General features: G+C 38.7%; 1 protein-coding gene across 1 annotated transcript; it reads right to left on the bottom strand.

Annotated features, from left to right (window-relative positions):
* Positions 1-21,118: 21,118 nt before the first annotated feature.
* LOC138762421 (probable G-protein coupled receptor 139) lies at positions 21,119-23,566 on the bottom strand. The gene is made up of 2 exons (XM_069936178.1): positions 23,500-23,566; positions 21,119-22,017 (listed from the first exon to the last, which is right to left on the bottom strand). Exons 1-2 carry the CDS (start codon positions 23,564-23,566, stop codon positions 21,119-21,121), a joined length of 966 nt encoding a protein of 321 aa, XP_069792279.1.
* Between the last annotated feature and the right edge of the window lie 48,523 nt (positions 23,567-72,089).

The raw sequence follows: 72,089 nt of genomic DNA on the forward strand, positions 1-72,089 counted from the left end.
TATGTAGGAAAGACAACATTTGGAAACCAGAGCTCTCAGGAACATTAAAACACACTAATTATTTAAATTATGGTAATACTCCATGAGTAGGAACTACGTGTTGCAGATATTCACCTTTACATGTTTAACATATATCTGCTTTGTCTAAATTTGGGAAGGACATTACCTCATGTGACCATTGAGTATGAGTAGGTGGAGTCTTTCCATTTCATTAGAATTACCAGTCTAATTATCAGTGAGGTAATAGCTAATGTTTTCTTCTGAGATTGAAGTCAGTAATATTTCCTCTTCTTCACAAAAGCCCAAATAGAGATATTTAGGGGGAAGATTCTAGTTTAACTTTACAAGTAACTAATAAATTTGAAAATAATTTTGCAATTTTTTTATAAACTAGGGCAAGTCCAAAATATGAATCAATTAAACTTTCAAAATTATGCATTTATCACAAAATGGATCAATATAAGAATAGAAGTGAGATAGTTCAACTTTTGAAATATGTGCTTTATGCACAAGTCTGAATTCCAACAACATCGTGCATAGGAGGATTCATTAATCAGAATTAGAGCAATATCCCAGTCCTCGTCTGTAAGTGACGAATGTAAGTCATGCTCTCACTTACTCTTTATCTTAACTAGCGAAACTATTCTCAAATCCATCAAATTATTACAAGTAATTGATATTAAGCTTCTAAGTCAAAAGGTAAGTCAAGAATATTTGTTTCAGAATTCAGTGGAAAATGTGAGAGCTTGGACTTAACGAAATGTATGACTTGCATACATATGAAAAAATGACAATTGGTTAATTTAAATTTTGCAGTCAATTGTTTGAAAGAATCGAAATTACCTCGAATAAAAAATATCTTTAAATTTTGTGTTAATCAATCTACACCACGCCATAAAACCTGCATCTGACAAAGAAGGTAAAAATATATTAGCTATAATAAAACTGGAAAGAGAAAATCAATTGATTCAAATTACTTTTAAAAGTTGTGCCCATATTTTCAACCTCTGCCTTATTTGCCATTTGTTTGTTAATTTAGAAAAAAAGTTAAAAAGTAGCAAACGACCCTATGACTGTTTACAGATACGTATTTTTTGAAAGTACTTAATTTCATTTCGTTCAAAGAAGAGCAGTCAATGAATTTATCAAACTTTTAACCCAAAAATAAAATTACATATATTGTCCGCCTAATAGTAGATTTTGAAATTTGTAAGAGACTGTCCTCAAAACTGTTTAGTATTTTTAATTTACTATTTGCATCAAACATAAATGTATGTTTTTTCATTTGAACAATAGATTACAAAAGAAACATTTCAAAATTATACGTAATTTTATTTTTATCCCCCCCACCCACAAGGGGAGAAAAAAACAAAGGAAAAATACAGCACAAGAGAAAAGAATTGAGTGAATTTTTAAGTGCATACATGAACCACCATGCCCATAACATATTTAAATGTGTAAACCTTTTATTTGTAATCAATGCTAAATGTTAAATTTCAATATATCTAATATTACTCCTAATTAATCATTGATCTATTAAAATCTCATATCACATACATCATCCAATTTAAATTCTGTTAAATCAATTCCCTAAAGTAAAATAAAACATCCATGTATCGATATAACTCAATTCATAAACATATTTTTAATAATAATAGAATACCCTCTATGACGTTAAGGAATATAACACCACCACCCTCTATCATGCAAGATGTGACTCATTGCCACAAAAAAGTCCTTATACACCGGTCGACGGACTCCAGTACCTTTCAGCTCCGAAATATTACATCAGAACAAAGTACCTAATTTACAAGTCCATTGTCCCATTCCAAATAATTATTTCATTTCCTCAGCCAATTAAAATTCAAAGTTTCCCCAAATCTAATTTAATTCTGGCCGTGGTCTGAGGAACCATGATGTTGCATTGACAGATAATGTGAAGGTAAATCAGTAGGGTTTTTACAAGTATATTAAAAGGATAGGAAGGGACAAAGTTGATCGTCTAGAGCAGTGCTTCCCAACCTTTTACTTTCCACTCACATACCACTTTAAGTATTCCCTATGCCATAGGTGTTCTGTTATTAGTAGGGGATTGCTCAAGGTGATATGTGAGTTGGAAGGGAAGGTTTAGAATCATTACTCTAGATCCAATTATTACTGACATATTTTGCTTGAGAAAAATTATCATTGTGCCATTTCCTTTGGAGATATGAAACTGTGCACATAACGATCAATTTGAAGTGATTACAACAGTGGTTTTCTAACTTTTTCTTTCCACCCACATGCCACCTTAAGCAATCCCTAATAAATCACAGAACACTTATGGCATAAGGAATATTTAAAGTGGTATGTGAGTGGAAAGTAAAAGATTGGGAACCACTGGTCTAGTGGATGAGAGTGATCAACAATGTGTGGAGCCTCAAGATATAGAGGAGATGTTTTAAAGCTTTGTTAGTCAGCATTTACTCAGGAAATTGGCATCATTCATAAGGAACAAAGGAAGATACACGAAAGTGTCATGGAACATATGAATATTAAGGAAGAGGAGGTACTTGCCGCCTTACTGCAAATAAAGGTAGTCAAATCCCACTTTCCAGATATAATATTCCCTCGGACACTGAGCGAGACTAGTGTCGAAATGTTAGGGGCCCTAGAAGATATATCAAAATGTCCTTAACCATTGGTGAAGTAACAGAAGATTGGAGGGTATCTCATGTTCAGTTTTTTCAGAAAAAAGTTTCCAAGAGTAAACCACATAATTATAGGCTGGTAAGCCTAATGTAGTAGGTAAATTATTTGAAGATAGGATATATAGGTGTTTGATCACATTCAAAAATATAAAGATATAGAATTAAGCCATTTGGCCTATAGAATTGCTCCGCCACTCCAACATGAGCTAAACCATTTTCACGTCTAGATCACATTTTCCACCATTTCCCCATATCCCTTGATACCCTGACTAATTAGTAACCTATCGATTTCCTCTTTGAACTCCCTCATACAGCCATGGGTTGATTAAGGAGAGTCAGCATGGTTTTATGTCTGATTGGTAGTGTTTAACGAATCCTGTAGTTTTTTCGAGGAAGTTAGCATGAACGTTGAAGTTATCTACATGGATTTTGACGTGGTCTCATTTGAAAGGTTAGTTCAGAATGGTTAGACACTGGGTATGAATGGGGAGGTTGTAAACGGATTTGAAATTGGCTGTGTGGGATTTAATTTTAAAGGAGAGTGGTCGTGGATGGTTTCTGTTCATTCTTCAGGCCTGTAACAACCGGTGTGCCCCACGGATCTGATTGGAACCATTGTTGTTTGTTCTCAACATCAATAATATGAACGATAACATAGCAAACTGGAATAATAAGTTTGCTGATGACACAAAGATAGACAATTCTGTGGACAGTGAGGGAGATGTTCAAAGCTTGCAGAGGGATCGGGACAACTGGGAGAATAGGCTAGTAAATGTCATATGGAGTTTAATGCAGACAACTGTCAGGTGATGCATTTTGGAATAGCAAACCAAGGTAAGACATATACAGTAAATGGTAGGGCACAAAGGAGTGCAGAGGAACACAGATCTTGGTACACAGATACAATGGTCACTGAAGGTGGGATTGCAGGTGGATCAGGTTGTAAAGAGAACTTTTGGCATTTCAGGATTTTTATAAATCAAACTAAGAAGTGTAGGAGTAGGGAGGTTTTGCTGATATTTTGAAGATATTGGTGAGGATAAATTTGGACATTCTATGCAGTTCTGGTTGCCTAACTACAGGAAGGCTCTCAATAAAATTGACAGAGTGAAGAGAAGATTTGTTAGGACTTCAGGATTTGGGTTACAGGGTAAGATTGTATAGGTTCGGACAGTGGTTATCAACCTTTTCCTTTCCACGCACATACCACTTTAATTATTCCCTATGCTATTGGTGCTCTGTGATCAGTAAGAGATTGCTTAAGGTAATAAGCTGGTGGAAAGAAATGGTTTGAAAACCACTGTTTTAATCATACCTAATTGAATCGTTTTGTGCACGGTTTCATAACTCCGTAGGAATTAGGTCAATGACAAATTTTCTCAAGAAATATATTTCAGTTACAATTAGTTGCAGAGCAGTGATTCTGATCTACCCCCTCCTTCCCACTTACCTATCACCTTAAGCAGTCCCTTGCTAATCACAGAGCATCGATGGCATAGGGTTTTCTAAAAGTGGTATGTTATAAGATAGAAAAATATTGAAAACCTCTGGGTGTGGACTTTATTCGTTTGAATGATGAAGATTGAAGGGAGGTTTTATCAGGGTTTACAAGATAACGAGATGTATAGACCAAGTGGACGCGATTAGGCCTTTTCCACTGATAATGGTGGAGATAATTACGAGAGGCCATAGCTTTAGGATGACATGGGAAAGGATTAGGGGTAACATAAGGGAGAACGTCTTCACTCAGAGAGTAATAGGACCGTGGAGCATGTTGCCAACAAAAATGGCGAATACGGGCTTGAACTTAAGTTTTAAGAATAAATTAAATAGGTACAATAAAAGAACGGTCTGGAGAGTTAAGGAATGTGAGCAGTTGATCGTGACTCTGGGAATAAAGGTTGGAAGTGACAGAAAGAGCCGAAAGGTGTGTTTTCTGTGTCTCTGCATTGTATGGCTCTCTCTCTGTCTCTCTCTCTCTCTCTCTCTGTCTGTCTGTCTGTCTGTCTGTCTGTCTGTCTGTCTGTCTGTCTGTCTGTCTGTCTGTCTGTCTCTCTCTCTCTCTCTCTCTCTCTCTCTCTCTCTCTCTCTCACACACACACACACACAATCTCCCCTCCCTCCCGCCCTCCGTCCCTATCTATCTATCTCTCTCTGCTCGCAAAACCGCATGACCTTCTTAGAAAAGCAAACTGCATCCAGACAGAATGTGGCACTGGAACCAAATGTCTGATTCTGTTCACCTGTTGCTTTCAGAACATTGATCCGTTTACACCTGCTTTTGAAATGATTTCGCAAAGTAATTTCCTTGTTTTATTTTCTTTGAAAAAGCTCTCGGTGCCTGCATGACTCAGTTTCACCAAAACTCTTGCATTTTAAATGAGATCTGTTTTGTGCAGTGTTTGTGTCTCTTTGTGACCTACATTACTCCCACAATCTATCTCCTTCAAAAACATATCGATATACAATACAAAATATGATATAATCCGTTACACCATTAACTGCTCCAACTTAGTTATATTTGATTGAAATGGTGCTAATACTATCTTCGACTAAGACTGTGCTGGTTCTACCTTTGATTGATATGGTGCCCGGTACTGTCTTTTCGATTGAGACTGTGCTGGTGCTACCTTTGATTGATATGGTGCTGGTACTATCTTCTATTGAGACTGTGCTGGTGTTACCTTTGATTGATGTGGTTCTGGTATGTATTCGATTTATAAGGTGCTGATTCATGACAAGTCGCAATATGCAATTGTTCTGGTTTCATTTTCTCCTGTTAACTCTGGGGAAAAAGTCAATCCTTCTAACTTCAATGCGGAGGTGGTCAACAGAACGAGGTCAGAATGATCCACCAATTTTTGCTAATTTATTATCAGAGAACAAGTTGAGTTATGGTCTTTCCAGGAAGCCGTAGGTCAACATTGCCAAGGATAAGAATGGAAATGGTAATGGGCTGCAGAAGATGGAAAAGGTACAATTGGTAGAAGTGATGGAAGGAACTCAAATTAAACCTGGAAAATAAAGTGATAAACTGTTTTTTTGTGAGTCTGACAGGAGAGGAGTAGATGACCCCGCTGAATTCGAAGTCATCTGCCACCAGTGGTATTGACCACACCCGATCAATTAAGCGGCTGCTGCTTTGCAGGATTTTTTTTTTTGTTTGTTTTGCATTAGAAGGGGTGGTTTTCATATTAATTTTAAGTTTTGATTTTTTTTTATATTTTAAAATTATTTTTAAGAGGGGGGTTTATGGGGTATAATGGATACCCTGCATTTTGCGACTTTTAATGTTAAGTGGTTAAATCATCCAATAAAATGGAAACGATTTTTGGATTATATTAAGAAGCTGAAGGTGGACATTTAATTTTTGCAAGAAACGCATTTGACAGAAAAAGAACATTTGAAATTGAAAAGGCATTGGGTAGGATATGTGATTGCTGCTTCTTTTAATTCGAAAACTAGAGGGGTTGCAATTTTGGAAAATAAAAAAATACCTTTTCCTTCAGATTATTTTTCTTCTAATGCAGGTTAAGTATTGATGGTTAATTGTAAAATACCTTCTGAAACTTGGACATTGATACATGTTTATGCACCAAACGAAGATGATGAAATATTTGTTACTGATGCCTTTTAAAATCTAAATCAATCGAATGAAAATGTTTTATAGGAGGGGATTTCAATTGCTGTTTAGATACAGTGTTGGACAAATCACCAAAAACTGTGAAGAGAACTAAAATGACACAAAGAATAATTGAGATGAGGAGAGATTTGAATTTGGTTGAAGTATGGAGAAATTTGAATCCAATTGAAAAAGAATTTTCTTTAATTCTGCTCGACATAATTCCTTTTTTAGAATTGATTTATTTTTAGCTTTAGCGCAGTGGCATGGTAGGTTCATTCAAGCTGAATGTAAAAGTAGAACGTTGTCTGATCATTCTCTATTGTTAGTTTCATGTTTAAGTACTGAGGTGGAAGAGATGGTTTATCATTGGAGAGTTAATAAAATGTTGTTAAAAAGGCCTGATTTTGTTAAGTATATAAGAGAACAAATTGTTTTTTTATTTACAAATGGATGAAGGTTCAGTACAGAGTAAATGTGTTTTATGGGATGCTTTTATAGCATATTTAAGAGGTCAGATTATTAGTTATACAGCTAAGGTTAAAAGACAATATTTATTTGAGTGTCAAAATTTGGTACAAGGAATTGAAGCATTAGAGAAAGGGTTTCAGAAGAGCTATACTGAAGATAATAAGATACAATTATCTAAATTAAAATTACGTTATAACACTTTGAAAACTTATAAATATGGAAAATGATTCAACGTTCGAAGCAACATTACTATTAATTAGGTAAAAGAGCTCATAAAGTTTTAGCTTGGCAATTGAAAGCTGAACAAACATTGAGAACGATTAATGAAATTAGGAAGAATTCAGAGATTACATACAAACCAAAGTAAATTAATGAGGGTTTTTTTTAATCTATCAAGGATTGTATATATCAGAGGGTACTCAAGATAAAGATCTGTTTGATTTTTTTAAATCTAATTTAAAGTTACCCTCATTATGCGAGACAGATATTAAAGATCTAGATCGTTCATTCACAGATTTAGATCTTAAGGAGCACTGCAAATGATGCCAGTAGGGAAGTCCCCTGGAGGGGATGGGTTTACAGCGGAGTTTCATAAAGAATTTAATGATTTATTGCTTCCAATATATGTAGACGTTTTGAAACAAGCAACTGCAACTGTTTCATTTCCAGAATCTTTTTCAAGGGAATTGAAAACTATTATTCCAGAGAAAGATAGGGATCCTTTAAAAGTGGCTTCATATAGACCAATATCTTTATTAAAGTGGATTATAACATTGTGGCGAAGGCATTAGCTAATTCATTAGCAAATGTTTTACCAAAATTAGTGCATGTTGATCAAGCAGGTTTTATTAAAGGTAGATACTCTGCAGATAATATTGTTAAATTTATTTCAATAGTAAATGCTGCAAGACAACAGGTCAATCAACCAATGGTAGTAGCATTAAATGTGAAAAAAGCATTTGACTGGGTTGAATGGAATATCTTGTTTAATTTTATTTTTGGTCTGCTTTTTATTGATTGGGTTAAAGCTTTATATACCAGTTCTTCAGCAAGAGTGATGACGAATAGACAGATTTCAATTGCATTTAATTTGTCTCGTTCGACCAGACAGTGTTGTCCTCTTTCTCCAGCTTTGTTTGCTGTGGTAATAGAACCGCTGGCTCAATCTATAAGGCACAATTCTAGTATTAAAGGAATTACATAGGAGAACAAGAGTATCAAATTAACTTGTTTGCAGGTGATATGTTTATATACTTGACATATCCTAAAGATTCGTTAGAATCTTTGCAAATTTTGTTAAATCGATATGGTATGTGTTCAGGTTATAAAGTTAATTGGCAAATAAGTGAGATATTATCTGTATCAGATGAACATTATACAGATTGTAGACAAACTACTAAGTTTAGATGGTCTAAAAAAGTTAAATATTTAGGAGTTGTAGTGAATAGAGAATATCAGGATTTATATAGTTTAAATTATATGCCTTTGTTAAATAAAATTAAAGCTGATTTATGTAGATGGAAAGATTTACCATTTAATTTAATTGGGAAAGTGAATTGTATAAATAAAAATGAATATTTATCCCCGAATACATTTTCTTTTTCAATCTATTCCAAGTGTAATACCAAATAAATTTTAAAGGAATTAAATAAAGTAATTCGATTATTTTTGTGTCAAGAGTTTCTATGAAAACGTTAACATGAAAGTGTGAATTAGATGGCCTTCAATGGCCACATTTTCATAATTATTATGAGGCAGGAAAATTGAAACGTATTAATTGGCTATTTGATAGTGAACAATCGCCTATATGGGCAAAAGTTGAATTGGATCAGATTTCTGAAAATAACATCAGTCATTTTATTTATGTCTGGAATCCTCTATTGTTACAAATATATAAATTACCTGTATTGCAGCATATAATGGATATTTGGTATAAGCGAAATCAACCTATAGGTTTTAAAGGAAAAATCTCTGTAAACTCACCGATATATCAAAATAAATTAATCCATTTCTCTTTAAATAATCCTTATTTGAAAAATTGGCAAGTGAAAGGAATTAGTATGAAAGAGGATTGTTTTGAGTCAGGTAATTTTTTTTCTAAATTTAATAGATTACGAGAGACATTTAGTATTTCATAAAATTCTTTTTTTTTTTTTTGCTTATTATCAAGTTCGGGATTTTTAACAAACAAACTTTGGACGAGATTTGGATTTGTCAGTTCAAATGGAATTTGAGGTGTTAATTGCAGATAAAGCGAATAAGGGATTTATTTCAGATATGTATAGTTGTTGCAGGAAAAATATGGATAAAGTTGACATATATAAAATGAAGGAGAAATGGGAGAAGGATTTAGATATTATTTTGTCTAGTGAAAAATGGTCAAATGTCAAATTGATAGTGTTACAAAATTACTTAATGTGAGGTAGAGTATGGTCAATTATAATTTTATACATCAATTGTATTTAACTCCTGAAAAGTCGAAAAAATATGGATTTAGTTTGTCAGAGTTGTGTTTTGGATGTGGGGAACAGGTACGTACATTGATGTATTCTGTTTGGTCATGTCGAAAAATTAAACAATGTTGTGGGAAAGTTATAAAGTTTTTGAGCGATCTGTTGAAAGTTTATTTGCAATTGGAACCATTGATGTGTTTATTAGGTTATATTAATGTATTAAATGCAAGGTTACAGATGCACAAATCATATTTGTCTTTTATACGATTAGGGTTAACAGTAGCGAGAAAATTTATAGCTGTTACATGCACAAATAATGTAGAGTTGAATAGAAAATGTTGGCATAATGAATTAAAATCGTGTTTATATTTGTAAAACATTACTTATAATTTTCGCAACAATCATTCCTTTTTGTTAAAATGTGGAGTTTATATTCAGAAAATATGGCTATAGATCTTAAGTATATTATTTGTTCAGAATTGGCATACCAAACAGTTAGTACCTAACACCCGGATTTATTTGTCTTTAAGTCACCGAGGGAGAGAGATGGGGATGGGATATCTTAGATGAGAGGAGGGGGAAAGGGGAGTTTTGATTTTGTTTTTTGTGTGTTTAATTTTATATATTTGTTATGTTTATAATATTGTAAAATTCTTAAATAATATTTTCAAAATAAAATGTTCCGACAACTGATCAAAGGTGGACATTCGAAAGACAATTAGCAAGAACTCTTGAACATGATGATATAACTGTAGACGTAACCTTTGTTTCCAAAATGCACTTTTACAGGTTCTGTTCGAGCTAGGCTGCACCACCTCCTCAGCATCTGTGATAGATACCAATCGCTTAGGCTGTCATCAGCCAGTAATTGGGCAATACAAATGATGGCTGAGAACGCTGAATAATAGCTTCCTTAAACTTGTCATTTGGGAATTATCATCCGGATTCATTAAAGCATTCATCACTTCACAGGCAATTTTCTTTGGAAGATGCCCCACAAGTAAACCGTACTTCATCTTCTGACACGTCATATTGAGGACACAGACACATCTTGGACGATCATGAAACATGCTGGTGCATTATTAGTAACAAGAATGGAATGTTGAATTTGACCACCAACTGCTCCTGTAAGGGGTTTATCCTCATCACTATGCATTTTAAATTAGAGTATTCTGAGAACTCACTTGCAATGTCATTAAGCTACCACAGTTTGCAAACATTAATAGAATGCACCCATTCCTTTCTTTCATCGCACCACGAAGTCGGCTCTCTTTTTATACTTTAGTGGACACAAAATCGTATTTTTCAACTCCCCAAATACACCACCCAACTAAACTCCTGTGTCCATCTCATTGGCTCACTACCACACCGGTAATCCTGACACTCTCACTCTCCTCCTCCTGAATCTGGGATTCATTACTCTTATACTGCCGCCTACACCAACTCATGTGCGCTAATATCCATCATCAGCGGAGGACGGCACTGATCCCAACGAATGGAAATATAGTTCGCTATCACGAAAAAAGTATCCTGTTTGACTTACTAAGTTTCTCAAGCATTGTGGTTTTACATTGTGAAATTATAAGCGACGGGCTATCTGCTTTTGGTGGGATGAATGGCAATGATAAAATGAGGATGTGAACCTAGAAATACCATGAATATATCCAAAGAAACATCAAAATGATCAAATTACACTGTGGCTTGAAAATACTTAACAGCGATGCCAATGACTGCAATAACTGTATGCAGTACTTTCCTGTAATACATTATGTTTTGGCTTTTCATTCTTCCACTTGATATAGAAATTTTCAAATGATTCGAAATATTTGGTATAAATCAATTAATATTGACGTCAGGAATTAATTTCACATGAACACAATAACCTAACTTTGTTAAATTTCATCCAACTCAAACGTTCCACATTTTACCCTCATTTGAACGTGATTTCCAGTGAGGTGCATCCTGGTGGTTCATTCCGAACTGTGGTTTAGGCATTGTTCTGTCGCTTTCCAAAAGAACAAATAAATATCCAATGTTTTTAAAAACACTCAATAATTAATGTTATTATAGAAACAAATCTCCTCTACATCAGAGAAAGTAGAATCTCAATGGGGAATCATAATGATTCTTCATTAGGCAATAAATCAATAACATTGATCATGACATAGAAACATAAAAACATAGAAGATAGGAGCAGGAGTAGGTCATTCAACCCTTCCAGCCTGCTCCGCCATTCAACGAAATCATGGCTGATCTTAAAGTTCAGTACCCCGTCCCCTCCTTCTCTCCGTAACCTTTAATACCCTTATACTGAAGAAATATATCTAATTCCCTCTTAAATATATTTAATGAACCTGCCTCTACTGCCCTCTGTGGCAATGAATTCCACAGATTCACCACCCTCTGGGTAAAGAAATTCCTCCTCATCTCGGTCCTAAATGGTTTGCCTATTATCCTCAAACCATGGCCCCAGGTTCTGTATTTTCCCATCATTGGAAACATCCCATCAGCATCCATTATGTCCAGTCCTGCCAGAATTTTATATGTCTCTATGAGATCCCCCCTCAATCTTCTAAACTCCAGCGAGTACAATCCCAATTTGCGCAATCATCATCACCCTGATTTTTTAGGAAATCTGAATGGAGTCTGTCAACTTTATAATCAATCCATCAGCACAGCCCCATCCCCATGTTCCCATTGTGAGTGCAAGTTCCATTTCAGTGGTTCCGCTAATAACCTCAAATCATAAACCAATGTAAATGATATTAGCGTGCCTTGTCTTCAGACATTTGTAGCTTCATTTCAGCTCTTTGATTGATAGACTGTCGTGGGCTCCATGCGACATGTCCGCACACTCACTGAATTCATACCAAAATACAGCAAAAATAAAACACCAACCGTGAAGACAGACCAGGATATGTATACTCCGACTGATCCCTTCAGGTTCTATTCTGCGTAGAAGATTGTGAGTTTATTTTCACGTACGTTATACAGAACACATGTGTTTCCAAATGTTTTAATTGCAGCAACCCAATTGGTGCTTCATTAAAATGAAGAATAATGCTCCTCATGAAAGTAAAAATATAATCAATACAGAAGATATAATCATAATAAATATTAGCAGTTAAAGCAGAGCAAGAATAAAAGATTTGCACCTTTGCTCCAGACATTACTTTTCCTGGCGTCTGAGCAATCCATAATCAATGTAACACTGGAAGATTCAGTAGCCTCAATGCCTTTGGAAAGAAACTTGACGGAACCTAGATCCCTCGTCCATAATATTCCCTCATGTCAACCTGAGTGGTAAAGTTACAAGAGCCTATGACCAGGGTGATGTCGGACATTTTGAATTTTAATGTATCCAATGGATACTAGTCGTGGATTGTGTTTCACCTTCCACAGATGTTTCCCTTCATGGACTCACGAGTTAGCCAATTAGGCTTCAATACAACCAAGCGGTGTAGTTTGGACAGAGCACAGGTAAAATGTTATAGCTTGCATTACTGCACGACAAATGTTCTCATTCGGTGCGTTAACAAAACATTTTATTCGTAACCTCCATGTTATACAATCATAAAAAGGGGCCATGGCATATCAAATAAAAACTCAAATTGGTGATGGAGGGAATGAGGTTAACTGTTGTAGACACGGTTGAAAGTGATACAGGGTTCACTTCTTTAGATCATGTGGGCGAATGTGGACGGAATGGGTACATTTTACCAGAGCAACCGCAGCTTTACACTTTCCATGTGCTATATATGCTCTATTATTGGCTCCTGTCACATTATCACTGCTGGTGGATAAGATCAGCCATTGCGACTGGTTAACCCATGTAAAGTTTTTTCAGGACAGATGGCATACCGGGGATTTCCGGCGGTTTCACAAAGATCTAACGTCAAACGATACCCCTGTTAGGTTTTTAACTAGCTATGCAAGAGGTTATCTAACCCACCTTCAAGAAAACCACAGCAATCCTGATGACGAAGTGAACCAAAGCTACAGTCTGGTGTGTGCGTGTGTGCGTGTGTGCGTGTGTGCGTGTGTGTGTGTGTGTGTGTGTGTGTGTGTGTGTGCACGCATGCGTGTACTACTGGTATGTTGCAAGTTCATTCAATTATAACCATTTTCTCAAACAGTTGCGAACTTCTCTCACTTTCAAAGAAACATACCATAATGCATAGAAACACGAGTCTTTCTACTGACACTACTCACGTTACACCTACGACTGTGTGGCTCGTTACCACAATACAATGACTACACCTGCAAAAGGCACATCCAGTTCCAACTCCTGGAAGACCGGATTAGGGAACTGGAGTTGCAGCTTGAGGCAAAGGCAGTGATAGATAGGAGTTATAGGAAGGCAGTCACCCCAAAAAGTCAGGTGTCAGGGAACTGGATGGCGGTGAGGAAAGGGAAAGGGGGGAAAGGCAGATTCTTTTGGCGGATGATCTACATAGGATGTCATGGAGGTCGGTTCTCTGACACAGGGGCTGTACCTTTATCTCAGAAGCGAAATGGGTAGAGACAATGGCTTTTGTAGTTGGGTATTCGCTGGATAGGGTAGCTGATAAGAGTTTTGTTAGAGGAGATCGGGGATCTCGCTTCGTTCCAGATTCAGGGACTTCTCTGATCTGGACAACGACATTCTGGAGAGGGAGGGAGAGATTCCAGAAGACGTGGTCCATAGTGGGTCCAATTACATAAATAGAAGTGTGGATGAGGTCCTGAAGAAGGATTACATAGACTTAGGGAAGAAGTTGAAAAACAAGACTTTATGGGTGGCGATCTAGTGTGTGTAGAAATAGGACATTGTGGAGGATGAATGCGTGGCTCAGGAACTGAGGAAGAGGTCAGGGGTTTCAAGTCATGGATCAGTGAGATCTCCTCTGCTGAATGTCTGACCTGAACAAAATGCTCGGGCTATACTTCAACTGGAGGGAGACAAATATCCTGGAGGGCATTTTTCTAGGGCAGTTTGGATGGTTTTAATATAGTTTGGCTGGATAGGGTTGGATTCAGAATAAGCATACAGAGATTAGGGATGAGTAACCCCAACATTGGAAGGAATGGAGGGAACACAATGTAAAAATAAATGAATGAGGGGAGGATGGTAGCAAAAGGAGTATATGTGTAGGACGTTCTCTCAAGTGCATATATTGTAATGCAGGAGCATTGTAAATAAGATGGATGAGCTTACGGCATGTATACAAATGATATTCTGCCCATCAGTGAAACTTTGTTGTAAGAAGGGAATGTTTGGTTGATAAATATTCAAAAATTCCTTTCGCAGAACAGGGGCTATAAAGGATTAAGGAACTGCATTTCTTATTAAAGAGAATATTACACTAGTAATATTACACTAGTAATAAGTTTGTTGGGATCGTTTATCGATCGTATTTGGGTAGAATGGAAGAATGGCAGAGGCATGTAAATATTAACGGGAGTGCATAATGACTGAGGGAAGTAGAGGAGCAAATTTGTAAGGAGATTGACATATGTGTAATAAGTATAAGGTGATTGATATGCGAGATTTAATTGGGATGCCATACAGTAAGAGGGCTGGATGTGGTAGAGTTTGTTAAGTGTGTTCAAGTAAGTTTACTTAAACAGTGCGTAGAACAACCGACTTGTGGGAGGCCCCGCAGTATTGGACAAGGTAGGTCAGGTGACCGAAGTTTGGTTTGAGAACACTTTGGGTGTAGTAATCACAATATTATTAGTTTTAGGCTAGTAATATGAAAGAATAGTGATGACCCAAAGGGTGAATTTCTTGATTGGAAGAAATCAGATTTCGAGAGGATTACAAAATATTTGGAGGTGTTGACTGGGATAAGATATTTTCATGGACGAATGTTCCACATAATGGAGGATATCCAAAAGATAAATTCTGAGATCATAGAGTCAATAGGTCCCCGTGAGTATTTAAGGAAGGGTTAGAAACTGAAGAGAGCCTTGGTTTTCAAAATATATTTTGAACCTGGTTTAGAGGAAGACAGATATGTACAACAGGTATAAACAGAAAGGAATAGGTGGGCTTGAGGAATATAAAGAGTGTAAAAAAATCTTCAGAAAGTAATTAGAAAGGTTAAAAGGAGATATTAATCTGTATTGGCATGCAAAGTAAAAATAATTCCAAATGGGTTCTATAGGTACATTAAAATTGAACGAACAGTGAGGAGTAAAATTAAACCACTTGAAGATGGGGGTAGGCTACATGATAGGTCGCAGGAAATTGAATAAATAGTAAAATATTTTATTTCTTCAGAATTCACTAAAGAAAAGAATATAGAGCCAGATGATGTGAAGATATGTGTTAGGTAGGCCATGGATAGGATAAAGTTTAATGATGATTTAGTGTTCACTATATTAAAAAAAGATCAAGGTGGAACATCTCCATGTGCTGACAAAATATTCCTTTGGACCCTGAAGGAGGTTAGTGAACAAATAGTAGGGGTGTTGACAGCAATTTTTAATATGTCACTGGCCATGGAGGATTTGCCAGTGGACAGGAGGGTGGCTCATTTTTATGCTGTTCAAAATGGGATCCAAAAGTAAACCTGGTAATTACAGACCTGTATGTATGACGTCGGTTGTGACTAAATTAATGGAAAGTGTTCTTAAAGATAATATACACAGCTATTTGGAAAGACAGGGGATGTTGTAGAGTCGTCAGTATGGTTTTCCGTGGTGGCACTTGTCTGACAAATCTTATAGAGTTTTTTAGGAATGAAGGGAAGGCGGTAGATGTTGTCTATTTGAACGCTAGTAAGACTTTTGACAAGGTTCCCCACAAGAGGTTGGTAAGGAAGGTGGAAGCATTCGCTATTAATGAAGTGAATTGGATTCAATAATGGTTGAACAGGAGATGCCAGAGAGTAGTGGTGGAAAATTCTTTGTCTAATTGGAGGCCGATGATGAGTGGAGTGCCTCAGGGATTGATACTGGATCCACTGCAGACTGTTACGTATATATATTAGTGATCTAGATGATAGGGTGGTAAATTGGATTAGTAAATTTACAGATTATTCAAAGTTTGGCTGTGTTGTGGACAGCGAGGAAGATTATCAAAGCTTTCAAGGTGACACAGGACAAATAGAACAGTAGGCTGAAAGATGGAAGATGAATTTAATACGTAAGTGAGAGGTGCTACATTTTGTAGGTCTAATCAAAATAGGACATGCATGTTAAATGGCAGAAAATCAAGGATTACAGTGGAACACTGGGACATATTTCTTTGGAATTTGAATCACATCTGGATAAGGTTCCATATAAACGACTGGCATGCAAAATCAAGGCTCATGGGATTGGGGGCAACGTATTGATGTGGATTGAGAACTGGCTGGCAGATAGAAGACAGAGAGTTGGGATAAACGGCTCATTTTCTGAGTAGCAGGCAGTAAACCGCGGGATGCCACAGGGATCTATACTGGGACCCCAGCTGTTCACAATTTACATTAATGATCTAGATGAGGGGATTGGATGTAATATCTCCAAATTTGCAGACGACACTAAGCTAGGAGGGGTTGTGTGCATTGAAGAGGGGGGTCAGGAAGCTCCAGTGTGATTTGAATAAATTGGGAGACTGGGCAGATACATGGCAGATGCACTACAATGTGGATAAATGTGAGGTTATCCACTTTTGTAATACAAACCGGAGGGCAGATTACTATTTGAATGGCAATAGATTGGGAGATGGGGAAGTGCAGAGAGACCTCGGGGTTCTTGTGCACCAGTCACTGAAGGCGAGCATGCAGGTACAGCAGGTGGTTAAAAAAGCAAATGGTATGTTGGCCTTCATATCAAGAGGGTTTGAGTAGAGGAATAAGGTTACCTTACTACAGCTGTACAGAGCCTTAGTGAGACCACACCTGGAGTATTGTGTGAAGTTTTGGTCGCCTTATCTGGGGAAGGATGTTCTTGCAATGGTGGGAGTGCAAAGGCGATTGGAATTGCAGGAATAAGTTATGAGGAAAGATTATGCAAATTGGGACTGTACTCGATGGAGTTTAGAAGATTAAGGGGACTTTAGAAGATTAAGGGGGATCTCAGAGAGACATATAAAATTATGGAAAGACTGGACAGAATGGATGTGGAAGGGATGTTTCCAATGGTGGGGGAGTCCAGAACCCGGGGCCATGGTTCGAAGATAACAGGCAAACCATTTAGAACCGATGTGAGGAGGAATTTCTTTACCCAGAGGTTGGTGAATATGTGGAATTCATTGCCACAGAGAGCAGTAGAGGCAGGTTCATTGAATATATTTCTTCAGTATCAGGGAATTAGGGGTTATGGAGAGAAGGCGGGGACGGGGTACTGAACTTTAAGATCAGCCATGATCTCATTGAATGGCGGAGCAGGCTCGAAGGGCCGAATGACCTACTCCTGCTCCTATCTTCTATGTTTCTATGTTTCGATGTTTCTATGAATAAGGCATTTAGTATGTTGGTATTCATGAATCAGAGTATTGAATACAGGATTTAGGATGTTATGTTGAAATTCCATGATGCATTGGTGAGGCCAGATTTGTAAAACTGTGTGTAGTTTTTGGTCACCGCATTACAGGAAGGATATTAACAGAATAGAGAGAGGGCAGAGGAGGTTTATGAGAATGTTGCTGTGGTTTCAGAGTTCCAGTTAGAGGGAAAGCTTCAGCATGTTTGGAATTTATTCTCTGGAGTGCAGAACATTGAAGATGAATTGATAGAAGTATTGAAAATAATAAGGGGAAAAGATAGAGTCAATGTGGATAGGATTTGTCCCATTGAGAATGAGGGGGAAACTTCAAACAAGAACACATGGTTTGAGAGTAAAAGGGTAAAGGTTTAGGGAAAACATGAGGGGGAATGTCTTCATGCAGATGGTGGCGTGGGTGTGCAATGAACTTTTAGCAGAAGTATTAGAAGCGAGATCGATGTTAATATTTAAGGGAAAGTTGGATAGGTATGTGGATAGGAGGTGAGTGGCTGAATTCAGGAGAGTGGTACAAGGTGGGAGAAGATTTTCTGCACGGACTAGAGAGGGCGAACTGGCCTGTTTTTGTTCTGTAAATGGTTATTCAACAATAAAACCATCTATAAATATTCCAAAGATACCACGGTAGTGGGTTGTATAATGAATGTGATGTGTCAGCGTAAAGGTTGGACAATGAAAACTTGGTTGAATGGTGCACTATCAACAAACTTGCACTCAATGTTTCCAAAACTAAGGACCTAATAGCTGACTTTACATAATCAAAGCCAGTTATAATTGTGAGATCAGACGTGGAGAGGATAAGTAAATTTAATTTTTTGTAGATCATTAACTCAGAGAACCGTTCCTGGATTTAACCCCCTAATGGCATCGTGAAGAAACCACTTAAGCATGTCTACTCCCTTCGGAGTTTGGGGAGATTTAGTAAGATGCAAAAAAGGCTGGAAATTTTCTGCAGGGTTGTGGTGGTAAGTCTGATGACCGGCCACATCACGGATTGTTATGGGGGCACTAATACCCCTGCGCACCCGAAAATATAGTGGACAGAGCCCAGGACATCACAGGCATAACGCTGCCCACCAAGAAGTACGTATACTGGGAACAATGCCGTTATAGAGCAGGGGAAATCATCAAAGACCCAAACCACCCAGCTCACGATCCTTTCTCACTGGTATCATCCAAAAAGAGGTAGAGTTGCTGCAAGACTTGGGCCACCAGATTCAGGAACAGCTGCTTTCCCTCAATCAGACTCCTCAACAACAAACTCAATCAGGGACTCATTTAAGGACTCTTAACTATGCAGTTTATTGATTTTATTTCTCTGTGTATTGCACAGTCAAGTTGTTTACATTCGTTATCAGATTGCAGTTCGTTCTTTGTTCTCAGGGTTGAATATGATGTCGCATATGTACCTTGACAATAGATTTGAAATCTTTAATCTGACTGAAGACTCCAATGACATGCATGAGCAGATACAGCGGAAACATACTTCACGTGCACAAATGCACCTGGCTATTTGTGAATTAGGCTGAGTACACTCTGGTTTTGTTCTGAGTAAATAAATGTTTTCTTTATGGTAGTGATGTTTTTCACCACAATTAATATAATTTAGTGGTGTTCTAAATTGAGTTTCTAGTGAGTGCATAGACGATCTGAAATGAATGCAAAATTACTCTAATCTGTGTAAGACCGTTTGAAGCACCAAACAACGTTTGTTTTTGGAGTTAGGTGATTGAACATATTTAATATATATGTTCGAAAGCCGTAGGTTCCACGGTAAGTTAGCTAATATGATACAACTTTGGCTTGGCAGTATGAGGCGAAAGATAGTTGTTGACTGAAAAGAAAAAAAATATTCTGGAGGAACAGTCGAGCAGAATCGATGAAAGAAAAATAATTTTCAATGTTTCAAGCCCAAATACTTCGTCTGGACTGGTTTGATGGGGGTCTTGATGAAGGCTTCCAGCCGAGGATGTTCGCAATTTTTTTCTCTCATTCATTCTGTTGGACACAACGAATCCTTCCAGTTTTGTTCTTAATTTTGCTCAAGATTAGAGCGTGGCAGATTCTCCTGTTTTCCAGGTATTTAAAAGTCATTATTTGGAGGAAGCCTGGGACCAATGGTTTACTGGGTACTCTGTAGTTTGTCGTAGAGACTAATGAGTTTGCACGTTTAGTAACATGACTTGCCAAGAGAGACAATTAGCGGATGACACCAAAAGTGGAGAGATGCACTGAAAAAGAACATTAGAATAGTAGGAAATTGAGAAGGAGTCGGTTATCTGGCCCGTTGGGCTGCTCCGACGTTTAATTAGATCATGACTGATCTGGCTCTCTTGAAGTGCCTCCAATGATCGGTCATGACTCACATCGTCTCTGCTCCACGTTATCACGTTTTCCTCCAATATGCAACATATACACAAAGTTTCAAATTCGAAACGTAAGGAGCGTCAATAAGTCTTTGAACAGGGGAATCCACTATCATAATGGTTAAAATGGACAACATACATTTTCAAAAGGTTTGCTTCATGAAGGAAAATTGACGATTATGATATGGAACTTGAGGATAAGCATGAAGATATTTCAGGACTGTAAATTGTGACGCCAGAATTGTTTGTAATCCATATCAATGGTAGAAATTAAGCTACACCACAGTACTGGCAAGTTTGTGAACATCTTGTCTCATGCATAATGAAGAAGATTGCCAAAGATTGCAACAGGATCTTGATAATTTGGTAAATTGTGCAGTGTGGTGATTGATATAATGGAGTATAAAAAGTAGAGATTTAGGACGTCTCGGCTTATCGAGCCAACATAATGAATAGAAGGAATGGAGATAGAGAGCAAATGGCTATCAGACTATTAGACTATACAAATTATGTCTCTAACCCAAATCTTTGACTCGTTATGGCCGCACAACAAACGACTTCTTAACCATCCCATCAGCTTGCAGAGCGACTTTGTGGGATCTATGCCTTTGGATTCCCTCGTATCCTCCTAAATGCAAACATCACAGTTATTAATCATTGGCTCTGTCTTCCTTTCGAACTCTGGCATACAAGTATGTGGTCACAGTGATCCCAGAAATCAAGTGGTAGCAAACAAGGAGCGGATTACCGAAAATTCTAGAATTTGACATAATGCCGTCTTGTTCAAGAATGCAAACGTGGAACATTAGGTCTTGTTCTTCAAATTTTTGTGTGCCTTAAATAATAAGTAAATTATGCCATCGACAGGCATGCCCGTATGGGCATTGAAGAGACGGCATGGACCGTGCTTCCCAGGTTGTAGAAGGCAAATTTCGCCGTTTAGCAGTGATGACATGTCGTGGCAACATTGAAAATTACAAGTGTCAATGTCATTTTCATGCAGCCTGTCCCTTTCCCCTCGACCGCTCTGCTTGTTTCCATGGTTCATGTTCTAATAACTCGAAGCAGTGAACTGAGCAGATATTGCACCGCATTCACAAACGCCTGTCTGAATTTTGCTTGGGTCACCACATATATAAACGTGTTTATGCACAAGCTTAAGTTCTGCAGCATATATCCCAGCTGGCTGAAAATATATTCGGAATCGTTGTAATCATTTGGATTTTTTCCTGCAATGTTACAGTATAAGAAATCAAGAACAGTCGTTAACCACAAAAGGATAAAACACCCGGAAATAGTGAACAGTAAAACTATCGACCTCCTCCTGCTCTCCATCTCTGGGTCATTCTGATTCTCTCCCTTGCTTTGAACCCGCAGCGCCCTTCGGACACGACTGGCCACTAAAATATGGCGGACCGTCAGGATATTGAACAACAAAATTAAAATGAATGGGAGCAATGGAGTGAGAACTTTGTCCAGCTTAGTTAATATCAGCCAGCCTGGTTCACTGTAATAGTCATTTATAACATTACAGTACCAAGGCACGTGGTTAATTATCTCTCGCGGCTGAAAAATAAAACAGAATGGAACATTTTTAAAAAGCAGCAAAAGGCCAGTTATTCCCAGAACAAGATCTGCAGTTTTCCTGGTGCAATATTTTGTTTTCAGCCTCTCGCAGCAAATGAGGATAAAGCGATCGAAGGAAAAGGTGACGGTAAACCAAACTGAACAGTCTTTGGACACGCCCATTAGGTAAAATATCACGCTGCAGATGGGGTAGATCTCCAGAAAGGTTGCGGGAAAGTAAAAACTGATCCGCCTTAATATGACTGCGGTGACGACAGACAGTAGATCTGCAGCTGCCATGCCCAGAAGATAACGGCAGATGCAGGTGGAGAGGCCACATTTTCCTCGGGACAGGATCGCTATTGCCACAACATTCACTGTAAAGAAAGGAACATAATTAACATTTCTAACGGAAATACCTCCGTATCTTACCTCACTAAGGAAACCTAATAGAACAAAATTCAAAGTGTTGGTTTGCGTATGGTCGCAAAATTAAGATACAGACTAAATCATAGGTGATCGTTAAGTGGAAATCTTAAAATGTATAACACACAATCTCAACAAGCAAGATACAGATGTACATGCTCAGGAAACTGGCTACCTTTAGGTTATATAAACCCAAACGCCCGGAGCTCGAGGAATGGGATATATAAACGTGATGCTGCCTGCAGTCACTGGAACCTTCTGCTGCTGTCCATTGATATAAAAAGGTCAATTTTGGGAAACTGCCAGAGGGTACGGCTTTTGTATCCACGGGAATTGATGCAACATATATGTGCAGCTGTTGGACCATGTAAAAGGGAAGACTTACCAAAAGAAATGGTCATTATATTCACAGCCGTTATCTCACACAGGAGGTCCACGTATTTTCCAAAGTGACAAATCGATCTAAGTCAGCTAAGATCGCCGTTTAGGCATCATGGGTCTTTGCATCAAACAAACAAAATATCAAATAGTAAGGGATGAATAACTAGAGTCTTTAAACATTTTATTCAGTAAAGCTGGATGGTATTGAGTGTGGGATGGGATGGGACAGCTAGAATAAAGATAACAGAGTTTATTGCATTTCAGGTAAAAGAATGAGCTACAGTCCGTCCCTCTGTTGATTCTTCCTCAGGTCGAATTAACTTAAAACGCCTGACGAAATGTCTTCACCCTGAAATATTATTTATATTTATTTTAAACAGATGCTACCTATTATTCATTGTATCCGTGTTGATTGATCTAACATCTGATTTTCAATTCGAGCATCAGTTTTATTGTAATTAATTGTAAGGAGATAAAACATCTGCTTCTGCGATCGGGAATTAATATTTCGAATTAAAAATAATTTTGAGTGAGTGAGAGAGAGAGAGAGAGAGAGAGAGAGAGAGAGAGAGAGAGAATAGCTTCCATCTGGAGTTATAAAATAGAACACTGTAAAAAAATGCATTAATCAACTGAACGAAGTCATGATTGTGATACGAGAAATGTTTCCAGGTGTAACTTGCACAAGAATACGAGACGTCCTAAACAATAAGTGTTTAAGGCCTGGACAAATATGGTGGAATTATGGCATGATACGTACGTTTCTCCCCGAGGATGGAAGTGGCTTGGGGTAGAAGCAGTGGAGCGAGAACACTGAAATCTGACATATTTGAACCGCCAGACTGTAAAAGCTAAATGACAAAATTTATTATACGAACTTGTGAATCGCCATAAAACGACAATAACGCATATAAAGACAATATACTTATCCAATAATGTGACAATGCCGACTCAACGATAGATTCCCTGTCACTGCCATACGAGTCACTGTCATGCAGCGCAGAAAGAAACCCTCTGGCTTTCACTCATATATCGAATAAACAATAAATTACCTGGAACTCCGCTAAAGGCGATTATAATGTAAAACAATTTCCTGACACTATAGAATGTTTCCATCATTTTCTGTCTGAATTGTTTTCTCCTGCACTTTGCATGCAGGTTTCTCAAATTTCCTTGCCAAACATTTCAATTTATACAACAGTATCCCCACAGGGCACCGTGCTTGCACAATATAAATTTTGATTAATTTGATTACGTATGTAACCCTCAATCCCCGGAGTGCTGTGGCGTGCACGTATTTATTTCAACGTATCTGAGGTAGAACAGTTTCGGAAAACAACATTTAAATGGATCCTCTCGGGTGCCTTTTAGAATCAGTTATATTCCTGGTATATAGAATTGGTTGGGAAACGGACGGAAAACAAAGGAAGAGCTCCTGGATAAACAAAGGCATTGGAAAAAGACGGAACCAAATAAATGGCAGCTTTTTTCAGACTAAAGACAACCAGGGTGAAACAAAATTAAGAGCATTTGTCATGGCAGACTGATAACATAAAATGGAAAGCAAAGGCATTCTATGGACAATCAGTACGAATAGCAACACAAGCACAGGAATGGGCGAGTGGACAAGTTTAATGAAAATGGGGGCGATTCAGTGGACAGCAAGTCGGGTCGCTGTTTCAGAACGGCAGAGACTGGGGTTCACGGTTCATCTATGTGTGGGTTGCCTACATATTTCAATGTGCTCAAGTTTTCACCCACTTCATTCGATGTGCGGATTATCGTGGTTTCATTAGTCAATCTTTAACAATTAATTTAGATATATAGCACGGTAACTGACCCTTCATACCCGTGAGCACGCGTTGCCCAAACAAAGCAATGTAATCAATTCCGCGACTAAATCCGAATGTCATTGGCATGTGGGGGAAAGCAGAGCTTCCAGAGAAAACCCACGCAGACTCGGGTGAACGTACAAACTCATTCCAGACAGCGCCGGATTCAAACCCGGTTGTCTAGCATTATCATGTTGAAAGAACAAATATTTTCGAGGCAATTGTAGGGCTTCAGTGAATTTGTTCATGGTACAAATGTAGTGAAAATAAACTCATTGTTATCGCTGTTATCATGAAAGTGCGTTGCTGCAAACCTCGCAACTCCAGCTCAGTGATGTGGAATCAGCTGGTTATAATTATCAATTGCGGGCATAAACGCCTCTTAGACACGCTTTAATCGCTTAAAATGATGTTCGTGGGTTCAGTCAAAGTTAACTGTTTATTTGACTTTTTGGTTGATTATTTTCATCTCTCGCCACACACCTTTGTTCCTATTTCTGTATCCATGAGATTTCGTCCAGGGATATACCACGAACTTGTTCGTATCCCGCGCTGTCTGTAAGGAGTTTGTAGTTCTCCCCGTGTCTGCGTAGGTTTTTCCCGGGGCCTCCGGTTTCCTCCCACCGTTTGAAACGTACCGGGGGTGTGTGCTAATTGTGTAAAATTGGGCGGCTCGAACGCTTGAGCCGAAATGGCCTGTTAACGTGATCCATGTCTAAAATTCAAATCAAATCCGACAGGAGAGGTTGGTTAAATTGTATAACATATTTCCTTAATTTCTGGACTACAACTCCTTTGCTCTGACCTGTACAATGATGAGATATTTATTTTCTATCGGACATATTTTAGCTGTAGATTACTCCGTCCTATAATAATATTACATTTCAGAGATCCATCTTCCATATCAATTTTTTGTGTGAATGATGTGGTCATTTTGGAGGCGTCGTTTAGCTCCAGAGGCCTGGGAAAAGAGAGATGGGTAGAGGGTGATTTAAAAACAGGTAAAGTATTTCAGCTTTTTAGACCATGCAGGAGCGACGCATTGGACAAATATCAGTCAGGGCACAGCCATGCCAGTCCTTCAGGTCACAGGATGACAGGAAGGTGCCATAGACCTGGGGTCGAAATTAGCGGGAATTATTTCAATTAACAACTCGAAAATGTGCATGTTAATTGATTATAACTGAACTTCAATGAATTCATGTGAATGAGTGAGATATGATCACGTCAAAAGTCCAAAGTGCAAGGTGCAGGTCGAGAGGCGACCAGTTGATAGATCTAAAGGAGTAAACAAACCATGCAAATATCACCTGTGACTATTCACTTCTGTCATTTACATATAGGTCTGGACACTCTAGACAATGGAGAGCAAATGGGACAAAGGCAATCTGTACACGATACCATTGCGGCTGTTCACATCCATCAAACCTGGAACGTTTGTGTACTGCTGAGGGGAGGACATATGAGGGACACGTCACGGTAGTCAAGCCTCTGGGATCGATGATGGTCTTATGGCGAAGATGGAAAATAATGACAAGAGGCAAAGTGTAATGATGGGAAATTCCATATTCATTGTGAACCACCGACATTTTATCCCAGGTTCTCGAATCCGGGATGTCTCAAGCTGAATTCAAGACATTCTCAAGAGGGAGTGAGAGCATTATCTCACAATCCGTGTAGAGAATGTTGATGCGGGTAGGAAGTGTGCAGGACTGTGATCTGAGGATTGTTAATGGTGACACGTCCTTGATAGGTAAGAAATATGAGAATAACGTAGTTCAGAACGTGCCTGAAGAGTTTGTGTTGGGAGGAATCACGTGATGGTGTAGTGGCCGGTAGGAGAATACTAGCCTTCTCCAGAAAAGAAGAAATAAAATGAAGAAAAAGCAAAGCCCCAGAACACACAAATTACAACAAATAAAAAATAAAGGTGTGGAGAAAATGACACCTAAGAAAGAAAATCCAAAAACAACGGGAAGAAAAGAAGAAAGAAAGACGCTGGAAGAGAAAAGTGAAGGCCTTACCAGCACGAAAAAGCAGGGACCGCCTTGGAAAGAGGAGCCCACACCCCGAGACACTGCAGGGTCGCTGCCCACTAACCGGAGGACTGCACAAATGGCTAGAGGAGCCAAACAGGAGTGCGGAACTGTGCATGACAAGGACAACACCAACGGGAGGAGAGATCAGCTGGAAGATAAAAAAAAACAACGGGAACGGAAGGGGTGAGAATGTAAAAAGAAAACTAGAGAGACAACAGATAACCAACCCAGAAGAAGAGGACTAACAGCAAGACACCATGGAAAAAAATACCCAACAAACTGAGACAAGCAGTTCAGCAAGAAAGTCAGAAGAGACACAGATGCAAGGAAAAGAAATAGAAGTCACAAACCCAAGAGCAAACACAGAAGAAGAAGAACACCAAGTTCTGCACAGAGGAATAGGAGGTAAAATGAATGGACAGTACATAGATTTTTAAAAATGTTCAATAATTAATGAAAGCATTAAAAGAATGGCTGACACTAGAATTTAGTGAAATTAAAAGAACAATGAAAAGTACAGAATAAAAAGTGAGTAGAGTAGAGCTGGTCATAACATATGTACAGAAAAGTTTAGAAAATGTGGAAGAATGTGTAATGGCGGTAGTTATGGAATTAATGACTTAAAAAGAAAATTGGAAGAAAGTGATAAACAAGTTAAAGAAAGACAGAAATTGTTAGCTCAGAAGATGGAGATAATGAAAAGCTATAGTAGGCGAAACAATATAAAGACAGTGGGCCTTACGAAAGGTGAAGAAAGCAAAGATATGAAAGAATTTATAAAAGAATGGATCCCAAAGGTCCTAGGAATGCCTGAAATGCAGGAAGGAATGGAAGTAGAAAGGCAACACAGAAAAGTAGCCCCGAAACCACAGTCACAACAAAAACCAAGATCCGTTTTCATAAAATTCCTGAGATACATGGCAAGACAAAATATATTGGAGAGGGCAATGAACAAAATGAGAAGACAAAAAGAACAGTGGAATACAAAGGTCAAAAAAAATTCTACTGAAGAAGTGGAGGGAGTTTCACGCAGCAAAATCGATCCTATGGAAGAAAGGCTATAAGTTTATGTTAAGATATCCAGCGGTGCTTAAAATAGTTATCCCGGGGCAGCATAACAGACTGTTCTTGGATCCAGAGAATGAACAAGAATTTGGAGAATGCCTACAAGACAGAATGAGAGATGATGAGATGTAACCAGAGCAAAGAACGACGTCAAACTACATATAAAGAAGTAAAAATAATGTATAATATGAACTAAAGAAGGGAAGAAAAGGGAAGTAAGGCAGAAGGGGAAAAAGAGGAGGGGATAAAAAAAATTAAGAATAAATAAATAAAACATAAAAAGATAAAGAAAAGAATGAGGGGTAGCTTTGTTGTAATGTAAAGATAAAAGTCTTCTCTGGAGGGTGTTGGGTGGGAGAGAATAACAGTCACTGCGAAATCAGTTGACTGGGTTCACAGCCTGAATGGAGAGGGGAGTTTGTGGTTGCCCAGCAAGGGCCAAGGGGTGACTCAGAGAGGGGGGGACACTTGGGTTAAGGGAATTTTAGATGTGGGAATGGTTGAAATATTTTATGTTTTAGAAGTGTTGTCATACAGTGCGTTCAAAAAGAGAAAACTGAATAATGGAAATGGGGAAAAGGGGAAAAGTGGTGGTGAGGAAGTGGAAAGGAGATGTAACCAAAGTATGAAATGGTCATGTTGAACTATATGACTATAAATATTAACGGAATACATAACCAAATCAAAAGGAAGAGGCTATTCAACTGACTGAAAAAAGAAATAAATTAATATAGCATTCGTGCAGGAAACGCATCTTACTGAGGTGGAATACAGGAAATTAAGGAGAGACTGGGTAAGGCACGTAACGGCAGCAACATATAACACAAAATCCAGAGGTGTAGCAAAATTAAACAATATAAATGTACCAACCAAAATAGACGACGAAATAATAGATCCAGGAGGGAGGTATGTAATGATAAAGTGCCAAATATATTCAGAATTTTGAAGATTGTAGATACGCAGGGGAATATATTGATAGGAAGGGACTTTAACCTTAATTTGGATTCAAAGATGTATAAAATTGGACTAACGACTAGCAGAAAGATCAAAGTAGCCTAATTTATGGTTAATTCAATATAGGAAATGCAACTTTTGGATATATAGAGGAGACAACACCCAAAGGAGAAGGAATAGTCATATTATTCGACTAGTCATAAAACATATCTAAGGATTGACCTATTCCTGTTGTCAGCCCCTATCCAAGGGAGATTTAGGGTAACGGAATATAAAGTTAGATTGTTATCGGATCACTCATCCTTGTTATTAACAATAGAGCTGGAGGACATAGATGGAGAGTCAGCTCCATGCTACTTAAAAGACGGGATTTTACAGATTCATTGAGATCCAAATTAAACTGTACTTTGAAAGAAATACGTAATCAGTGAAAGATAAATTTATGTTTTGTGATGCAATGAAAGCCTTCATTAGAGGGCAGATAATAAGTTATGTAACTAAGATGAAGAAGGATTACAAACGAGAAATAGACCAGCTGGAAAAGGAAATAGTAGGAAGAGGAAAAGAACTACCAACGAGGGAATATACCACAAAAAGAAGAGAATTTGCGGAAAAAAATAAAATATGAAACATTACAAATGTAAAAGAATAAAATGAAGACAAAGCATAAGTATTATGATCTAGGAGAAAAAACGCACAAAATACTAGCTTGGCAGCTTAAAACAGAACAAGGTTAAAGAACGGTAATGGCATCAAGGAAAAAGTATAAACAAATTACATATAACACAACAGCGATCAATGAAAACTTCAAGGAATTCTTCGAGCAATTATACCAAACTGAGAACAAAGAGAAAGAAGACAAAGGAGATGAATTTCTGGCGAAAATTGAACTACCGAAATTTCAAGAAGAGGAGCAAAACAAATTGATAAAAACATTTAAAATAGAGGAAATACAGGATATATTAAAAAAGCCACTGAACAATAAAAGGCCTGGAGAGAATGGACTCCCAATTTAATTCTATAAAACATTTAAAGACTTATTAATTCCTCCTCTCCTGTAAGTAATGAAGCAGACTGAAGAAAAACACATCATGCCAGATTCATATAAAACAGCAATAATTACAGTAATACCAAAGGCAGGGGTACATCCACTAACACCAGCATCGTATAGACCCATATCTCTACTTAACTCAGATTATAAGATAATAGCAAAACTATTAGCAAACTGATTGGCCGACTGTGTACCAAAAATAGTAAAATTAAATCAAACTGGATTTATTAAGAAAAGACGAACAACGGACAATATCTCTAAGTTCATTAACTCAATCCATGCAGTACAAAGAAATAAGATGCCAACAGTGGCGGTTGCTTTAGATGCAGAGAAAGCCTTTGACAGCGTAGAATGGAATTATTTATTCAAAGTACTACAGAGGTTCAACCTACCAGAGAAATATATTAATTGGATTAAAGCATTATATGAGGGACCATTGCCGAAGGTGACAGTAAATGGATATATATCGAACCAATTTAAATTGAGCAGGTCAACTAGGCAGGAATGTCCACTATCTCCCTCACTGTTCGCTTTAGCTATAGAACCCTTGGCAGAACCGATAAGAACATAAAATAAAATAAAAGGGATAAAAATAAAAGAGAAGAAATATAAAATCAGTCTATTTGCAGATGACGTCATAGCATATTTAACAGAACCAGAATTATCAATAAAAGAATTACATAAGAAAGTGAAGGAATATGGAGAAATAACAGGATACAAGATAAATGTGAAATGCAAATAAACATGAAGCAATGCCAATGAAAGAATAGAAAATTGTTTTTGGCAAATAACTTATTAACTTTTGAACAACTGAAGTATAAATATGGAATAACTCATGGTACAATGTTTGCACATCAGCAACTGAAAACCTACCTAAAAGACAAATTGGGAAGCAGGCTGAGGTTACCAGAAGGTAGCAGCTTTCAATATGTGATTATAGACACAATGATAATTAAAAGATTTATAACAAATATGTACATCAAGCTGAAAGAGAAAGAGAGCGATGAAATAAGCTGTAAACTCAAACAAAAGTGTGAACAAGATCAAAACATAAAGATAAAAAATGAAAAATGGGAAAAGCTATGCTCCAGAACTTTGAGAAATACATTAAACACGAGATTACACATGATACAATATAATTGGTTACACAGGCTATATATCACGCTCCAAAAGTTAAATAAATGGGATCCAACAATATCAGATAGATGTTTTCGCAGTAAGAAGGAAACAGAAGCCACAGTACATGCAATTTGGGCATCTGAGATATTGGGAAAATTTTGGGAAGATCCAAATCAAGTATTAAATAAAATCACAAAAAGCAACATACCAAAAAATCCAGAGATCTTTCTTCAAAGTAATATAAGAAGTAAAGAATTAGGCCTCAAACTGGATGAAGCACAAAAAAAATTATTATGATAGCCTTAGCTGTAGCAAAAAAAAATATATAATGTCAACTTGGAAATCAGAAGAGAGCCTGAGAGTAGAGCAATGGTACATGGAAAGGAATAAATGTATTCCATTGGAAAAAAATAACATATAACTTAAAAAATAAAGTCACAGTATTCAAACATATTTGGGAACTATACATGCAACACAACAAAGAGGGCCAGCCGCAGACCTCCACCACCTAAAATGATAGAATGAGAAGAAGACAAAATGAACTGACAAAGTTCATTTGTAAAAGTAGATTACACAATGTTCTTGTTTATTTTCATTGTGTGATGACATTTTTTAATGGGTTTATTATATTGTATATGTTGAACGCTTAGTGGGTAGGGAGGTGGTGGGAAGGAGGGAGGGAAGAGAGGGGGAAAGGGGATAAAATGACACTGTGTATATTCAAGAGGGAAATGTTTGTGAGTATTTTGGTTAATATGGTTCATAGTGTGAAGAATTTAAAAAACAATTGTGCTGAACTGCGGGCTTGGTATTTAAGGATCATTGTACTGTGCTCCAGGGAACGTAGGACTGACACCGGCGGGTGGTTTGAGTCTGAACTGGAGGAGACTAATATCCTGCGCAAAATGTTGCTCGTGTGTGCCCCAAACTTAGTTAATGGGAGTTGGGAACAAGAATGAGAGGAAAGATAACAGAGAAAATGGTCGATAAGTTGATGAAGTGTGTAGAGCATTTGTGAGAAAACACAGGTCGTGAATGGGGATGTAAATGTAATAAATTGGAGGGGGTGTAATGTATTTATTTCTATGAAACAAATATTACGAATAAGGTGGTGAATTGTAGGACGGACGGTCACGTGACCTCTCCGGCGGGAACCTAGTTGGAAACCACCACACCTGTCATCAAGGTGAAGACCACATACACTGAGCACTCACCTTACCATTTCCCACTATAAAAACACAGACAACACCTTTAGCTGATTTAATCACATCCCCTAGTTTCGCATACTTGCAGCAGCCCCACTGGCCAGTAGGGAATTTACGGCTCAACACATGAAGCAGCAGAGTTTATTTTCTGCACACTAACAAACTATTGGTTAAAGTATTTCTGCTTTTCCAATTAACCATAATTCCGTACATGCAACGGGCATATGCGAAGCGGGCACTGTTTGACTCATCTGCACATTTAAGCATGGGAGCTGCGAGTAAGAGCTGCGTGTTGGGTGCAGCCATTGTCCGTTTTCTTGCATCAGTTGCAGGCGTGTGTGTGTGTGTGTGTGTGTGTGTGTGTGTGTGTGTGTGTGTGTGTGTGTGTGTGTGTGTGTGTGTGTGTGTGTGTGTGTGTGTGTGTGTGTGTGTGTGTGTGTGTGTGTGTGTTGTAGAGAGAGGAAAATGGAAAACGAGCGAGAGGGAGACCTTCCTCACATCATATAAATTTGAATTCATTCGTGGACTTATCATGTTGAGGCTGTTACAGATACAGTACTTCTTGACACAATGATAGGTGTGGCTGATACAAGTACAGCTGTTGATATGCTTCAAAATTAGATAGGATGGGTCGAAAAAGAGGGGGAGCATTACCGTTGTGCTGGAAAGCGTTTCATTTCAGTGGGTTCATAGAGAGTTAAGTTTGGAAACGAGTGTTACAATCATTCTTTACTTTAATTAGGACACGGGAGACAAACAGGCGAGAACGTTAAAGGGTACTCGATTACTATTTCACTTAAAAAGGATATACACATTCACCTCGGACCTAGGTTAGATTCCGACAATAGTGAACCTATACACATGTACTTGAGTACGCACACTATATTCAGAGTCTCTTGCACACACTCGGTTACCTGTTAGAAATTGGGTGTGCCTCTCTGTAAGTATTGACTTATCGCAATATAATGGCTCAGCTTTAATGTCAAACGCACCTTTCCCACGACACTTCCAGCAATGTCCACAGCAGCGACTTAGCATGGAATGATGTCGGGGCATTGACCAGGCGGCAGAGAGACAAAGAATGTGCTGTGTGTTGGTGTTATATACCGTGATAGTCTATGTTTCTAGCTAGTAATGACCTGAGGTGATTTCTTTCTCCCTTTTAAAATTATTTTTATTGACTTTTATCTCAAAATTGATAGATTTTGTCCATTAAATTAAATATATTATGCCTTTACATTGGTATCATATTCTTTTTTTTTCTTTTCCTTTGGCTTGGCTTTGCGGACATAGATTTATGCAGGTGTATGTCCACGACTGTTGCAGGCTCGTTGGAGACTGACAAGTCGATGCAGGACAGGCAGGCACGGTTGCAGCGGTTGCAAGGGAAAATTGGTTGGTTGGGGTTGGGTGTTGGGTCTTTCCTCCTTTGTCTTTTGTCAGTGAGGTGGGCTATGTGGTCTTCTTCAAAGGAGGTTGCTGCCTGCTGAACTGTGAGGCACCAAGATGCATGGTTGTAGGTGATATCATCCCATTGGCGGTGGTCAATGTGGCAGGCACCAAGAGATTTCTTTAACCAGCTCTTGTACCTCTTCTTTGGTGCACCTCTGTCTCGATGGCCAGTGGAGAGCTCACCATAGAACACGGTCTTGGGAAGGCGATGGTCCTCCATTCTGGAGATGTGACCCACCCAGCGCAGTTCGGTCTTCAGCAGCATGGATTCAATGCTTGCGGACTCTGCCAGCTCGAGTACTTCGATGTTGGTGATGAAGTCATTCCAAAGAATGTTGAGGATGGAGCGGAGATAGCGCTGATGGAAGAGTTCTAGGAGCCATGGGTGATGCCGGTAGAGGACCAATGATTTGGAGCCGAACAGGAGCGTGGGTATGACAACGGCTCTGTACACGCTTATCTTTCTCTGTTTCTTCAGGCGGTTATTTTTCCAGACTCTTTTGTGTAATCTTCCAAAGGCATTATTTGCCTTGGCGAGTCTGTTGTCTATCTCGTTGTTGATCCTTGCATCAGATGAAATGGTGCAGCCGAGGTAGGTAAACTGGTTGACCGTTTTGAGTTCAGTGTGCCCAATGGAGATGTGTGCGGCCTGGTGGTCATGGTGGGGAGCTGGCTGTTGGAGGACCTCAGTTTTCTTCAGGCTGACTTCCAGGTCAAACATTTTGGCAGTTTCCGCAAAACAGGATGTCATGCGCTGGAGAACTGGCTCTGAATGGGCAACTAAAGTGGCATCGTCTGCAAGGAGTAATTCACGGACAAGTTGCTCTTGTGTCTTGGTGTGAGCTTCCAGGCGCCTCAGATTGAAGAGACTGCCATCCGTGTGGCACCAGATGTAAACACCATCCTCATTGTTGAGTTCTTTATTGGCTTGTTTCAGCATCATGCTGAAGAAGATAGTAAAGAGGGTTGGTGCGAGGACGCAGCCTTGCTTCATGCCGTTCTCAATGGGGAAGGGTTCAGAGAGCTCATTGCAGTATCTGACCCGACCTTGTTGGTTTTTGTGCAGTTGCATAACCATGTTTAGGAACTTGGGGGTGGGGGGGCATCCGAGGCGCTCTAGTATTTGCCAAAGCCCTTTCCTGCTCACGGTGTCAAAGGCCTTGGTGAGGTCAACAAAGGTGATGTAGAGTCCATTGTTTTGTTCTCTGCACTTTTCTTGGAGCTGTCTGAGTGCAAAGACCATGTCAGTAGTTCCTCTGTTTGCACGAAATCCACACTGTGATTCTTGGAGGACATTTTCCGTGACACTAGGTATTAGTCTATTAAGGAGAATCCTAACGAAGGTTTTGCCTGCAATGGAAAGCACCGTGATTCCCATGTAGTTTGAGCAGTCTGATTTCTCGCCTTTGTTTTTCTACAGGGTGATGATGATGGCATCATTAAGGTCCTGAGGCAGCTTTCCTTTAATAATACATGGACTCATATTCCAATCTATCCATATATTGAGTATAAGAGAAAGGAAACTAAAATTTAAAAATGGGGTAAACGGTTGGTTCTGATAATCTGAACCCGGCTACCATCCAAAGTTCTAATTAGTATTCTTAGAAGACTTGAAATCGTGCAACGACCTTCTGATATCCGACCAACCACGCCCATTTACTGAATCTCGGCAAATCGACCACTCCAGTTGTGAATGTAAGCCATAAATTGACCCCAAGTATTATCAATGAAGATCTTAACCTTCTTGAAATTATGTCTGGGTTTATGTCTAAATTTAGAAAGGACATGATATTCAGTAACCATTGTTTATATGGAGGTGAAAAGTCCTCTTTCTATTTCAGCAATGTTCCCCTTCTCCCCAGCAATGTATAAAATACTAAGATCTGTCATTGGTTAGGCTTTAACTTTACGTCTCCATATCTGGAGAAGCCAAAGATTGCAATTAACGGACATGGATCTATCACTCATAATAAAACAAAATTAAAGTTCTGCTATTTTGGTGCAGCAAAAAGGTTCATTGTATACATAAAAGGAAATTCCACTTTTTAATGAATATCCATTAAAATATCTGACGTTCGTAAATTCCTTTGAACATTACATTGAAAGTAATACTTAAAAAGAAAAAGGTCGTCTGTATTACCTATAACTATGCTGGAGGACAGGTAAAGGAATTAGTACATAATTGTCAGTATATGGATCCAGACCAAGGTTTCAAAAGGGCAAATGAATTATACCATCATCATCCTAGCAATGAACATAAAACCGCAAGGGGCCACATAGGCACGATTCTTTCTTGGCCAACAATAAAACCAAAGGCTTGACAAGCATATGCACTGTTTATGAAAGGATGTTATTACGCAATGGGAAGTAGCGTATATTTGTAAGAGCTGAATTTGCTTTCTGATTTATCAATTATTTTATACAGATGACCTTATAAGCTGCAGAAATTAAGGAAAACCAAAGTTGCAGATCTTAAAATTATTTCCAGAAGGGTCGCCACTTTTGAGCATGTGGTACAAGTTTTGTAATGGCATGTGTATATTAACATTGTAGCAGTATTTGAATGTATTAAGCATGCTTCAACAATTCCTCAGAATGTAAAAAAAAGTCTAAATTATCGTCTCAACAGAAACAAAAGGGAGGAACCATTGTTACTGCTGTGTCAGATACAAGCATAATAAATAACAGGGAAAAAATGAAAAAAGAAGATCAGACTGTTCAGGAAACCGGTTTGTATTGCAAAGATCAGCATGCTCTAGAAAAATGTTCACTATTGGTGAACGAGTCCTATGACGAGAAATTAAGATTTTTAAAGAAGAATTGAATATGTTTTGATTGCTTGCATAAAGGACACATTAGCAAAAATTGTAACAAGTGACTCAGTTGTGATATATGCAGTTTACAACAACCTAGCAAATAAGTAAAGTTGAGAAGGATGTCAAACATTTGAATGCAAGACTAAAGACACAGTTAAAGAGTACGCTTCAACTTGGATTCAGACAAACATTCTTACTGGGGTCGGTAACAATAGTTCCTGTATATGTTATAGCTAATAAAAGGAAGCTCATATTGAAGGCTTATGGATTTCTTTATCCAGGAAGAGCCATATCATTTTGTGCTGTGGAATTGATGAATAAACTTAATCTTCATGGTGAAAGACTACAAATCTCGTTGAATATAGTAAATGATGAAAAGAACATTGAAACTAATATAGTTTCAAGTTCACAGATAGCTGAATTGAATACCAATTAATTTTTGGATCTTCCAAGTTTATATACTCAGAGGATTATGCCTGTGAATAAGGAGAAGATTCACTATCAGGATGATATCAAATAGTGGGATCATCTAAAAGACGTTTGCTTACTCAGGATTGATGACAATATCGAGATATTCATTGGATTAGATGCACCTAACGATCTAGAACATCTAGAAGCAATGCGAAGTCACAACGACTGACTTTATGCTGTGCGAACATTGCTTGGATGGACAATTAAAGGACCATTAGAATGAAAAATGAATAATGATCAGGAGCTGTCGAATGTTAATATCAACAGAATTTCAGTTGTCAAATTTAATGATCTGTGACAAAAACAATTTAAAATTGATTGCCCTGAAAGTTGCAAAGATATTCAAGATCCTTCGAAGAAGGCTAAGCAGTTTCTGGATTTAGTTTCAAATTATGTTAAACTTGCATTACCTTTGAAGTAAAAGGACATTTGTGTGCCAGACAATAAAATAATTGCAGAACGGCGTATGCTGAATTTGAAGACAAATTTCAAGAGAAATCTTCTTTTCATTTGGAATATACCAATGTCCTGTCAGATAAGATAACCAAGAGTTATGTAGAAAACGTATCTGAAGATATCTTCGAACGTAAAGATAATAGGAAATGGCATTTACCTCATCATGGAGTTATACATCCACAGTTTAATTGTGGAGCATCATTGCAAGGGTTTTAATTGAATTCAGTGGGCTAAACTAGTATTTTAATCGGTTTTCTTATAAGATTTTCTAAAGAGCCTACTGATATTGCAGCAGATATTGAAGCGATTTTTCATCAAGTGAAAGTACCATCAGAAGATCATGATTGTCTATGATTGATATTGTTAGAAATAGAAGTACCTTAACAGAAATTGCTCGAGACAAAAACTGAGAACAAAGAACATTTATTTTACAACAATGCAAAGTTGGGTGCTTCCCCTTACCCTGGGAATACACACATACACTGGGGCTCATCCAACTTTTATACAGTGAATTTCAGTATCAGAATACCCTCCCCCTTACATCCTTCTGCCTCCTGGATGGGTTTGGCATAGGCAATCCTTCCTGCCTACGTGCAGTTTCAGTGGACTTGGAGGACCAGGGGGTATCCTGTCGGTGTTTTCTCATGTCATTATCTCCATTGTCCTTATTCACAACCTTGCCCTTGTCCCCATTCATACCTTTTAAACTCTCAGAGTTACAGTCCCTTCATATGCAGAGTTCGCTAATCCTGTCTAGGGTTTACTAATTAAATATGCATAACTTGATAAATCTGTGTATGGCTTACTAATTATATATGTAGAACTTTGTACTTCTGTCTAGGGCTAGGAGACCCTTATCTCATCCAGACTATCTCAACTTCCTACATTCTATTATTCCTTACCTCTCCTTATCTTATTCATACGGTGGCCTCACTGATCCTGTCGGAAAGACTAGAAGATTCTTATCTTACAGAGGCTCACTCTGCTTCCTGCATTCTAATTTCCATGCTTAGCATGGTCATACTGGTTTAATCCATCACTCCATGTGTCTGTACTAGTTTCCCTATCTTTCATATTTTTATATCAAGTTTACTCATCTCTCACAATATGGTGGCCTAATGGCGATTACAATAAAGATATGATTCAATGCAGAATGACAATTCATTTATTTGGAGAACTTTCGTCAACATTTTGATCAAATTTTGCTCTCAGGAAATGTGCTGAAGCTAATGAATAGTAATTTACTTTTCAAGCTACGCACATCATCAGAAATCATTTCTATGTTGATGATTGACTTACATCAGTGATTTTATATAAAAAAGAAACAATAGATCTTTATCATGACTTAAATGAGATCTGTAATAAAGGAAATGTCTTCCTTACCAACTGTATGAGCAAAATTCGAGATGTGTTGGATGTTATTCCTGAAGTAGAAAGAGCAAAGACGATGAACAATCTTGATTTGAATTGTGACGTTCTACTTGTCAAAAGAATTCTGGGAGTGCAATGGTGTGCTGATTATGATGTTTTCAAATTCGAAATAGTTTGAAAGAAAACTCTTTGGCAAGAAGAAGTATTCTTTCGATCGTAAGCTCAATATATGATTCTTTGAGAATATTGCTACCAGTACTATTAATAGCCAGGAAAATTATATATTTTGGATGAGATGAAACTACACTAGATTCTACCACACGAAATTGGATGAATTGGATTGAGAATCTTAAAATATTAGTAAGAATTTAAGTCGACAGATGTATTAAACCGACAGACTTTGCAATTGTCCCATTTGCTCAATTACACCATTTTGCTGATACCAGCAAAGGTGGTTATGGAACAGTCAGTTAATTAGTATTGTGGAATAACCAAAAGTGAATACATTGTTGATTTGCAATGGAAAAACAGGTCATGGTCGTTGTAATCACATATTATCACAATTGCATCAGAAATATTGGATACTCAGTGCTTTGACATTAATCAAAAGAATTATATCAAAATGTGTTAATTGTCGATGTGCAAATGCTAAACCTGAACAACAAAAAAATGGAGGATTTTCCATAAGAGAGTTTCGCCTGATGAGTCTCCATTTACATACGTGGGATTTGATTATTTTGGACTTTTGCAAGTAAACTGAGGAGGAAGTGTTGGAAAACGATATGGAGCTATATTTACTTGGTTGACTATTAGAGCAATTTATATTGAAGTAGTGTCATCGCTTGATACTGACACTTTTATCAGTGTTTTATCTCCAGATGTGATCAAGGGAAGGAGTTACGTTCTGGTAATGGATTTAATTTTACAGAAGCTCAACTAGAATTATCAAAAACAATTCAAAATTGGAATCAACATCACATTCATGATGCATTACTTCAAAGAGGAATTAGTTGGATATTTAACCCATCAACAGGATCACATTATGGTGGTGTGTAGGAAATAATTATAAAATCGATAAAGAAAGTTCTTAATTCTATTTTGAATAATCAAATGCTGAATGATGACAATCCTCAGATATATTGTACAAAATTGAAGCTATTTTAAAGAGTTATCCAATAACGAAAATTTCTATCGATTTAAATGACATCGAGGCACTTACACAGAATCATGTCTTTCTTCTTAAATCCAAACTTTTAATGCCACTGTATCAATTTCAGAAATAATGCATCTATGCAAGATGAAGATGAAGACAAGTGCAGTTTATTGCAGATTTATTTTGGAAAAGATAAATTTAAAAATATTTTTCATTATTGCTACAAAGATAGAAAATAGTCTAAACCTAAATGCAATTTTGTATGCAGATGTAATTTTCGTGGACGATTATGCACCAATAAATTCTTGGTTACTAAGCAAAATCGTGGACACAGTTCGGGATAAGAAAGGTTTCGTTTGGAAAGTGCAGATTAAAACCAAGACTGGTTACTTAAATCAACATATTACTAAAATCTGCCTTTTACAGGAAGCAGAAAGTTTTGATTTCTAATTTTATACTTGCCATATTTATTTTTGTATCTGTAATAATAATTGCTATGTATTAGTCATTAATGCCTATAATAATAATTAGGGGCAGAAATGTAAAAGTTAAAAACTTTCTTATTTTTATGACTATCCCGATAACTTTTTTGTAGAGTTACTATAGTGACAATGGCTTCAATGTTGTAATATCCTGGTGAACGGGAAGCTTCTTGTCAGTCTTCGAAGAACCATGGATGAGGCATAAGCATCGAAATCTTTTTCTTGGAATTCAGCATCTTATCATCTTATTAATTTTAATCAATTTTATTTCATTTGTCTTTAAATATAATCTAATGCATTATTTGCTCAAGTTATGAAAATCTCAATTCAAAGTTACGTAAAATGTTTATATCAACTAAGTAAAGCCATTCACAGCTGAAAATATGAAAACTGGTTTATTGGAGTCATAAGAGTAATTCAGAATATCGTCACATACATTTCTGTGAAGATTACATGTTTTGACGATGGGAAATACGAGAGATTGTAAAGTGTAATCCAAACACAGATCTCGCCTTGATACTCAAGCTCAACTAGTGATATCCGCACAAATATTTCTTCCACCAACTGTACCTGATTGACATTAAAAGTAGGAGTAATCAGACTGTCCTTGGAAGTAGATATTCACTGAAGCATCAAGTCTATTGAACTTGTTTACTTTCTAACTGATATTTAGTCTCAGGTTTTCCATCTGTCACACTGTGGTTCCAGGTGATTCCACCATTGATCCTATCGCACGAGTATGTGTAAAATTTTCCCAGCGCAACATGCTTTCCGCTATCAGTTTAGGGGCAACTGAGCCCTCTTGCACAGCTCTTATCAGCCATGGAGCAGAACCCAGTGATCCCATAAAATTAAAGGCCTCGTCCTGCATCAATTCCGTAGCCACGAATTTAACTGCACACTCTTCTTGTTTCATGCATGGGCAATAATCCTGATGTGACAACCCTTGAGTTCCATCTTCTTTTCAACTATATCGAAATTCTCATTGCAGCACCACCACATATCTCTTGCTGCTTTACTCGTTGCGAATCAAATGAACCGTTACTTTTCGCTGCTCTGCTTCCTTTTCCAGATTGTCCTGCGCCCACTCAAAGATATTGATAACCCTAGCACCAGGGAGCGAACACACCATCCTAGAGTGTCCTATTTGAGAAATGTCCCTTTAAGCTCCTGACCTCAATCCCCAATCACAATTGCTTCACTGGGCATTGCCTTATCCTGTTTTCCCTCAGCGCCAGAGGTAATGATTCTTACTTTGTCCATGCTGATGTTTTCCCTAGAGAAGGTACTTTCATTCGAGAGTGTCCCTGTGAGTCTTTATTTTCTGAGGCCCTTCGGCCACTAGGAAATCTTACGTAAACTTCCGCGACCCGGTGGTCACCTCGCCGGTTGTGTGGTGCGGCTATTTCCCTGTCCGCCCTGTCTGGGAGACTGTCTGCCTCCTGTCTTCGCCTCATCGAATCCAAAAATTGCTCCTACCCGTCCAGGCGGGGCACCAGGACACTGCTTGTCCTCTTCACCGAATCCTGGTCATCAGCAACGTTCACTATCAGTAACAGAGCAGCATTCACACCTCAATAGCTCTCTTCAAGCGAGACTCGAGTACAGAAGAGTAGAGGGACAAATCTCTTTGTCTGGTTTCAAAGAGCTGTTCTGGAACGTTGAAACTACCTAGAATGTCAGGTACGATGATGGAGCCATTGCTGGAATGAAGGTGCTGTGTTATGTAAGAATGTGCCGAAGGAAAGTCAGTGGGTGGAGTATAAATAAAGTAATTTTCATGGGTTGAGATGTGTGTATTTTCCTGCAGGTGTGTGAGGAAAAGAACAGATCAGCTCAGCGTGTGGGTGAGTACGTGGAACTGTTGCATTGCGGCCATTAAAGAGATTTGGTGCTCTCGAGGGAGGAAGGCTAAGGCCGGCTTTTATGTTTCAATAAAGACAAGGACGGAGGTGAAAGAACTGGAGTGTGGTATTGCTCATAAGGGATGTACTCATTGGTGCATGAAAGGGAAATGAGTGGAGGGATTGTCTGCTGAATCAAGAAAGGTGCAGTGATCATCAGGTTGTTCTTATAGATAATTTTAAATGTGATGGGTGATTTTAGCGCAAAATAACTTGACCCAACGCCGCTGCAGCTGATGACTCTGGTAACCCGTTCCCAACAAGAATAGGATCCTAATGATCTCACTCTGTTTCTTGCCTGTCAGCCAATTCTATGCCCATGCTTTTATATTCTTTATAGTTCCACCGGCTCACATGTTGTTAAGCAGCCTCGTGCACAGTATCTTGTATTGGCCTTTCGAAAATCCTGGTCCCGTTATCTAGCCTGCTTGTGGACTCCTCAAAGTTTGGACGAGGTTTGAATAACCTGCTATCCGCTGCAGAAAACCATGCTGAGTTAATCTATATTCTCATGTGCCTCCAAGTACTCTTTAACCTCATCCTTAACAATAGGCCACAAAATCTTCCCAAGCATCGATATTAGGCTAAAAAGACTACAATCTCCTTTTTGCTCTCTCCCTGCCTTTTCAACTTTCAGGAACTCCAGAACCAGGGTACCATGGTAGAATATATTGATTAATAGAACATCATTAGTAATTCCTCCACGATATCTATATCTACCTCTGTTGCAGCCCTTGGTGGTTTCACCTAATGTGGAAGACTTATCTACTTTTATACTCATCGGCAAACAATCATCTTCAGACTGCTCATCATGATTTCACTCTCCTTTCTGACCTGATTCCCTTGAAAGTTAGGTCAACATGAAATGTATTTCACGGTGAAGAATTATGTAAATTTTCATTCAGTTCCTCTGGCATCTTTTTGTATCCCATTTACAATTTATACAGCGTCAGTTTAGGTCGCTCTTATATCTGTTCTAGCCTCGCATTTTTACTCTTAATATACCAAATATGCTTTTTCATATTATTTGCTAATTTTTGTCATCGTTTTTTTGTTCGACCAGCGTTTATAAAAGCAACGGAAAAGGGAAGGTTTAATTGCTTAAACACCATTTCTTAATTATCGCGAGGCAATTAAACGAAGAGAAGATGAGCTGAGCGGCCGTTTTTGGAGCTATTGCTGGGATGCAGTGTTCCAGTGTTCGTGTGGGGAATTCGGACGATGGCTTGAGCAGCTTCGGGGCGGTACTTTCGAAATTGGTGCAAGTGTTTGTCCGTAGATGACCGTTTTTCCTACATTTTCCACAATTTAATAGACAGTGGGAATGGCAGCCAAGGCATGGACGTTCTTCTTCTGCATATGTTGTATAGTCAGTGATCTCAACAGTTTCCATAAGGTTTTATCTGCGAGGTGTACATCACATTACAGCTACAGGTACTTAAAAACTGTGTTAGGGAATTAAATGCTGGTTTAGATGAATTCCGGATCATTCTGAACGGGTTTTACAGGGGAGCAACCATACCGAGGAGAAGGAGGAAGTTGGCGGAGTGGCAATGAGGAGGGGAAAGTGAACAAATAGACAGTGTAAGATACCGCTGTGTCCCTTCAACTCAACAACAGGAATAACATTTGGATGCAGCTGAAAAGGATGGGCGAGTTGGACAAACTTCATGGAAACGTGAACGCCTATGAACCTCAGAAAATAAGGATATTTATAAATAAAGGGCATATTCAGAGGTGGCTCGACAGATAGGGGAACAGATGAGAGAATCTGCGCTAGAAAAAAGAACGCCAGGATTGAAGGTCTGCAGACGCAGTGATTGAAGTGAAACATAATGCAGGTGAAACTCACTATGTGAAACAGGGTACGTTATACATAAAATAAAAGGATACAAAATAAATGTGTCGGGATTAAACATTTACTAACGCATGAACAAACTTTAGGCACGTGCTTGGATAAAGTAGTGGACAGGGACAGGGCCAGGCCATAGGCAAGAGATAATGGGTGGATAAGGAAGAGAGGGCACACTAGGAAACATAAGGGCGAGGTAGCTCTGTCAATGGAGAAACAAAGGTGGAAAGAAGACGGAGGGATAGGGAAGGGAGGGAGGATGGGGAGTAGGCTAGCAGAAACTGGAGAAGTCGATGTTAATGTCATCTGGCTGTAGAGTGCTGAAATTGAAGATTTGGTGCTATTCCTCCAATTTACGGTACTTTTGGTTTGACTGTGCAATAGACTATGGGAGGTCGGCACGGGAGTGGAGAGCAGAACTGGAATATGCAGCCGTTTGGAGATTACCGTTACTGCGGCAGACTGAGGGAAGCTGCAAAGCGAAGAGTTCTCCCAGACTGCATATAGCGTTACGAGCCGGGAGGACACCAAATCCCAGCAGCAAAAGATATTTACCAAGATAAATGGTTACTTAAACAAAAGTTGCTTTTAATTATAACATGAAAACAGAATCAAGCTTTAACTTATCTCTATTTGACTTACTTAACCTAACTTAAACCCCTTCTAATTCTAAGCGCACATATAAGTTCAGAAAAGTTGTTTGGTTCACAGTCCAATCTCACTTCTGATTCATCCCAGTTCACTGGTTGGAGGCAATTGTTATACTGTGCACAGAATTTAACATTTAGAACGTTCACCAGGCTTTGGTGCTTGAAGGGTGAATGGTTATCACTGAGGAAGCTTCTAGTCGGTTTTCAGAGAGAGATTTGTTGTTCCAGGACATTCACAACAGATGTACTTCCATCAGTCACCACAGTGTCTTGCTGACCAAACTTGCCCCGTCATTGTTGTCCAGATTATAATTCTTTCCTTCGGGTCACCACGGAGTTCCTTTTTGTTTCAATTATTCGAAGTGAAACATTAGACAGCCAATCCTCTCCTCTTGCATGAACCACAAGGGCTTTGAACAGGCCGTCTTCCAAACGGGAGTCCCAGCTTGTCCTGTTCCAGTCCCATCTACTCCTGTCTGCTGTAACTCTGTACACGTGATTCTCTCTCTCTCTCTCTCTCTCTCTCTCTCTCTCTCTCTCTCTCTCTCTCTCTCTCTCTCTCTCTCTCTCTCTCTCTCTCTCTCTCTCCTCTCTCTCTCTCTATCTCTATCTCTCACTCACTTTCTCTCCCTCTGCGAGAAAATCTGTTTTAATTTGTATGCTTGAAAAACAAAAGCAAACTCTCTTACAGACAGCAGCGGCTCCGACATGCTCTTTCACCTGTTACTTTGCTACACAACAATTCATTTGTGAAGTCGCCTGAGCATTCTTCAAATCTCTTGCAAAAGCTGTGTAGCCGATATGTTTAGCATGGGACAGAGCTCCAGTATTTCAAATAATATCTGTTTTAAAGTGTTTCTATCTGACCTACTCTAACAAACCTTTCCCAATTTTCCCAATCTATCTATATACTCTGCCACTGTAGTCTATCCAATGCAGAGGAGGCTGCAACGTGAGACCTGGGTGAAGTAGATTCTGTGCAGATTCACAGGTGAAGTATTGTACCATTTGGAAGAACATTTTGGGGCCGTGAATGGTGGTGAGGAAGGAATTGTGGGCACGTATGGCACTTCATACACCTGCAGGGTAAGGTGGCTATGGGGTGACTGGTGGGAAGGGAAGAGTGGACGAGGAGTTTGCAGAACGACCAGTCCCTACAAATGGAGGAGAGAGGTAGATGTATCTTATGATTGTATCGTGTTGTAGGTGACGGATATTACGGAGGACAATGTGTTGATGCCCATGTTTGTGGGGTGGTAGGCGAGAACAAGGTTGAAATGCCTGGGACAGAGGGGCCCTGACAGGGCAGATAATTGATAAATAAAGGAGATGCTGGAAAGGGCTAGGTTGGTGTTGATGAGGTGGAAAGCTACGTTTGTGGAAGAAAGCAGACGTTTCAGATTACCTGGACTATAAGATCTCATCTTCGGAGCAAATAGCTCCGAGACACGGGATTTGAGAGAAAGGATTGTGAAGGTATCTCCCAATTCATGATGGCGAGCACACCGTCCTCCCTCTTCACCACCCATCAGTCAGCTCGTAAACTTTGAGGGATTATTGACTTCGATCCTGATTTTCCTCTGTTCCTCCACACTATTGAGAATCTATCCAGTACAAATATACTCCGCTTTCGATCGACCTTCCAAATTATATAATTTCACACTATTCCAATTTGAAGATGATGTGCCAATACTCCACCCAAATCTTCATCATAGCTATATCTTGTTTTAACCTACTACAAGATTCTGCACGATCCACAGCACCACCATCGTTTGTGTCAGCTGCAAACTTAATAACCCATAACATCAATTACTTGACTCAACCAATTCTAAAAAGAATCACAAAAGCAATAATCGCACAACGTATACCAAAGTTCTGGACTTCCAGTCAAAATGCATATCTTGTTCACTATTTCACTCGTTTGTGGGACATTTTATGTTCTGCGTCACGTCCGGTTAGCGGGCCACTACATCAACACCCCATTTCCTCGCCCAGAACAGGCCATCAGGCCACAGTACGTCGCTTTTGGTGGCCTACCTATGCGTCGTGGAGCAGCGGGATGACCAGCTGGCTAATGACCAGGTGTGTGGATTTAAGGCATCGATCAATTTTTTTAACTTTATTTAATATTTTTTTCAATAAGAATAAACAGACTTTAGCAGAATAAGTAATCTATTAATAAAACAGTAAAGCAAACACACCCCCTGCAGCTTCCCACAACAGATCACAAAAGGGAAGCATTAAAAATAAACAAAAAAGTAAGTAATTTACAATATTGCTAAATACATATTCTTCATATACGGTGTCCACATCTTAACAAAATAAAATCATAATTATTATGTAAATTATATGTTATTTTTTCCATATAAATACACAACTTCAACTCATTGTGCCATTGAATTACATTTAACTTTGCTTCATCTTTCCATGACATAGCAATATTTTTCGAGCAACTGTCAATGTTAGAAGAATAAACCTGTCTGAAACTTACCAACCTCAACTGCACTAACGGAGTAAAATAACTTAAGAATTTTTTTTATCTAAAGGAAATTGAATTTTAAACATATTTTGAAGGAAATTCCTAATTTTAAGCCAGAAAGGATGAACTTTATCACAAAACTAAACAGAATGCATAAATGTTCCAACACATAATCAACACCTAAAACACAAATCTGAATTACTAAAACGATATTTGTTTAATTTTTTTCAGGGGTTAAATATAACTAATGCAAAACATTATAATTAAAACATTAAAATTATAATTAACCATACTATAGTAAGATATAAGGCATCAATCATGAACGTCTCTTCCTTTCCAGCAATAAATATAACACATGTCGGCACGTTGTGCCTACTTACTTTATGCAACACCTCGTACGTTCGTTCCAGAGGTGTTCAGTGTGCCCTCCTCCACATAATACGTCTTTGAAGGCGTAGGGTTTGGCCTACAGAAGTGCTGGAGTGCCCAGTTTCTCCCTCACCTTAGTCAATAAGACCATGAGTTCTTTCAGGTCCTTGGTGGCGGCTGGAAACTCCCCCCAGTATTACCAATGGTACATCATATACTATCTTGCTGAAGAGGCATTCTATTCCTCTTTTGGTGCAGTGCATATCCCAAGAAAGTCCAAGGGTAATCTATGCGTCCGGTTTGGCCTCTTACGTTGAGTAATAAAAGCTGTCTTTAGGTGCATGCGAAGCAGTCCACCGACCTGTTCACCTGAACGAGGAAAGCCGTGATGTGGTGGAGCTCAGTTCCTAGCAACTTGGCCAGCGCAGCCCAGTGCCCCGTTGTGAACTGTGTCCCTCTCACGAAGGTCCTGCTGCAGGACTCGGACCTCGACGTCCAGGTGTTAATTAGTGTCCTGGCACAGGTCCTGCTGGTTGTGTTGGCCAGTGGGACCTCCTCTATCCCTTTTGTGGAGCGGTCAATCATGGTTGGGAGATATCTCACCCCACAGGAGACCGGTAGCACGCCTACAATATCAATATTGACATTGATGAACTTACGTCATGCTGGCTCAAATGTCTGGGGGAGCACCATGACGTGCATGCGCACTTTGGAAATTTGCTGGAACGTGCAGGTATCGGCCCACTGATTGACCTATTTTCGGAGACCATTCCAGATGAAGCTACTGGCCACCATGTTAACAGAAGTCCTGACGGCTGGGTGCATCATTTGGTGCACCGCATCGACAACTTGCCAGTGAGATATCCAGAGTAGCTTCTGGTTCCAAGGACTAATGGTGGACATTCTCAATCCTGAAGCTGATCAATGCCATCCTGTTAGCCAGGATCTCAGGGTCCTCCTGCTGTGCCTTGGCTAGTTTGGAATAGTCTATTTCCTGTGATAGGGCCTGGAAGGACACGATTGGGGACGGGGACAGTGCATCGTCCACCACGCTGTTCTTCCTTGCAATTTGTTTGATGTGCATGGTGAAGACACATGTGACAGGTGATGCTGCTGCCATGCCTTCCACGGTTCAGAAGCTGTCCCTGTGTTGCTGGATGTTCCTTCCTCATGGTAGCAGTGAGAAGAGGGCATGGCCTGGATGGTGTGGGATTTCAGGATTGAAGCACCAGATGAAGTGAGGTTTGGTGCCCGTGATGTCGCAAGCCACGTCAACATCCCTCTGGAGTTTAGTTGTACTTGTCCTCATATTTTGGACTTCCATACAATACAGTGATGCAACCAGCAAGACTTCTCTCCAGAGTACACCTGTAGAAGTTTTCAAGAGCCTTCAGTGACAATCCGAATCTCCTCACGCACCTCACAATGTATAGCTGCTGATGGCATCAACATGGAGGCTCGAGTACAAACACTCGGAGATGTTGCCACCCAGGAATATAAATTTCCTGACACTCCCCCCTGCTGAGAAATCGAAGAGGACTTGGTCGAGATCCCATGACTTCATTTTCAAGTTCCCAATCATCTCCTGGGTTTTGCGAACGTTGATTGCAAGGGTGTTGATGTGACACCACTCAAATAGGTGATGTATCGCTCAGCTGTACACTTCCTCATTTCCCCCCACCCCTCACTCACCATAATGTTTTGTTTGGAGGTATGTTGACATTTTCCATATCTTGTTGATGGGCTCAAGCCCAAAACGTTAGATATGTACCTTTATCTTAACTATATGAAAGTGTAACGGCACTGATTTACTAACAAATAAAGAATACACTCACTCCTTTCTTTCAGCACACCATGAAGTCGACATTATTTTATTATTCACTAGACACAACATTGCATTCTTCAGCTCCAAAAACATAACCCCGCTAAACTCCTCTGAATTTATCGTTGGATCGCTGCCACACGAGTGATCCTGACACTCTCACTCTCCTCATGAATCTGAGATTCATCACCATATAATGATCCTTAACACACTCGCGCATCCACGCTATACCCCTCCCCACGTGCATTGCATCGCTTAAATCAACAGTAGCAGTATCCGGTACCACTCCTGACGAGATTAAGTACGCGACTTCGACCACCATCACTCCCCCCCCCCCCCCAACCCCGTCAGCATCTGAGCCATGCAAAGGGGTGATTTATTGGAACTGCCCCACAACGTTACGGTATGAAGGGTTGAGGATTCAACTGGACCTCATACAATAGTGGAAGGCAGGTGAAGCACAGTCTGACTAGGAAGGGTGCGACTGGTCCTTTGGCTCCAAAGCAGTTCATGGGCAGTCGATATATGCCAGCTTCAACCTGTCAATCAAAACAGCGTCGGATATTCCATTCCTGTCGATCACAATAGTCTTCAGGTGGCATCGCAAGACCCGAAAAGGAACATTGGAAACAGGCTTAAGAGGTTTTTAAACAGCATCGTGTAAGAGGAGCAAATGCGTACAGCTTTGTAAATCTTTCACGGCTGAAAGAACATATGACATTTTCGAGTGTCTGCGTTTCTCCGTGGTTGGAGGCACCACTGAAATCACTGCACCATAATACAAATGAATTGCAACGCACAAGAGACTGCCTTTGATCCTGTCGTGCTCATGGACAACTGTTGCCTCTCAAGCCTGACCTGGACATTTCCCAACTGCCATTTGTAGAAGTCGCAAGGTGGCTGACAGGAACAGGCAACAGCACCATATCTCTGATACTTCCAACAGATATGCCGTCCATCGCTTCTATCTCGTCATCGACCACCAATCATTCCAACCTGGTCAATGGAAGAAATGAAAGATGATGCTATCTTCCTATCACCCCCGATTGGCCCTATCCTCATACCACTCATGTTCTTGCCCTTCGCTGGTTTAACAAAAGTCTCGGGGCTTTCTTTAATTCTTCTCACCAAAGCCTTCTCATGGCTCCTTCAAGCTCTCTTACGTCTTTTGTTTGGAAAACTCCTATCGTTTCAAATTTCTCGTAAATGTTTATTTTCTTCCACACCAGATGTTTTACATCCCTTGTGTACCATGATTCTTTCACATAAACATCATTCCCTGCCTCAATTGAATGTACTTGTGCATACTGACTTGCAAATATTCTCTGATAATTTACCATATTTCTCCTGAATATTTCGCCAATTACATCTGCTCCTAATGGTGCCCCAAAGCTCCAGAATCAGACTGTTTCGAACACTGGTTAAATCATTTTCCAAATGTATTTTCCAATTGTTTTTTAGTGCTCTTGTAATGATGCAATGTTTCGATCACTTTTGCAGAACTGTTCCCCACTGACCTATCTGATGACACTTGTCCTCGTTCATTGTCCAATGCCAGGTCATTTGCAGTCGCTCCTCCAGTTTGGCTATCGACATATTGCGACAGAAAACTTTCCTGAAACCACCAAATAATTCAACTCCATCAAAAACACTTCACTTGAAGATGTTGCCAATCAATATTTGGAAAATTGCACTTTTCTGGAATCTGCCTACTTATCTGCACCTCGATATCGTCGTCAGTGTGGGTGATCAAATTATTTCCGCTTCCTGCTCGTAACGTCCACGCTCATTATTTATCAATATCTCCAAAAAATGAACATTTCATGCATTAGTATCCTAGATATCAATGCCACTCCCTGCTTTACCTCCTCCCCTAAGCTTCCTGCACCCATAAAAGCCCAGCAGTCATTCGTGTCTCTGAGACAGCCGAGTCAATGCAGTTTCCACTGTCATTATTCCATGTTTTGACGCATGCCCTGAGTTCATCAGTTATGTTTCTAATGTACGCATTTAAACCCATCCAACCTGCTTCATTTATGCTCCATCGCTGACGGTCCATCATCTAACTACACATGCCATCTACCATGCCATGAACTACTCCATCATCTGACCTCACAGTCTAAATCCTACGCTTCTCGCCGTTTTAACTCCTCCAAAGCAGCCCTTGCAAAGTTACCCACAATGATATAGGGGTATTTCCAGTTGGGATGCAACCACCGAATTGTACAAGCCATAACTTCCACAAAAGAAATTTCAATCATCTACCAAGCCAAACACCAGCCGTCGCATTCTTCTGCCACCATCTAATTTCCTTGCCCTCACTGGCTCGTGGCGCAGGCAAACATACCATCCTTCAATTTCATTGCTTTAGCTTCCTTCGATACGTCTGATATGCACCCTTCAGGGATTCATCATGATTCCTGAGTCATTGGAATCTACGTTTACCATGACATTTGGCTGCTAACGATCATTCTCAAGAATTCTGTGTGTTCGATCAAAAACGTATCGTCTTGGCACCTGGAAGGTAGCACACTATGTGAGAGATTAAATCTGATTATCAATGTCTCATTACTTTTCCTCTGTTCTCGTTTCATCCGTTGATTCTGGACCACAGAGATATAGGCTGCGACAAAGTCCTTTCTGCTGATTTTTTTTCCATGATACTGTATCCAAAGCTGTATATCTATTTGTAAAGATAATGGCGACATGGATACCTAACAGTGACTTCCTATTCCTTTTCCAATTCCTATAAATCACACTGTCTCCTCGGTGGGAGTCTCCCGAACTCTTGAAAATCATTACCTTTACCTCTCCAATGATAGGGAATTCATTCAGTTCCCACCCTGGCCACCCATCGATTGGAGGAAAACACCTTATTTTACATCTGGGCCCTCTCCAGCCACATGGCCTTAACATAGACCTATCTTCTTTCTGCTAAACTTGCTCGCCTTCTTTCCTCTCCCCTTTCCAGTCTTTCCAGTTCCCCCTCACTGTCTCGTTACCCTATCAGCAGTACTTCCTCCTCCTGATCATTGCTATCTCCTCCCTCCCTTATGCACCTATCGCCTCGTGCTTTTAACATTCCATCCCCTGCACACACACGCCATCTTTTTTTACGGACACCTACCATCATTCTCTCATACATCGATGAAGAGTTCAGACTCGAAACGTCGGGTATGCATTTTTTCCTTTGCTTCATAAAGGGCACTGTTTGACCTGTTGAGCTTCTCCAGATTTTTTTTTTTAGTTTTTACTTCAACCTCCATGTCGACAGATTTTCGAGATTTACCGATTCTGCCGGTTGCAATTTCCACAGGAGAAGTTAGCAAGGATAATTAGGATAACCATCATTGCCCACATCCTGCACGACAACGAAAAAGGGAGGCGCATTTGGCGTAGTGGTTAGCGCAATACATTTACCACGCCAGTGATCAGGACTGAGGTTCCGAATCCCGCGCTGTCTGTAAGGAGTTTCTACGATATCCCTGTGTCTGCGGGGAATCCCCGCGGGCTCCGGTATCCTACCACCGTTCGAAACGTACCGGAGATTTTGATTAATAATGTGTACATTGGAAGGAAGACATTCGTGGACCGAAATTGGCTGTTACTGTGCTGTTTCTTCTCATTTGTTTTAACTTAAAGATACTTCATTTCCATATTTGCAAGTATCAGCATTTCACTGCTGACACACTTTCTACTTAGCCTTAAGGTACAAACACATCCTCTACTCACCGAAGACTCTGAAGCCAAATCTTTAAGAAGAATTCACATGGTTTTCTCTCCGACAATAGCATCGCCACAGTGGTTAAATCGTTTGAATTAACTTTTCCTTTGATTTGGCTGCCGGACCGTCACCCACCTAACTCCTTTCAAGCTACCTTCCAGACCATTGAATTGTCGAATTATCTAGATCCCTCCATGTCCCCATCTATATTCATGTCCAAACGTTTCTTGAATATTAAAACTGAGCCCACTGAGTTCACCTGGCAGCTCATTCCAATCTCGGACCATTCTCTGTTTGAAGACGTTCCCCTCAAATTTCCTCCGAAATGTTTCCCCATTCAATCTTAACCCACTTCATCTGATTTGTATCTCACCTCAGTGGCGAAAGAAGCCTCTGTGCATTTAATCTATCTCTACTCTGATAATGTTATAAACCTCATCAATCTTCGCTCCGGGGAGTAAAGTCGGAACCTGCTCAACATTCAATTCCCTACAACATCCAACAAAATCATCTCTTCGTGCTTTTAATTGTATTGCTTGCTTTCCTGAAGTTAATCGTGTCTCCAGTTAGCTGTAACCAACCGCTTTATTTTTCTGTTATACTTATGAAAACAATTAGGATTTTTTCTTTCTTTTGGAAAGTCAAAACGATTTCCTTCACATGACTTATAATATTCACAGAACAACCTGTTAAATGTAAACAATAATTTAACTCAATTTTTCAGCTCTTCTCTGAATTTCCTTTGTGTCAGACCATCGATGCAGGTGTTAGTGCAGGTGCTGAGAAGCTGCAACATCCATCCACATTCCTGAAAGATAAAAATCGGATTATTTAAATATTTGTCTCTATAAGTGGAATTCACCAATTGCCAATTCATGGAGTGTATTACATAGGTAATCCAGAGTATTATGAAATTGATTGAAAGAGCGAACAACAAAATCATCGATTTTCTCCGATTCTCCATCTCTGAATCTTGTTGATTCCCGCCTTTGCTCCGGAGTCCACTTCGGACTCCGTTTGCTGCAATTATGTGCTTGGCTGTTAAACCATTGAATAAAAGAATGAAGCAGATGGGTAATATAGGGGTTACGATGGTGTCAAACAACTCGAATGCTTTACAGATGGCTGACGTGTAGTATTCGGATATCGGAACACAATACCAAGGCACGTTGTCAATTATTACTTCAGGCGCCAAGAGAAAGTAAAACGGAATGCACCTTACACTGCAGACTATCGCCACTATCACGAGAACTACGGCCGCTACACTTTCCGTACAATATTTCTTCCATAGATTCTGGCAGCAAATCGCGACACAGCGATCGAACGTGAATGCAACAGTGAACTAGACGGAACAGTCCATGCTCGCATATATGAAGACAACTGTGAGAGCACACACTGGGGTTATTTGCAAAACCGGGGCGAATAAATATATATTGTTCATCTGCTGCACGATAATCACGATGATAACCACCATGAGATCGGCCGCTGCCATCGCCACGAGATAGCGACTGATGCACTTGGAGAGCCCACACTTTCCACGAGACAGGATCACAATCGCCGTTAAATTAACTGAAAGAAATAAAAAAGAAATCGGAAAGTGAAATGTAAGATAAAAAGTCCCCATATTTTTTAAAAAGCCATCCAGACTCATTACATCCGTTTGATGTTCATCGCACGAAACTCTTGAGCATTGTGCTCACACGGACGACCGATGGTACTGAGTAGGGAAATAAATGGGACTGCAGTCCACAACTGATACAAGTAACAGAAGACTGGACGGATCAATTATCATCGAGATTCAGCGACCTACCAAGAATACCAACAGCTGCAAGTACAGGATAATAAATCCTCGCGATGTGGTAAATTGACGGATATGGCAGTTCCCGTGGAGCTGCGCGCAGTTGTTCTTAGCGCAGTAGCAAGAGAACCAACCTCTTCTGACAATTTAATTGACGCGTCCTTAGAGCAGCGAAGGAATATCCAGTGGGCCAATTAAGGTTCACACTTACGTCACCATCAAACAAATCCTTACGCTGAGTTATTTTTGCACATCGTGTCATTGTGCAATGCATTTCACAACTGGCCAAGCAGTGGAAATATCTTTTCTGAATTAGATATTGCAAGTTTCATCTTTTATGCCAGGATTTTTGAAGAGTTTGAACAAACATTTGTGACCAGCAATGTCATTTAGAGCAGGTGAACATCTCCTCCAAATGAGCATAATCTCTAATTAGTTGCACGTGTTGGGTAGTGAGTTTCGGAGACAGTTGTTGTACGTTAGGGTAACCCTCTCATAATGTCAAACAATCGGATTCGAATCTTCCCTGTCTCTACTTAATTTGTTGCTTCTGTCCCCTCCACTAAATGTGCTTCCTCAGGGTACTACCTTTTTCCCAACCCTCCAAAACATATAGTGTTACCTATTTCTTTCGGTTCAATTAACGGGGATGTATTCCTCTGATGATGCTCTAGACTTTCCCCTCAACTCTGACTCGACTCACCTGGGTACCGTGGCCTAATATGCAAGGCTGAGTTTTCTCGCCTTCAGCTCGGTGTTCAATACGATAATTACCCAGAGGTTGCTAGTGAAGCAGTCCTCGCTGGGATTCAACACGCCTCTCGATAACTGCATCCTAGAATTCCTCACGGAACGGCCACGGTGTGCCCACGTTATCAGCAGGACTTCAGGCACCGTCACCTCAGAGTTGTGCGCTATTTTCGCTCTTATTCACACCACTGAGAAACTACCTAAATGCCAATCCATCCCCAATAGTGTCATCCTTTGCAGATAATACGACATTTGTTGGCCTTATCGCCAACAACGTTCAGTTGAAATATAGTTGGAAAATATCGTGATTTCAGAATAACAACATGTGTCTAACGCTTAACGTGGCCAAGACGATGGAGATCGGAAGAGAGCACCAAGTTTCTCGGAGTCCACTTAAACACCGCACCTCATCCCTTGTCAGGAAGGTGCAACGACGACTGCACATTCTGAGAGGTCTGACGCAGGCAACGCTGCTGACTACCATCATGTCAACTTTGTACAAGAGATCTATCCAGCTGCGTCATGTAGTGGTATGGTTGCGATATAGCACTGGATCAGAGGGCAATCTACAAGACTAGAATAGTGGCACTAGGATTTCCCCTTCCTTCATGCCTCCCCGAAGACGTGATCTACCGGGAAGAGGCCTCGCAAAATCCCCAACGACAGCACCCAACCCGCACATAGCATCTTTCAGCTACTCCCGTCAGGGAAGAGATACAGGAGTATCAGCGCCAGAACCACCAGACTGAGGAACAGTTTCTTCCCACTTGAAATGAGAATGCTGAACGACTGACAAACTGCTCATACACACTCTACGAGATTCCACGATACATTTAACATTCTTTTATATTTCTTAAATAGTTTTATTGAGTTTAACATCTCAGCATGCATTCAAACCATTCAGGAGCGCATCACAGTCGAAAGTTTATGCGCTGACCACGTTGATAGCCAGAGCAGGAAATTTATTGAAATGGACGGACGACACTTCAGCTACCCATGCACAGTAGTTACATTATGTTATGTCATATTAAAGTTTGGAGAAAATTAGATGCAACATAAAAGAGAGAAGGTTTCAATATATAAAGATTCGGGGCCCATTCCTAAATTACTATTATGATTTGAAGAAGTCATAATTTTGAATGTTTCGTAGATTCTCTGTCCGCCCTCCAGACGTCGACATTAGATTCCCAATTTCCGCTTTTTTAAAATCTAGCGATTGGAGAGAGGGGGTAGATTAAATTTAATTTTTATTATTTTTTGTTTGTTTTATTTTCCTTTTAAATAAACGTTTATTTCGATTAATTTGGCAAGTATGGGTTAAACATGGTTATCATAGATTTATTCAATTACCTGTGTTTTTTTTTATCTGAATGAAGGAACTGTCAATGTAGTTCCATCAATTTTTAATTGTTTGTACTTGTGTGTATGTTCATGCAGACAGAAGTATTTCAGGCTCAGGTGAGAAACCAAACAAAGAAATTAACGGATAAGGTTGTATATTAATCTTAAGAAACATTGAAAACTTTTGGAAAATCTTTATCCAAAAACCCTCTATATTTGTGCACGGCCAAAAGACATATGGCTCAGTGAAGCTTCAAAAACTTTACACTTCTCACAAAGTGGAACAATATCTGAATACAAACGAGATAGTTTATGTTTGGACCACTTAAAATTTAAATAAGCAATGCCTTTGCTCTAAATGAAGAACAATTTATCAAGATGAGAGTAGAGTATCAATCTTAATCTGAAAATGTTATGTTCAAATGTCCTTCCCAGTCATTCTTAATCCCAACGAAAGAGGCTGATCTTAAATCCAATATATCATTCTAAATATCTAAAAGAATATGTAAAAAAATATTAAATGTGGCTTATAATTGTTCCAAAGAGGCTAAATTTTCTAGAATAAAATTATCACTAAAATTTAGATACTTGATTATTACTTTTCTTTGAAATATACATCCAGCAGGGACGGCAGAAAAAGATGATTATCTATGATGGGACAAGCCAGAGAAAATAATCTATCACACCCAAAGAATTTCATATATTGAGCCCATCCTCTTAATCCATTTCTCATTAACTGATTGCGTTAGTTTAGAAAAAGGAAAATTGTAAAAAGGATCCTAAAATGTCCAATATATTTTAGAAAACTTCGGTTCTATTTCTACACAAGAGGGGTGATATACTGACTTTTCCCAATGAAAAAATAAAAGTAAATGACGCATGTTATTCACTCCAATAATAAAATCTAAAATACGGGTGTGAAAATTTTCCATTGCATGTAGTCATTTGAAGATGGAAACAGAAACTAATGAGATTTTAAAAAAAGGTTTAGTGATAAAAATTGATAAAGCTTGAAAAGGTTAGAGGGTTTAGGTTATATATTAATTGTAATCAAATAAATAAGACACTTCATTATAACAGATAAGTGTGACCGTGCCTATAATAGTAGTCTAATCTACTAAGTAATTCAAAAAAAATCTCTTTTATTAATTTTGTAACTTTTCGTAATTATAATTCCTTAATATTGCAATTGGTCTTTCATTGTTTTCAACGAAATATTAGAATAACTTACAAAAAAAACTTTTAAGGGGAAAAGATCACTCTTATTTATAATCCAAAAACGGGATAAATTGGTCATATTGTTATTGGTCAAATTGTTATAGAAACCTCAGGTTTAAACCTCAGTGTCACTTTATGCAGATGCTTTATTGCTTTTTAAATAATCTGCATAAAGAGATATTTTATGTTCAATTCCACATCTAGTTCTACATTTAATTCTCTACTTTGTTGGTCAATAACACCTAATGTTTCCAGTAATATATCAAAAAGCAAAGGGATTAATAGATAACTTTGCCCTGTTCCCTATTAAACCTAAATATTCCTGATTGTTGTAAATTTGATTGAATTGAAGCTGTAGGGCATGAATACAATAATTCAATCAATTTAATAAAAACTGCAATAAAATTTAATTTTCCTTAGCTATCAAATAATAAACTTCCAACCGATCAAATATTTTCTCATTATCTAATAAAAGAATACATTCTGTCACTGGGGTTAAGGGTAAATATAGAATATTCAATAGTCGGTGTATATTATAAAAATAGCGATGTTAATAAAAATCAGTTTCTGCAGAGTCAATAATTATTGGTAGAATATTTTACAATCTATGTGCTAAAATTTGAGATAGAATCTTCATATCAACATTAAGTTATGAGATAGGTCTATAAGATGTGCATTCTGTGACTCTTTCCCTTTTTAAGAATGAAAAATACAAGCCTCTTTAAATGATAAAGTGAGCTTCTCATCTTTAAATGAGATGGCCAAATCTATGTTTAAGTGGCGTACAAGCCTCTTGCAGGACTATTCATAAAATGCAACAAGAAAACTGCATGGTACTGCAGTTTTACCCGACTGTACTAAAGAAAGAGCCATAACTATATTTTGCTGCGAAATTGGTTTCTCCAGACTTGCACGTCTGCCTGGGGAAAGCACAGATAAATTAAACTGATCTATGAAATCCGACTTTATTGAATTCAGAGCTATAGTTTAGAATAAAATTCTCTAAAAGTCCCATTTATTTTGAAATAATCTGTTGTCATTTTGCCATTTCTCATCCGAATCTTATTTATTTGTTTTTTTTTAGAATAAATTCCTTTTAATTGTCCAGCTGGAAACTTACTAGATTTTTCTTTAAATAAGACTTTTACTTCTTAACAATTGTTCAATTGGATATGTTGAGAGAAGATCAAATTTAGTTTTATTCTTCCCTAAGATGATACTGGTTTTTTTTTTTATTTTGAGCAGATTGAAATTTTATTTGATTGTGGCATGGCGCGTTATTCCTTGGTGCTCACATGATTTGGTCAAGGAAATTAATTGATGGTAAATTAAGAAGTATTCAATCCTGGTACAAGAACGATACATATTATATACAAAATAATATTCTCTACTATCAGATTTAAAAGCACCAAACATCTCTAATACCAATATTTGATCAAAAAGAATGTATTACAGCTGCCGATGTAGAAAGCAAAACTAATCTAGAAGAAGGATGGTCTAGAAACTCATTCAAACAACAAATCATCGATATCTGGGGAACACATGTTGGTCAATACTAACAGCCTATTATATAATTTGTCTATTAGAATACATACATATTTATCTATATATATATATACACACACAAATAATCTCTCTCTATATACAAATATATATCTATATATATATATATATATATAGATATATATACACACATAGGGTAAAGAAAAGGAAATAAGAAGATAAATCCCATATATATATATATAAAAATGTATGTATAAATGTGTGTGTATATATATATATATATATATATATGTATTGATATATATTAATACATAGATATATAAATATATATATATCAATAGATATATATATATATATATATATATGTGTGTGTGTGTGTGTGTGTGTGTGTGTGTGTGTGTGTGTGTGTGTGTGTGTGTGTGTGTGTGTGTGTGTGTGTGTGTGTGTGTGTGTGTGTGTGTGTGTGTGTGTGTATAGATACATAGATAGATATAGATATATATACGGGGTTTATCTTCTTATTTCCTTTTCTTAATCCTTCATATATACACCACATCTATTCGTGATGAATTTAAAATATTCTAATCGCTTAATTTGTGGTTCAAATTTAAGAATTCAAATAAAGACGATATCTGCTTTAAACGTTCTAAGTTGTGCCTTTATACTACTTTGCTTAATATGCACGTTAAAAACTTTAACATTCCATGAAACTGGGTTAATTGGTGTCATCTTCCGATTCATAGTTTAATGGCAAATGAATGAAAGTCCCGGCTGTCCCCGTCCAGCTCTGGAGGCCACTGCTTCCTATTCAAACTGAAAAATGAAGCCATGAAATCATAGAATATTGTACCCTTGCCAAAATAAGAAAATTACTAAACCCTCTCCCCATCTTCCAAACCACACCGATCTGAATATCTCCAACCGCAATTCAGAACTGTTCTGGAGAAAAAAATGTAACCCATAATACTTCTGTTGTTGATCTTGATACTCCTTAAAAACATAAAAAATAAAGAAAAAAAATCAAATTATTTTTAAAAAAGATTTATTTCAAACTCTCCACTTCAAATGGAGTGGAGTGGTGAGAGTTAGATGGTTAAAATATGTACGGAAATAGCGAATAAAAATATATGAAAAACGGAGAGCTGGCCAGGATGAGGTGTCCAAGAGGAGGAAGATACCCTAAACAAAGTGAGTGGGACTTCGGAGGTGGATCGAGAATCCTGGTTGAAGAGGTAGGCTTGGAGACGGATACTATGAAATAAGAGTTTAGTATCGTGGCATACACCGAACTCATTAAGGTGTTGCGCAACTACGGACGATGATGGAGCCTTTGCTAAGGGCGGAGAGTTTTATCTCTGAGATGAAAGGTCAGAGGGAATGGAAAAGATCAATCAAGGCTCAGAGTAGGGCTCGGTGTGGTAGACGTTGTTAGGGGAGGAGGATGGGGAGAGGAGAGTGGCATATGCAGAAGGTCAGAGCGGTAACATGGAGGTTTGGGGAGAGAAAGATGTGCGGTGCTGAGTTGATGAAGTCGAGGCGCTGTGCACAGTTGTCGATGGAAGCATCCACTTGCCGAATCCACCTTAGGTGTAACGTCTACAATGAAATCCATCCCAGTTATGTTCTAGCATCTCCAATGATTGGAAGTGCATGGGATTGACTCTCCAGTTCATTGACCCATTCTACCGGGACCTGCAGGTGCGTACATTCCCTGTAAAGATGATCTGGGCGGCAGGTTTGGCGGATTGGTTTGCGCAATGCCTTTACAGCACCAAAATTATTTGTTCGAATCCTGCGCTGTCTTAAAGGAGTTTGTCTATTTGCCAAGTGTCTACATGAGTATTCCCCGTGACTCTAGTTTCCTCACACCTTTCTAAATTTATCGGAGGTTCTGTAATTGCGTGCAGTTTCGGAAGCTCGGACTGGTGGGCTCAAATAGCCTGTTACCTTGCTATTTGTCTAAATTTATTTATTTTTAATTAAATATACTTTACTTAACAGCATCACTATAAGAATTAGAATCATGATTTATTGTCATGATCATGTTATGTCATTCAATGTTTTGAGGCAACATCACAGTGCAAACTTACATATTATAACCATCTTACGACATTACTGTAACATTATAATAATTAAAACAATAAGAATGCATGGAAAAGTAAGGCAGTGTTGTTGGTTCAATTATTACTCAGGAATCTGATGGCAGGGGGAAGAAGCTGTCATCAGCTTCTTCCCCCTTTGAGGGCTCGTCTTAAATCTCCTGTAGCTTTTCTCAGTGCGAGCAGAATGAAGAGGAAATGGCCTGAGTGGTGGAGCTCTTTACGAATAGATGCTGCATTTTTAAGACACTGCCTCATGTAGATGTCCACGATGAAGTGACGACTGGTGCCTGAGATTTTGTACACCGAATAACAAGTCTCTGGATTTTATTTATGTATTGTAAGTTGGCACCTCCATACCAGGCAGTGATGCAACCAGCCAAAATGCTCACAACAGTACACCTCTGTAGTGATGTAAGGTATTATCCTGACTGATTGTTACTGGTTATGAATGAAGATTGGCTCCACCCTACTGGTATAACAGATGGTGCAACATATCCAACTGGTCAGTAGAGGTAGCTTCTTCTGTTAATAAAAGTATTGTCCTAGATTATGGCATATCAGTTTTCATAACAGAAGAATATATGAATAGTTCTCTGAAACCTGGAAGACTCAAGATAGATCAAAATGCCACTTGAACAATAGAAAAGTTCCACCACTGGCTTTAGTGTTTTGAAACTTACATATGAAAGAACAATGCCGTGCAAGACACCGAGAAAATGGACCATTTCAAGGCTTTTCTTGGAGATGTCCTCTACTCCGTCAGAGAGATAGCTAGCTATCAGAACGCAGCAAATCCCCTTAGGGCCTATTATGATATGCCTCAGAACACCCTGTTCCCAAGGCACCAGCTTCACATTCAGAAGCAACAAGCAGATGAGAGTGTACAAGTTTTCACGCTCGCCCAGAAAGGGCTATTCAGGGACTGAGCCTACGCTGCCGTCACGGCTGAAGCCCACCGTGAATTCCTGATGTCAGATGCATTCATAAGTGGTCTGAAATCAGGATACATTAGAGAGCATCTACTGGAGACTCCGGGCTTGGCCTTTAATGCGGCTCTGCAACAAGCCAAGATGCTTCTAAATGCGCTACAAGGGGAGAAATCTATCAAGCAAGGGAGAAGTGCCGAAGCGGCACCCCTCAGTCCTACCCATAATGAAGATTTTCTACTCAGTACTACGAAACCGTGAGCAAAAGCCGGTCCCTGAACTGCTACTTCTGTGGCTTGTCACTACATGCCTGCAACCGGTGCCCCATGCTGCAAGAAACCTGGACAAACTGCGGGAAGAACGGCCATTGTGGCAGAGCTTGCCAAGCTAGAGAATCGACATCTGGCATTAGTGGCGAGCAGAAGAAGAAAAAGAAGAAGAAGCCCTCATACGCTGATAGTAAGCAAAGTCGTCGTCATAGCGCCGCGATGCTGAGCTGGAGAGTCAATGATTCATCAAGCCCGACCTTCAACTTTTGTGACTTCTTCTGAATCATCCAGTGGATCGACCAGTGACGAGGCAAGGCCCTACATGTCACTGCCACAAGAAGATCCAATCCTGGCTTCCATGAAGGAAATCAAGGTAAATTCTACGATCTGCACGATGAAAGTGGAGGTAAATAGGCAGCCTATTAACTATTTATTTGATTCGGGCATACAGATAGTTACATTCGCACTTTGAGGCTAAAGCAGAAAATCTTACGTTATCCCCATCTACGCACACGATCACGATGGCTTACTCGGGTGTAGAACAAAATACAAGAAGTTATTGCACAATTAATTTAAACATACATGACAATTAATATACTGACTTCAAGATTTCTGTACTCCCTGGCCTTTGCGCTCCAATGCTTCTGGGTCTAGACTTCTAATGCCAAATGAAAAGCATCATATTGACATTTGTCATCCATCACCGTCTGGCCAGAGACGTTTTGCGGTTTATCCACACTAAAAATTAAACCCCCTCGTCTCTTCACTAATTTGACCTCGGATTGTAAGCCTAAAGCTACAAGACGTCGATGCTACAGTAAAGAAGACAGACTCTTTATTAAAGATGAGGTAAATAACTTGCTAAAGGAAAACGTCAACGAGCCCAGTACAAGTCCTTAGCGAGCTCAAGTTGTAGTGGTCAGAAATGGCGTGAAACCTACAATGGTCGTGAATTATAGCCAAAGTATAAACAGGTACACTCATGTAGTTAATTACCCCCCTGCCTCGCATTTCAGACATGGTTACTCAATTTGCCCAATACGAGATATAGTCTACTATTGATCTGAAATCATCTTGCCACGAAGTTCCCATCCATAAGGGTGAAAGGCAGTTTACCACTTTTGAGACAGATGGCAAATTCTTCCAGTTTAAGGGAATTCCTTTTGGTGTCACTAACCGGGTATCCATTTTTCAAAGAGAGATTGATAGGTTAGTTACAGGCCACATTTTCTTATCTGGACAATGTTGCAATCTGTGGCAAAGACTTGAATGATCATGATCGGAATTTACAACAGTTCCTCCAAGTAGCCAAAACCTTACATTTAACCCTGAATAATGACAAATGTGAGTACCACACAAAGAGCCTGCCAATATTAGGCTACATAGTAAGTAAAGGAGAATCAGTCTGGACCCAGAGACAATGAGACCATTCATAGATCTGCCCCCTCCAACAAAGCAAAAGGCCGTCAAAAATTGTTTAAGGTTTACACTCAGTGGTGCCAAACTACGCTGACAAAGAATTACCTCTTTTTAAAACCGTCAATTTTATTTTGAGTAATGAGGACCTCCAAGCCTTTGAAAACATTAAACAGGATATAGCCAAGGCCTCCATGTCTGCAATTGATGAGGATTTACCTTTTCAGGTGGAATCGGATGCATCTGATTTTGCTCTAGCTACCACAATAAATCAAGCTGGCAAACCTGTCACCTTCCTTTCTCGCACATGACGTGGGCCCAAATTAAAACATTCATCCATTGAAAAGGAAGCACGAGCTATTATAGAAACTATCCACTACTGGAGTTACTTCTTAGCTGACAGGATTGTTTACTGATCACAAATCCGTTACCTTCATGTTCAACACTAAATTGAGGACCAAGATTTAAAGTTATAAGATTATGCGATGGTGTATGGAAGTTTCTTCCTATGACTATGGCATATTCTATCATCCAGGAAAATTTAATTATCTTCCTGATGCTCTCCCTCGCCATCTTGTGCAAGTCTGCAGCTAGACGGATTAAAAAGTCTTCATGAATGTTGTCCCACCCAGAGGTTACCAGATTTTATGACCACGTGAAAATCTCTCTATTTGCCCTATGCATTAGAGGATGTGAGAACCCTAACTTGACAATGCCCTTTCTGTGCTGAATGCAAACCATGTTATTACAAACCCTCACCTTCCTTATTGATCAAAGCTTCTAGACCCTTTCAACGTCTCAGTGTAGATTTTAAAGGGCCATTGTATTCAAATAATATCAATGTTTACTTTCTTAGTGTTATTGATGAATTCTACCGTTTCCCTTTTTCTATCCCTTCTACTGATGTTTCTGCTGGTTCTGTAATTAGATATTTTGATTCAATGTTTACTATTTTTGGTTATCTGTATTTCATTCATAGCAACAGAGATTCAGCCTTTATGAGGACGGAGCTTCGGCAATATCTTCTAGACAGAGCCATTGCTATAATTCACACTACCAGTTACAACCCTCGGGGGAACATGCAAGTTGAATGCAGCAATGTTACAATCTGGAAAGCTATTACCATGGCACTCAAATCAAAGTGCTACAACCGTTGGCAAGAAGAATTACCTGAAGCTGTGAACTCTATCCGTACCTTACTTTGCATGTCAACTAATCTAATGCCTCATTAGCGTTTGTTTTCCTTTCACAAAAAGTCGAAGACTGGATCGACTGTGCGGGCCTGGCTTTCTAGACCTGGAGAAGTTTTACTTAGAAAGCAGGTTAGACAGAGCAAGGTGGATTCATTAGTCGAGCGTGTACAATTGCTTCATGCTAATAGCTCAATATGCACAAATTGCTTTTCCTGATGGGAGACAAGACACTGTTTCCCTTAGGGATCTTGCTTCACCAGGGGTTCTGCCTGCAGCTTCTAACCTTTTTCATATTACCACTAATCTTCCTTTGCCATCCACAGAACAGCATGTCTGAAATTCCTGAAATTCACTCTGTAACACACAGAAACTTACCCCAAATAAAACCTGCTACCAATCGCTTCTTATCTGCCGAAAATCAGCATCTCCTTTTAGGTTACAGGAGTCCTCTCAGGTTGTTTTGCGTCAATCTCAAAGAGTTTCGAGGCCACCCCAATGGCTTACTTATGATAAGCTTTAATTGGTGCATTTCTCACAGATTTCTTTTCAAACCTATTGCTGATTTTCTCTCTTCTTCTGTGGTGTTTAACCCTTTTGGTTCCCTATATTTTTTTCTTTTATTACTTAAAATTAGTTACTTTTAACGGGGGTTAATGTAGTGATGTAATATATTATGCTGACTGTTTGCTGTTAGTTATGACTGTAGATTGGCTCCATTCTAGTGGTATAACAGATGGTGCTTCTTAGCCCACCGGTCAGTAGAGGTGGCTTCATCTGTTAATAAAATCCTATAATATGATTCAGGTCAGCTCCTTGCTTATGGGATATCAACATGTAAAGGTTTACGAATGTCTTCTGTGACATACAGCATCTCCTCAGACATCTCACACAATATTGCCGCTGGGGAGCCTTCTTTGTGATTTTATCAATGCGGAATCCCCATGACAGATCTGGAGATGTTGACATCCAGGAATTTGAGGTCCGTAGACCTCTCCACTACTGAGGCCTCGATGCAGACTGGGTCGTAAGTGCATGACATCTTCCTGCGGTCCACAATCATCTAGGTTGTTGTCGCTACACCATTCAATGAACTGATCTATCTTCCTCATTGCCGTTAGTGATTCCGCCCACAATATCTGCTGACACGCATTCAACTTTGATTTAAGGTTCAAAGACAGTCTCTGCTCACTGAAGCCTCAGGACCGACGTCCTTCTGACCTGCGCACACGTCTTCCACTCTAACAATGACCGCACCACAGTGGTTTGGTCCTTTGAACAGCATTTTCCTTTTTATTTGCTGCAGGATCGTCATATACTCAATTCCTTTCAATCTAAAGTCCTCATCATTCAACTATCAAACTATCTATATCCATCTATTCCCCGATCCTTATTCCTGTCCAAAATGTTCATGAATATTAAAATTGAGCCCGCATTCACCAGTTGAGATAGCATCTCGTTCCGTCCTCCATGTCCGAAGATGTTCCCCTTATATTTCCTCTAAACCATTTCATATTTCACACTTAGCCCGTGTCCTCTAATTTGTATCTCGACTCAGAGGGGCAAAAAAGCCACCTTGTATTTACCTTATCTCTACTCTCATAATTTGGTAAACCTCAGTCGTCTATGCTTCAGGGTGTAAAATCCTAACTTGCCAAACTGTTCCAAATTTCCCGGCAAAATTCTATTAAATCTTATCTGTACAAGTTTAAATGTAGTTAATCGTGTCTCTTGTTGGCTGTAAAATGAAAGACCTTATTTTTATGATATAGTTATGAAAACAATTACGGAATTATCTATTTTTTGCAAACTCAACATATTTGCAATCATATCGCCTTTGATATTTACAGAACAATGTGTTAAATGTAAGCACCAATTTCACTCCATTTTTAAGCTCCTCTCTGAATTTCCTCTGTGTTAGGCCATAGATGCAGGTGTTAGTGTAGATACTGAGAAATTGCAACATCAATCCACATTGCTGGAAGATAAAAATCGGATTATTGAAATATTTGTCTCTATAGGTGGTGTTCACCAATTGCCAGTTCATGGAGTGTACTACATAGGGCATCCAGAGTATTATGAAATTGATTGACAGAACGAACAGCAAAATCATCAATTTCTTCCGATTCTCCACCTCTGAATCTTGTTGATTCTCGTCTTTGATCCGGAGTCCACTTCGGACTCTGTTTGCTGCAATTATGTGCTTGGCTGTTAAACCATTGAACAAAATAATGAAGCAGATGGGTAATATAGGGGTTACGATGGTGTCAAACAACTCGAATGCTTTACAGATGGCTGACGTGTAGTATTCATGTATCGGAACACAATACCAAGGCACATTGTCAATTATTACTTGAGGTCCCAACATAAAGTAAAATGGGATGCACTTCACAATGCAGACTATCGCCACTGTCACGATAACTACTGCCGCAACTCTTTCTGTACAATATTTCTTCCATCGATTCTGAAAGCAAATCGTGATGTAGCGATCGAACAACAGTGAACAAGACGGAATAGTCTTATGCTCGCATATCTGACGCCTAATTATAGGAAGGATATAAACAGAGTGGAGAGAGTGCAGAGAAGGTTTACCAGAATGTTGCCTGGGTTTAAGCATCTGGAGTATGGGGAGAGATTGGACAGATTGGGTCTTTATTCTTTGGAGCGTAGAAGGTTGAGAGGGGATTTGATAGAAGTATTTAAGATTATGAAAGGGATAGACAGAGTGGATGTGGATAGACTATTTCCATTAAGAGGAGGAAAGATTAAAACAAGAGGACATGAGTTAAGAATTAAGGGGCAGAGGTTTAGAGGTAACATGAGGGGGAACTTCTTTACTCAGAGAGTGGTAGCTGTGTGGAATGATCTTCCGGGAGAAATAGTGGCGGCGGAGTCAATTGTATTATTTAAGAAAAGGTTGGACAGGTATATGGATGAGAGGAAGATGGAGGGTTATGGGCATTGTGCAGGGAGGTGGGATTAGAAAGGGGTGTTTGGTTCGGTGCGGACTAGAAGGGCCTAATGGCCTGTTTCCGTGCTGTAATTGTTATTATTATTATTATATTAGCTGTGAGAGCACACACTGGAGTTATTTAATGGGGGCAAACAAATATATATTGTTCATCTGCTGCATGATAATCACGATGATAACCACCATGCGATCGGCCGCTGTCATCGCCACGAGATAGCGAGTGATGCTTTTGGAGAGCCCACACTTTCCACGAGACAGGATCACAATCGCCGTTAAATTAAGTGAAAGAAAAAAAACGTAGATAATGAATTTAATTAAAAAAGTTCCACCTATTCATCTCGGTTTGATGTTCATTGAATGAAAAATCTTGAGCGTTGTGCTTACGCGGACGACCTGGAATTTCCTCTGAAGTTACCTTCTCCTCTGGATAGACCAGGTTGCAACGTAAATGGGACTCAAGTCCGCAACTGTGGCAGGAAACAGAAAACTGGATGAATCAATTATCATCGAGATCCAGCGACTTACCAGTAATACCAACAGCTGCAAGTACAGGATAGTAAATCCTCACAAAGTGGTAAATTGGTGGATATGGCATTTTACGTGAAGCTGCGTGCAGTTGTTCGGAGTGCTGTAACAACAAAGCATCCTCTTCTAACAATTGCATTGACACGTTCTCATTTCAGAGAAGGAATATAGAGTGGATCAATTAAAGTCGACACGTTATCACTTATGTCACCACACACGTTCGAGCCAACACACGCTGAGCTATTTTTACACATAATGTCATTGAGAAATACATATCCCAACAGGCCAGGTGTTGGAAACAACTTGCCTGAATAAGATGCTGCAAGTTTCATCATTTCTGCCAAGATTTACGAATAATTTGAACAAACCTGGAATGGATTTGTTGACATCTCAAATTAATGAAATGGTTCAAATGAATGCTGATATAAGTTCCGAATTCAATATGTTTAAGACACGTGTGGATGCATCTTATGAAGAATTTAAAAAATTCAGACTGCTTTTTTGGACTGTAAACAACAAGTGACTTCTTACACAGAAAACGTGTTGAAGGTGGAAAATTCTGTCATAGAATTAGGAGAACGTGAGAAGGAGCTAGAAAGAAAAATAGATTATTTGGAAAATCAAGGCAGAAGGAATAATGTGAAAATTGTTGGTTTGCCAGAAGGTAGATAAGGACAAGATCCTCTTCGTTTTTTTAAAGACCGGATTCCAAACAAGTATTAGGGCAAGAATTTTGCTCCGGGAGATTGGTACTGGAAAGAGCCCATAGAGCTTTAAGAAGAATACCCTCAGCTGGTCAACCACCAAGACTGGTAATAATTCGATGTTTGATTTATTTTGATAGAGAAACAATACTTGCAGTACAAAATGTGAGACAATGACAAACCCCATTATTGATTAGGAATGTCAGTCTTTGTTTTAATTCTGATCTGAGTCAAGATGTCGTTCAATGTCGACGTTGATTCAATCCAGTTTAAGAAGTTTTGTGGCGTAAAGGTTATAAGTCTTCTTTTCATTACCCTGCAGTGTTGAAGGTGTTTTACAGAGACTATCAATTTTGGTTTTTGAAATTGATTGTGAAGCAATGATTTTTGCTGATTCATTGCCAGATATAAGAGGACAAAGACGTTGTCCACCATTATCTCCTAAAAAAATTTGGTAGCTCTGGAAACGGAAGAAATGGCATAAATAGGAGAAAAGGGAATGGAAAAGGTCTACCTCCGTCCGAAATGGGATATTCGAGATTAGAAACTTCTGGATGAAAAGAAGAATTTTCTAATTCTATTTTTTTTTCTTTATTATGATATTTTGATGTAACTAACTGTTTGGCTGGGGAGGGAGAGATTTTCACTAAATTATTTGCTACTCAACAGTCACTGGTGGGTGACCCACACCCAATTTTGGTTTAGGGGATTACTACCTTTTGGGTAGTTCTTTTTTGGGAGGTTCTATTTTTCCTTTATTATATTTTTTATTTTTATTTATTTATTTTACATTTTAATTCGTGATTATTTTATTGGAGGGCCTATATACGTTGATTTGAGTTTTATATAAAGATATTATTGGTATTTCATAATAATAGTAGATATGTTGATGTTTGCTACTTTTAATGTACAAGGATTAAATAGTACAATTTAACGTAAGTGAGTTTTGGCATATATTAAGAAAATGAAAATTGATATTTCCTTTTTACATTTGAATGTGCAGGAAAGCGTGAAATTAAAAAGGGATTGGGATGGGCATGTATATTCTTCTTCATGTAATTGTAGAGCTAAAGGTGTCGCTCTTTTTAATCACAATCAAAGGAGGAAAAGCCAGGATGGATTCTTAAATTGAATTGTAAGATTTGTAGTGAATTTTGGACTTTACTTAACATTATGCTCCGCATGCAGTGATTAAGTATTTATTTTTATGTTTAGGTCAAGGAAATGATAATGTTTAGTTGGTGGTGATTTTAATTGTGTTTTGGAACCTTTATTAGATAAATCTCTGAAGAAAGTTAAAAAATCCAAGATGGCAATCCAGGTCCAAGTGTTGATGAAAGATCTTAATTTAGTAGATATTTGGAGACGTCTTAATCCGACAGAGAAAGGTTTTTCCTTTTATTCATCTAGACATGACTCGTTTTCAAGGATTGACTTCTTTTTAGCATTGGCAGATTTACAATGGAAAATACAACAAGCAGAATATAAATGTAGAATGATTTAAGATCATTCCCTGTTATATTTTACATATCAAACTAATGAGAAAATTCAAATTGCTTATCGTTGGGCATTTAATAGAGTGTTATTTTAAAATATGGAATTTATTGATTTTTTTGAAAAACAAATTAATTTCTTTTAAATAAAATTCTAATTCTGTTCAAAGTAAGTTTGAGTTATGGCATGCTATGAAAGCCTATTTGAGAGGACAAATAATTAGTTATACTTCTGAAATAACAAATAATCGATTAAATCAGAGTCTTGAATTAGAGAAACAGATCGATGAGTTAGAAAATGAATTTCAGAAAGATGCTACAGAAGACCAGAAAATAGAACTATCTAGGGTGAAATTGAAATATAATACTTTGCAATCTTATCAATTTGAATGTGTGATTAATATGACTAAACAACAGTATTACAAATGGGGAGAGAAAGCACAGAAGGTATTGGCATGGCAATTAAAGAAAGAACAGATATCGAGGACTATTAATGCTGTTAGATGGAATTCTCATTATTTATAAACCTCGTGAGATTAATTATTATTTTTGTACATTTTATAAAATGTTATATGCATCTTAAGGAAAACAGGAAACTGGATCGATTTATTTTCTAATCACAGTTGAATTTACCGATATTAGAGGATGGAGATATACAGGAGTTAGAAGAACCATTTACTGATTCAGAAATTAAAATGGCTATGCTGGAAATGCCGAACGGTAAATCGCCTGGTGATGATGGATTTTCGGTTGAATTTTATAACAATTTTAATGATGATTTATCTACAGTGTTTACAGATGTATTATGTCAAGTTGGAGAACATTATGATTTACCTGAGTTTTGTTCTCGTTCTTTAATTACAGAAATTCCAAAAAAATATAGAGATCCTTTGAAAGTATCTTCATATAGACCAATTTCGTTGTTGAATGTAGATTATAAAATAATAGCTAAAATATTAGCGAATAGATTGGCTAAATTTTTACCAAAGTTGATTCATATTGATCAAACAGGTTTTATAAAAAAATAGATCTGCTTCAGATAACATTTTGCGCGTGATTAGTTTGATTAATAGATTTCGACAATCTTTAGATCACCCGATGGTAATATCCTTAGATGCAGACAAAGCATTTGATAGAGTTGAATGGAATTTTTTGTTTAAAGTTTTGGAG

Source organism: Narcine bancroftii, chromosome 4, assembly GCF_036971445.1.
Source record: "Narcine bancroftii isolate sNarBan1 chromosome 4, sNarBan1.hap1, whole genome shotgun sequence".
Classification (NCBI taxonomy): Eukaryota; Metazoa; Chordata; class Chondrichthyes; order Torpediniformes; family Narcinidae; genus Narcine; species Narcine bancroftii.

Excerpts from the sequence above, each read along its gene's own strand:
- LOC138762421 (XM_069936178.1), bottom strand. The coding sequence starts at position 23,566 with ATGATGGAAACATTCTATAGTGTCAGGAAATTGTTTTACATTATAATC. Across the intron at positions 22,018-23,499 it reads CGCCTTTAGCGGAGTTCCAG|TGAATGTTGTGGCAATAGCG; the intron begins GTAATTTATTGT and ends CTTTCTTTACAG.